This window comes from Ammodytes marinus (genome assembly GCF_949987685.1).
Source record: "Ammodytes marinus genome assembly, chromosome: 17".
Taxonomy (NCBI): Eukaryota; Metazoa; Chordata; class Actinopteri; order Uranoscopiformes; family Ammodytidae; genus Ammodytes; species Ammodytes marinus.
Genome location: NC_137221.1, coordinates 5064124 through 5118414, shown reverse-complemented (window position 1 = coordinate 5118414; position 54291 = coordinate 5064124). Strand labels below are relative to the sequence as shown.

At 39.1% G+C, this 54291-nt stretch overlaps 7 protein-coding genes across 10 annotated transcripts; 5 read left to right on the top strand and 2 right to left on the bottom strand.

Moving 5' to 3' along the window:
* The first annotated feature begins 1044 nt into the window (after nt 1-1044).
* Nucleotides 1045-10250, top strand: LOC307263886 (class I histocompatibility antigen, F10 alpha chain). Its single transcript, XM_080045171.1, has 8 exons — nt 1045-1155; nt 3337-3603; nt 5948-6226; nt 7843-8139; nt 8565-8663; nt 8990-9007; nt 9183-9254; nt 9547-10250. The coding sequence occupies exons 1-7, from the start codon at nt 1104-1106 to the stop codon at nt 9227-9229; spliced, it is 1059 nt and encodes a 352-aa protein (XP_079901297.1). The 5' UTR covers nt 1045-1103; the 3' UTR covers nt 9230-9254; nt 9547-10250.
* A 1385-nt stretch (nt 10251-11635) lies between these two features.
* On the bottom strand, nt 11636-15494 carry psmb8a (proteasome 20S subunit beta 8A). The gene is made up of 6 exons (XM_080045180.1): nt 15043-15494; nt 14521-14662; nt 14060-14171; nt 13444-13573; nt 12906-13110; nt 11636-12271 (listed from the first exon to the last, which is right to left on the bottom strand). The coding sequence occupies exons 1-6, from the start codon at nt 15190-15192 to the stop codon at nt 12183-12185; spliced, it is 828 nt and encodes a 275-aa protein (XP_079901306.1). The 5' UTR covers nt 15193-15494; the 3' UTR covers nt 11636-12182.
* A 354-nt stretch (nt 15495-15848) lies between these two features.
* Nucleotides 15849-19530, bottom strand: psmb13a (proteasome 20S subunit beta 13a). The gene is made up of 8 exons (XM_080046111.1): nt 19397-19530; nt 19064-19151; nt 18506-18603; nt 17883-18023; nt 17671-17786; nt 17147-17205; nt 16712-16863; nt 15849-16249 (listed from the first exon to the last, which is right to left on the bottom strand). The coding sequence occupies exons 1-8, from the start codon at nt 19456-19458 to the stop codon at nt 16138-16140; spliced, it is 828 nt and encodes a 275-aa protein (XP_079902237.1). The 5' UTR covers nt 19459-19530; the 3' UTR covers nt 15849-16137.
* psmb12 (proteasome 20S subunit beta 12) lies at nt 19485-22149 on the top strand. Its single transcript, XM_080046112.1, has 6 exons — nt 19485-19604; nt 20096-20166; nt 20686-20817; nt 21088-21217; nt 21328-21472; nt 21875-22149. The coding sequence occupies exons 1-6, from the start codon at nt 19557-19559 to the stop codon at nt 22000-22002; spliced, it is 654 nt and encodes a 217-aa protein (XP_079902238.1). The 5' UTR covers nt 19485-19556; the 3' UTR covers nt 22003-22149.
* A 751-nt stretch (nt 22150-22900) lies between these two features.
* psmb9a (proteasome 20S subunit beta 9a) lies at nt 22901-25324 on the top strand. The gene is made up of 6 exons (XM_080046132.1): nt 22901-23156; nt 23310-23377; nt 23921-24052; nt 24184-24313; nt 24660-24801; nt 24916-25324. The coding sequence occupies exons 1-6, from the start codon at nt 23106-23108 to the stop codon at nt 25041-25043; spliced, it is 651 nt and encodes a 216-aa protein (XP_079902258.1). The 5' UTR covers nt 22901-23105; the 3' UTR covers nt 25044-25324.
* Nucleotides 25325-25684: 360 nt separating this feature from the next.
* tap2a (transporter associated with antigen processing, subunit type a) lies at nt 25685-31862 on the top strand. The gene is made up of 11 exons (XM_080044957.1): nt 25685-26208; nt 27678-27792; nt 27892-28022; nt 28380-28585; nt 28923-29120; nt 29293-29421; nt 29689-29877; nt 30104-30277; nt 30664-30823; nt 30971-31107; nt 31391-31862. Exons 1-11 carry the CDS (start codon nt 25695-25697, stop codon nt 31595-31597), a joined length of 2160 nt encoding a protein of 719 aa, XP_079901083.1. The 5' UTR covers nt 25685-25694; the 3' UTR covers nt 31598-31862.
* A 9870-nt stretch (nt 31863-41732) lies between these two features.
* brd2a (bromodomain containing 2a) lies at nt 41733-53853 on the top strand. Of its 4 annotated transcripts, XM_080045722.1 has the most exons (13): nt 41733-43866; nt 45183-45320; nt 46639-46945; nt 47320-47457; nt 47724-47865; nt 48029-48228; nt 48348-48863; nt 49160-49288; nt 49458-49649; nt 49937-50199; nt 50451-50770; nt 51126-51254; nt 51668-53853. In XM_080045722.1, exons 3-13 carry the CDS (start codon nt 46667-46669, stop codon nt 51793-51795), a joined length of 2436 nt encoding a protein of 811 aa, XP_079901848.1. In that variant the 5' UTR covers nt 41733-43866; nt 45183-45320; nt 46639-46666; the 3' UTR covers nt 51796-53853. The 4 variants fall into 4 exon arrangements, with proteins under 4 accessions (XP_079901848.1, XP_079901847.1, XP_079901846.1 ...); XM_080045721.1 differs by lacking the exon at nt 45183-45320 and having other exon boundaries at nt 51671-53853; XM_080045720.1 differs by lacking the exon at nt 45183-45320.
* Nucleotides 53854-54291: the final 438 nt, after the last annotated feature.

Genomic DNA, 54291 nt, shown 5'->3' with positions numbered 1-54291 from the left:
AATTAATTAAATTTCATTTCGGGCATTCCTTCTGGACTCAACACATGAGGATAGAAACAGAGTATGAACAGCGTCACAGCAACAGCAGAATGAGAAACAGCATCAAGTGTTCAAACATCAGCGGTGGTGTTACATTTCTCTTGTTCAAGCAGTTTTCAGCGTCCACAGCTCCACATGGTTCAGAGCTGATCTGATGTCTGTGTTTAAGAAGCTCTCTGACTCTCTTTCTGCTTCGCTTCTATTCATTCGCTTCTTGTTTTCATTTCAACCTAAAACACTGAGGTGAGATATCATTTCATTGGAGACTCTATTTGGTTTTATTATTATGTCTGTATTGATATTAGGCTAATTTCAGCCAGTGTCACATTATAAATACAATTTCTAATTGGACATGGACTTCATAAAGGTTACAATATTTTCCTCTCCATCTCATTTATTAACCAGACGGTTTGATTGAACACAAACCTGTTTAAAACAACAGATAATAAGAGTTCACACTGAGTAACTGCACTGCTGCACATCAGCTGCAGGTTTGAGCCACTGGGGGGAGCACCTCACCACATTTACTCACTAGAACATGAATAAAACCTCACTTTAATTTGCTGTTAGTTGTTGATATTTGTGTCTAGACTGTTTTCAACCCCAGGGCAGCGACACAGAGCAACAGAACAATAAGAAACTACTGCATCCCCTCAAAGTCCATTCTATCTGCCCTGTAGCTGGACAGTAACCTCTGACCTTTAACACATGTCTGCACATTAAAAGTCTATGAAACATCACACAGGATCTGAGCAGCAGAAAGTTTAATCCTCCTTTCATGAGAACAAAGCTGAGACACCAGACTAAAGCCCCGCATGTCTCCCCATCCTTCTAAATAAGCAAGTATTATGCGCTGAAATGGGCTCACCAAAGTTTCACTTTCGTTCATAACCTCTCTGGGTCAGTTCTACCCAGATATAAATGACGTTGGTGCTCGAGCTAAATTCCCATTGGCTCAGAGGGAGTTTTATATAAACGCCTCTCCTTGGTTTTCCCTTATTTCAACTCTGGAGCTCATGCTGGTACCAACGTTTCTCTCTGGATAAAGAAAAATTAAGACCACGATGAAGGATTTGATATTTGTGGTTCTTCTGTGTCTACATGGCGCGGCGGCAGGTGAGTCAATAATGTTTTAACTCATTTTATTGTAAAATAAAAAGTGCGTCATGTCTTTAGAATGTAGCTTACAATGTTTGATGTTTGGTTTTCTGTATAGTCTGTATTTGTTTAGTTCAAGGACTATATTGCAGACTCTGGAAACGCTTAACATTTTTATTTTTATTCAGATCTTAAAGTTCGCATGAGTAGGCCTACCTGTAGCCTTAATCTTGTCTGTGCAACTCATTGAATAACAACATAACATGTGTATAGCTACTGCGGAATTTCTGACAAGAAAGATAGACTGGTTTATTTCTCATAGGTTTTTTTTCTACCCAAATGATCTATTTTTGTTCCTTTATTGTAGTTTATTTGATCAGGAAGACCATTGAGTTCAATACGGTCTGATCGACACAGCATAACTACGCAGCGCCAAACACTCAGATAAAGAAAACTGGAAACAACATAAACAGTTTTAAAGAAAAAGTGTTATCTTGTTAAGTATGCCTACTTGTAAAACAAAAAACTAAGAAAAAATACAATCACTGACAACCTTCTGGACATAGAAATTAAGTTCATAACGCCACATTTTTTACCCTTATATATTTTGTTCCATTTTTATAGGTCTGTTTAGAAATATATGTCAAGTCTTTCTTCAAATAATTTGACTCCACACACTGAAATACTCACGTGCTGTAACGTAGTCTGTCCATACTTAGGTTTGTTGTTTGGGTCCAGACACCTGACTCAGGTAGTTGTTACATTTACTGAATGTACAATAGCATCGTGTTAGTAGAGCTGGACAGATAAACTGGTCACCGATATATCTGCTGATATCAGATTATTGCAGATTTATGTATGACAATGTTTCTGTCGCCAATCAGTAACAGGAAACAACTAACAACTGTACTTCAGAAACATTTCTCCATTACAGTCACTGCGTATCTAGGTCACAACAATTCATTGTTTATCTTATGTGTTAATAGTTTTATTTAAATTACTATTATCTTATACATTGGATTTCTAAACTCCTAAATATCTATACTAGTATCAGCCTCAAACATTCAGCATCAGTGGGATGATGCTGTCCAGGTATTATCCATTAACAGGGAATAGGTTTATACATGGACAGATTTTCAGTGTGACCAGTTCAACTTAACACAGACATATGATCTACATTCATTCAGACAGCAGAGGGCAGTGGAGGATTCAGACATGATCAATAATTTGATTGGTGAAACACAGATATCTGCAAAAAATGTCAACTGCTTAAATCTTCTTTGAAATATCAGGACTAAACATCAGTTAACGGTGGAGGAAGAGTTGGAATTCAACAAAGGATATTAGAGTTGATAAACATTTTTTAATTCAGTTTATAACTGATACTAATAAAACTGTTTACAGAATGACTGCATGAGAAATAAATAAAAATATATTTATTTAGATAATTTTTTTGAATATAGATCTGTTTCTGTTAACAATGGACTTCGACTCGTATCAAATTAATTAACATTTGGTTTTAAACCAATGTTTGTAATCGAAGAGCTTAAGAGTTAAACTTAAATATAATGCTTCATCTTATAGCTAACAGTGAGTCACACAAGGGACTAGGTCAGATATTTTTTTCTTCTTGGTTGTTTATTTAAAAACAACAAATCATATTCAAACATGTTAAAGCCACAAACTCTTCCCACAAAAATATAAAACATTTTAATAAATAATTTCTTGATCATGAAAAATTACCACAATGAAAGAAGAAAGAATATAAAGCGATAAAGGAACTAACACGATAATGAGGAGTGTTACCTGCTGATGAAGCGTCATGAAGAATAAATGACTCACTCCACTCACTAGAACTAAAGTGGACTTTCACTTCCCATTCAGATTTTGTTCAGTGATTTTACAAACTGCTTTAAAAAGGTGAAAGTCAGGTACACTTCTGCATGACCTAAATATATGAATGGTTTTATATTTTATTTAATAAAAAATAAAATCACCCAAAATAGTGTAAATAAATAGTAGCAAATAGTTTCTGGAGCAGACTTTAAATCCATATATTTATTTTTGTATTTATTGAGATTATTATGATGATTGTAATTAAGTTATTTTTGAATTTGTGTGCTGGAAAGGAAAATTTTTTTCAGTAATTTATAAAACTGTGATTTAAAAACTGAAATTATTTTCTTAACTTTTTCTTAGTGTCTCACTCTCTGAAGTATTTCCTTACTGCGTCTTCTGGAGTCCCAAACTTCCCAGAGTTTGTGATTGTTGGGATGGTTGATGATGTTGTGATGGATCACTATGACAGTAACACCAAGAGAGCAGAACCCAAACAGGACTGGATGAAAAGAGTCACAGAAGACAGAGCAGACTACTGGGACTCGCAGACTCAGATTGCTTTGGGTACCCAGCAGTCCTTCAAAGCCAACATTGAAGTGGCAAAGCAGCGCTTCAACCAAACTGGAGGTTTGTTCATGTTACACTTTCTACTGATAACATTTTAATTTTATTTTCAACCTGTATTTTAGTAAACAACACACACACACACACACACACACACACACACACACACACACACACACACACACACACACACACACACACACACACACACACACACACACATATCCTTTTCTTTCAGTACAGTTTTATTCACTCATTTTGATGGAGGATTTTCTTTGCTGAAACTCAGTCTGACACAATAGAAACACTGAGACTGAGGCCACTGCATTCTGCTGAACTGATACAGTGTTTCTGTCCATCCCATAAAAACCAGCAGAGATTATTAACACTGTATCTCCTCTAGATCAGATCAGAATAACTCTGAGCTTCCCACAGTGAGTCGGTCCATAATAACTTTCTACTGTAGGAACCTGTGTATCACAACAGCTTGACAACACACAGCTGATAGAGGAACATTACCGCCTGGTTTCTTAAACTACGGAGCAGGACCGTAAACGGGACACAGGCTGCTTCAGAATGTTTTAATAAACCTGCTGACCGGAAGATGTGCTGAATGTCTCACTCAGATCAGAGGTTTAAAACGTTTAACAGCTCCACTCTACTACCATGACAACTGTAGCATCCTGTCCATCCCATAATATATAGATATTACAACATATTACAATAGATTAACATAATATAAGAATATTTCCTCTTTTTCATGTAATTTTATATTAAATACTGTTATATGTAGTTGCAAAAAGATGCAGTTTAAAGATTTCACCTCAGCCTCTGGGAACATTTGAACCTTTTTTCATATATATTTTTTTTTACATTTTACAGTTTTAACAATGTGTTGATCAGTCAAGCAATAATCTTAACATAACGAATAGTGACAAGAATAATATGTTTGAGCCATAAATATTAGATTAGATTGAATTAATTTATTTCTTTATATTTTACATTGAAAACAAATAATTGATTTATAAAAATGTATTAATTATGTGATCAATTATGACAAGAATAATTAGTTTTAGCCCTAAATATATTGTAAATTAAAGATAAGATTAGATTAACAATACTAGACCACAGTGTGCCCTTCCCATAATAAACATATACAGTGCTTACAAAATTGATTAGTTGATAACAGAAAAAGATTGACTATAATTTTGATAATTAAATAATAATTTAAAGTTTTTTGTTAAGAAAAAAATCTGAATATTTGGTTTCAGTTCATCAAACAGGAGAATGTGCTGCTTTTCTAAGTTTTATATTAATTCATATTAAATACTGTTTAGTCGCACAAAAGAAGCAATTTGAAGATTTCACCACAGCCTCTGGGAACATGTGATGAACATTTTCACAATTTTCTGACAGTTTGAAATAAGTAAATGGTTCATCTCCTAATCCTAAAATATAAGATGAATTGAGAATGAAAAGTATCAGTAGTTTAGCCCTAAATATAAAGTAGGACTAGACTAGATTAGATTAACTCTCCTGTGCTGACCACAGTGTGCTGGTCCGTCCCAAGAGGCATCAACCAAAGTCTGCAGGTGTAAACAGCTGTTGGTCGTATGGAATGATTGACAGATGGATGGACCAATCAGGACACAGTATCATAATGGTCCAGTTGGTCTCTGCCTCACTGTGAGCCGTTGTAGTAACACACTGAGACAGGACACAGTGTTCGGGCTGAGCAGCTAGAGTCTAGTGACTAATCCTGAACTCAGACTCTCCTTCAGTGGAAGCTTCTAGAGCAGCATCAGGACAGTCCTGTGTGTGTGTGTGTGTGTGTGTGTGTGTGTGTGTGTGTGTGTGTGTGTGTGTGTGTGTGTGTGTGTGTGTGTGTGTGTGTGTGTGTGTGTGTGTGTGTGTGTGTGTGTGTGTGTGTGTGTGTGTGTGTGTGTGTGTGTGTGTGTGTGTGTGTGTGTGTGTGTGTGTGTGTGTGTGTGTGTGTGTGTGTGTGTGTGTTTCTGCAGCTCACATGAGGTCACACCACCTTCAACACTGTAGATAAACTGTTAGTCTCAGGAGCCAGTATGGACAGTATGGAGAGGTTATGGACTGTGTTAGGGTCTCACTCTGTCTCCCAGCAGTCTCTGCCTCTGTGTCTCTCTCTGATTCCGTCCACACTGTCCAGATGATGATTGGCTGTGAGATGTTTCCATTGAGCCAATAACAGCAGGAGGTGTAGATCCTCTGTGTTGGTGTCTGTGGATCAGTGTGTCTCTGTGGGAAAGATGTGATATCAGCTGATAATAGATGACTGGGCTGGGATTACACTCTGATTAACTACAACCTCTCTCTCTCTCTCTCTCTCTCTCTCTCTCTCTCTCTCTCTCTCTCTCTCTCTCTCTCTCTATCTCAGGTGTCCACATGTTCCAGCAGATGGTCGGCTGTGAATGGGATGATGAGACTGGAGACATCAGTGGTTTTAGACAGTATGGTTATGATGGAGAAGATTTCATAGCCTTTGACCTGAAGACAGAGACATTTGTCGCTCCAGTACTACAGGCCGTCATCACCAAACACAAGTGGGATAATAACAAAGCTCTGACAGCACAGTACAAACAATACCTCACCCAGATTTGTCCTGAGTGGCTGAAGAAGTATGTGGCCTACGGGAAGAGCTCTCTGCAGAGAACAGGTAGAATCACATGAACTGAAGTATTTTAATGGACACAACAATGTTAATATGACTTCTTTGTTTCTAACCAACAGTAACATTAGTTACAACACACAGAGATCCATTGTCCATTATTTACATAGATTTCTCTTTCTTTAATTTTCACCCTCACTGCTCTCCATCTCTCCACCTCTTTCTTCCTTTCTATCACACACTTCACAACTATTTCTTTCTGCTGCATTTAAGCTTTTCTCAGTTTTTCTCTCACCGTCTTACTGCCACTAAATGTCCTGCTTTTCATCTCATCGCCCTCATATCTCTTCATCCGTCTGTTTTGTCCTCTGTCCTTCCTGTCTTTTCTCTGTTACACTTACAATAAGGTTAATTTGCATTTCATATATAACGTATCCTATATAAAATGTATGTGTCCTAAGCAGTGTTGGGAATAACGCCGTTTAAAATAACGGCGTTAGGTAACGCCGTTCTTTTTTCAGTAACGGCGTAATCTAACTAATTACTTTTTCCGTCGTCACAACGCCGTTATCGTTACTGAACGTTAAATGCGGTGCGTTACAATGAATTGATTGAATAAACTGTGTAATCCGAATGCACCCCTGGCTCCATAGCCTACTACACAATTAACTGCTAGTGAGGAGACCGGTGTGTTTTAAGTTGTGTTTTATTCAGTGCGGATGACATTATAACTGTCAGTTAACGCCGTCACGTCAGTCAGCCGGAGCGCCTGTTTAGTGAAGTTTCTTTTTCTTTTTCTCTCTGTTGTGTGAGCCTGCACGTTGCCGCAGTAACCACCTATCAATCCACGGTTGAAACGTGCTCTCCCTGTCTGAGTTTGTTTGCATCGCCCTTGTGAGTAAGTGCATGGAGTTTCCCGATCTCTATAAGTTATAATTTATGCACGTTATTAAACGGCCGCGATTCGCCGGTTGAAACAGCTGTTTAGCGTGTCATCATGAGCCGAATATTGCTACTGTTATTTTCCTGGGATCTGTATGCTGCTGTGCATGTTAAAGAAGGAAATAAACATAGGATAAATCCTTACTCCTCCTCTCATCGTCTCATGCTTCATAGTCTGACGTTTTTGGCCTTAAGTAGTGTTTTATTATTTAGGTTACTATAGTGGTTTTAGCCGACACCCCTGAAGTGAATCAGTGATAGGCCTATAGCAGATCAGCACGGTACATTCAGCAGTTTCCTCTACTACTTTTGTTGAGAACAAAATACTTGAAGTGCAGGATAAACCTCTTGCTGTCTGTTGATGTGTAATACATATTGAAGGTTATGTAGCCTACAAGTAGGCCTACCTGTTTGTTCTACTCATTTCAACTGACTTGTGAAAACTGCTCAGAAAAATCCAAATTTGTTGACATAGGCTACAGCAACTTTTTTTTTTACAGTAGGCTAACGCAAATAGTTACTTTCCCTGGTAACTAATTACTTCTATTATAAAGTAATTCAGTTACTAACTCAGTTACTTTTTGGAACAAGTAGTGAGTAACTATAACTAATTACTTTTTTAAAGTAACGTTCCCAACACTGGTCCTAAGGCCTTTAAAATAAATTGAACAGGAAGGATGATATATAATTACCTGTAAACCATCTTTCTCTTTGCTCTCCAGACCTTCCCACAGTGTCCCTCCTCCAGAAGACTCCCTCCTCTCCAGTCAGCTGCCACGCTACAGGTTTCTACCCCAACAGAGCCGTGATGTTCTGGAGGAAAGATGGAGAGGATCTTCATGAGGGCATGGACCACGGAGAGATCCTCCCCAACCACGATGGATCCTTCCAGATGAGTGTTGACCTGAAAGTTTCACCTGAAGAAGACTGGAAGAAGTACCAATGTGTGTTCCAGCTCTCTGGGGTGAAGGACGACCTCCTCACAGAACTGGACAAAGCCGTGATCAGATCCAATGAAGGTAAGACTGGAACCAGAGACAATGAATGTAGAAACACATTATAGTTCACTGTAACAGTCCTGTAGTTCATGTATTTATGTGTTCGATGGAATTTCATTTTTTAAATATTGTTCATATTGCTTTTTTCTCAATTTCTTCCATCTATTTTTTCTAAACATCATTATAAGGCTTATATCAGTAATAAACGAATGCACATAACTAACTATGGACCCTGATGTTTGTATCTGCATATCTTTAAAATATTAAATAATTTCTATTAATTTAAAGTCACAGTTTTTAATTGATTTAAATGACTTATTGTTTTACATTAAATTTCGTTTGTCCACCCATTCATACATAAAAATCAACAATCAAAAAAGTATTTTATAAATGTTTGATAATGAAGATTTCATTCAGTGATTTGTTTGTTGTTGTTTTATCTACAGCGAATGGCATTGCCATGGTTGCCATCATCGTTGCTGCAGTGGCTGTTCTGGTCGCCATCACTGCGATTACTGGATTCTTCATTTATAAGAAGAGAAACGGTGAGAGACCTAAACAGGAAAATGTTCTCTTCTTTTAGTATTTTGATTTTAATCTTTCAGTTGATTTGTTGTTCAGATAAAAAAAGTGAGACAACTTCCAGCTCATCCAAATGAGTTTTAACCAACAGTGAGCACACACTCACAGTCCCATGATCATATGACTAAAGGATGAAAATTAAATTATGAAAGATTTCAATACAATATAGAAGAAATGTATTTACCAGTTTGATTTAGAAAAAGAGCGAATCATCACCGTAAAGAAAATAACAAAGTCTGATGTTTAAACTGTAACAACATAAATCATTTGTCTTTTCTTTTTATTTCAGCCAAACAAACTCCATCTCGTAAGTTAGACTTTTTTTATATATATATCTGCTCTGACCTGACATGCCTGGTTTCTGGATTTAGTGCTGAAGAACTTTGTTAAGGAATGTTTTTTCCTGCAGTGTTAGCTGTTTGTAAAACTCAGTGTCAGTTGAGAGCAGGATGTGAGCTAACAATGTGTTTCTGACCTCACAGCTGTTAATTCCTCTGAGGTCTTGGAGGAACTGAATCCAAAAGCCTGAATGACAAACTCATCACCTGAACACAGTGAGTTGATTCATATGGGACAGGAATGTTACACCTGTTGTTAAACAAAGACGCCTTAAACTATGTGGGGAAAAAACTGTCTGTGACTTGTAGAAATACGAGAGGCACAGATGCTTATAGAAACGTCAGATCTGATAAAGTCAGCAAACAAAAATGTTAGCATTTTGTATTAATTGATTTCGTGTCTTAACGATAATGTATAAAATGTGGCTCTGTTGAATAAAAGTATCCAAACATTCATAGTAAACCTTTATTTTAATAATCTTATTTAATTTTGTTTTTGTCTTTTTAGGTTCATGGATAAATCTTGCACTGGATCAAGGAGCAGTGTCACCACGTTCTCCTCTGTAAACTGGGAAGGAATTGATTATTCATCAGAGAAAAGCAATCTGATAAATTTGTTGACAAATATTTTATAAACATCATACAAATGGTGACACTTTATTTTGATCATTTAGTTTGGTAAATGTTGGTAAATCCAATGAGGAAGACTTCTTCTTAGTAAAATTCAATATATTCAGAATAATGAAAGCATCACAGCATCTTCCACATATATGTTATAAAGATTAGTGTGTTCATTTAAGACAAATCCACCATAATACAACTTCTGATCTTTGGGTTTTCTGTCAAAATCAATACTGGGAATTTAGATGTAAGTCACACACACCTCCATGTACATGCATTCACATTTACACATATGTGCTCCTACGGTGTGGCATCATGATGATATATACCTTGAGATAACATCCTTTACTTCTCTGCTTGTATTTAAATCACTGGGGGCAATTGAGGAAATCATTCAGTCAGCAACAACTGAAAACTTACTATGTTAAATGGACACCCTAAAATTCCGCTAATGGTGTCTTAAATTAAGTTCCTGAATAAAAGTACAGTATAACATGAAATTACACGTACAATGAAAAGTCATATCAATGTTGCCTACATCCATGCACAAACACAAACACACACACACTCACACACACACACACAATACAGGCATCAGTACATTTGTTTTCCAGTTGTAAATAGCTTATAATTTGTTTTGGATGTATATTTCTTTAAAAATTATAAAATTGTTTTGACTTCATGCAGGCCTGAGCAAATAACTTATACGTTTGTGTTTTTTCTTAATTAATCAGGAATATGTTGTTTTTTGTTTCATAATATCTATTTTTGATCTGTTTTGAAATATTTAAATTGTGGCTGAGACTGGGTTGTGGGATGTTTTAAGCTTCTTAACACACATACAGAAATATTCTTGAAACTATTTCCTGTTAGTATTAAGAGACAGGGGAAGTTTTCTGTCTTAGTTTTTGGTAAACAGAATTCGAACAGCAGCAAATCACATCTTGGGTTGGGTTAATAAGATAAATTACAAATAATGTTTTGCTGTTAAATTGCTTTTTTACTGTAATTTTGCTTTTCAATAAAGTGCCCAATGTCCCAAATGTCTGTCTTTTTGAGTGTTACCTGAGCATTCACTAATGTCACGGATACCAAATGACCTTGTTTGACCTGTAGTTAAAATGAAGAGCATGAAAAACAGTTATTCAGGCAGACCTTAGATAATTTAAGATTGAATTGGACATTTCACATGACAATAAAATCATTGTGATGATTTTCTAAGTTCCCTCTTTTTTGTGATTGTCTGAGTGAAGTCATGACAGAGACTTTTTTAAACTATTTTGCTTTCTCTCAGTGTGCTGCTGTTGTAATAAGAGGTTTTCACATTAAGTTCAAAAGTATTTAGTTAATGAAAGGAGGAACATAGGCTTTAAAAATACTGTGAATCTTTTTTCTATTTCTCAATGTGTGTGAAAATAGTTTATATTGTATAAATGTGTAGAGGACTATACTGATCCACTCACATTGCACATATCCGGGATCTGTGGTGCTTTGGTTTTCACCTGAATAACCTGTCACACTAAAGTCTGCCTAGCAACTGATGACAGCTATCATGAAGTTCCTCCAGTTCTGTGGCTTCTCCAAATCAACTATATTTTTTAAATGATATGCTATGTGCTGTAGGTTATAGAATAAAATACCCAAAGACATGTAATCACCTACTTTATATCACTCAGCTGTAAATATAACTGATAACATTTGGTATGTATTTTTATTTCTTGGTTTTTATTTTATTGTTATAATTTATTTAAGTAATTTTTTTAATAGGTAACAAGTTCAGTGTTTGAAAATTAACAGATCCTTACAGACCTGTAAAGAATACGTATTAACGTGCTTTTTTTCATGGTGAAGACAAATTCCTCTATTGTATAAACCTACGGTACCGAGTTCTGCATGGAAACAGGTGACATCACAGCTGATGCCATATGTGACAAAAATATTACTGTACTACTATAAATAAGGACAGAGACGTAAAGAACTGGAGTACTATTTATATTTTACACATAACCCACTAGTCAACATATTTTTACTAGAGGCTGAAAATTGCTTCAAACAATTTGCTCATGAATTTTTTACTTTCATACCATAAGGCAACATCACATATCAGATGAAGTTAATCATTACAGGACAGGGTAGTGATTTGAACAACACTCTTTTATTGTAGCTGTATGTTGTGTTGGTAAGATTATCTGGATGTATGTTTAGCACAGTTACACTGCACCCTGTCATCTTGGAAAGCGATAGCATCAAGACACACAGTACCTACACTACATAATGTTAAGAACAATAACCAAACAAAGAATTTAACAATTCAATTATGACAAGTTCGGGTTCAAGAAATGGTTCTACATAGAATGTCATACTCTGACTGACATTTCATTGATCTAAAAATCATAAATGGACCCCACCTGTCCATACACAATCAGCTTCATTCATTTATAAAATCAGAGAATCAAGTTATATAATATTAGTAAGAAACAGGTCATTGGACTGTAGGTGCTGAGGTTGGTTTAGGCGTCAAACTCAGAACATTCCCTTCTTGTAGCGGTGGATCAGCTCCGACACGTCTTCCTTACACACCTTTATCCAGCCGTCCTCCTGCATGTGGTACACTAGACACACACACAAAAACACAGAGATGAGCACACATTTATACACATACTCCTACAAATGTACACATAAAGAAAAAATTACAATTTACCATTTTCAAGTGCTAACAGACCACACCTTTATATATTTCAGGACTCTACAACAGTCAGTCTCTGCTTTAATTGACATTAACAGGAAATGAGGAGAGAGAGAGAGAGAGAGAGATAGAGAGCGACATGTAACAAAGCATCAAAGTTAGACTCGGGACTTTTACATGATGTTGTTTTGTTTGACAGGATAGGTCACTTTATTTATTGTATGGTATGTAATCGTGGGAAAACCTGTATATGTGTCTTCCTGTTGATGTTATAATGTTGATTTATTTTTTATTTTTAATGTCTGAGGATTACCTTATTGAAAATGAGATGATGCATAGCAATGGTTTATCTGATTATTAATTAATAAAAATGCATAGTAAATAATTATCAGTAAATAATTGTCATTGTTTTATTTTCGATATTTGTCTATAAAACAAAGTTGGATGAGCTGACTCACTTTTCCAACCATACCGCTAGTGTGGTCTTAAATGGACAAACAAGCTATACCTAAATGTTGAATCTTAAATGCAATCTTGGAGCCTTCTCAGAGTATACTCACTGTTGACCACCCCTCCAGAGTAAGCATCCCTGTGTGTAGCGTGAACGATGCCCCGACGGCCCAGATCATACGCCTCCTCTACAGTCATGTCTTCCCGGTAACCGCTGTCCACCACACCGTAGGCGAAACTGCTTCCACAGCCGGTAGAGAACATACGACCAGACAGACGTGTCCCATTATCATCCACATAGTACAATCCAGGGCCCTGGAGAGCACAACGTCATTATGTGATCAGCAGGAAAATGATTAGTTTATATGCAGTTTACTTATTTAATGAGGTATTATCTGTTTGTTATAGATTTTTTATAGAGATATTGATATGTTGATTTTTGTAAGTGCAGCCTATAACATACCTATAATTGAAATGTGTGTATGTTAGTGGTGTCTATATGATGATAATTTGGCAAAAATTAAGCCATGTGAATATCAATGTAACGACTACTCATCATTGAGTTTTATCAGTAAATTTAAATAGCGATGATGCACCAGTACTGCTTTTATAATACAGCCATATTACAGTAACAGACATTAAACGTACTTCTTTGTCCCATCCACAGATCATGCTTCCCATTGACAGGCCCATGCCTCTGTAACCCAGCATCATGTTAGTCAGCAGCTTGGAGGCAGCAGCCACAGAGATCCTCTGGTTGTTCCTCAGCCTGTACAGCCTGAAAGAATAATAAAAAACATTTGTACTTGTAGCATTTGATTTGCATGCATTGCAAGTATTATATGCATGTTTCCATTAAAAAATATATTCACCTGCATTTATGGTATTAGAATTAAGAAATTATGTTATACATTTCTGTTCTGATTAGCTGTATAATACCTACTAACATACATCAAAGGGAAACCCTAGTTTCCCATGTGCAGTTCAAACCCTGGACCTAACCACTGAATCTCTTAGTGTCATTGGACAAACTGAATCAGAAAGCTTTCTACAGTTTCTTACCTCATTAATATAAGAATTGACTAGTCTGTGTCCAACTCCCTAACATAACTGTGACACTTTATTCATTAGTATTGAAGCTAAAACAGGCTCTAGATCAAATGGTTGTGCATTGTACATGGCATATAAACAGCATGCAATACAAAGACAACACCCACAGATCAATAGAAAGTTTAATAACAATATTAAAAACAACATGACGAACCTGCATTCTTTGGCTAGGAGTCTCTCCCAGTACTGACAGTCTGCAGCGCTGCCCGACATGGTCCCTAGCAGGTAGGGGTTGATCTCTATGACCTTGTTGACATCATTGGAGGCTGCAGAGACGTCACATAGTTTTTCACATTTAGTTCATGGACACCTAGTCCAAGGTCAAAGCAATTAGGGGTTTGGTGCCTTGCTCAAGGGCCAGGTCTATATGGACAGACTAACTGCTGCCACCTCCAACCCAGACTAAGCAAAATGACCATGCATTGCTTATGCATTAATTCACTTTTCCCACTCTTTCCCTAACTTTATGTGCAGTGCCAGTGCCACCTTGTTTTATTTTAGCCAGGTCTAGAAGAGACATTTGTTAATTGTCGGAACAAATGAAGTTCCCTCACGGGAAAAATAAAGTTCTTTGAATTTGAATTTGAACGTTTACAAACATGTGTGGACATTTACCCAAGTAACGGCCAGCTGAGGCTCTGGAGTCCACAGCCACGATGACTCCATGTCTGAACTTGAAGGCCAGGGTGGTCGTACCGTGGTTCATTTCTATACACACACCTCCATCCTGGTTGCAGGATTTGAGAAATCCTGAAGGCTAAAATAAATAAAAAAGTAACTCAGTGGGACGCGCTTGATGTGTAATATAATCTGTACTGAAAGAAAGGGATGTGTGTGTGTGTGTGTGTGTGTGTGTGTGTGTGTGTGTGTGTGTGTGTGTGTGTGTGTCCGTGCGTGCGTGTGTGACATGATTGGAACATCTATCATAACTTAATATTATTAGACAATAATTCAGATATTTGAGACAAAAAGCATATGATATTTAATAAGATCTCACGCAACATAGCCTACTGAAAACCACCGACGCGTAAAATAACTTGATCCACAGCGCGTCTGACGCGTCATGCGTCTGGCAGGTTTACTGGATACGATTCAGTGTATTCCTTTCTTACCAAAACTTGATGCAATGATACTCACGTCTAAACCCAGAGGCACAGCAAATTCTTGAGTTTTGGTCCCGAAATTGTAGTGGTTGGTTCGGTCGATGAGGTGCGTCTGTCCTGCTGGCAGAATCTGCCTACGGAGTTCAGAATAGGGCTTAAAACCGCTTACGTCAAAAAGAGCCATCGTGTATAAAAGTGGATTAACTATAATATAATAATATTCTAAAGTTTAGGTGTTTATTTTTCCAAAATGACGAAGGTGATTCTCAATGCGTCAAAGATAATTTCCTTGTACGTAACAAAGAATTCGAAAGTGAAAGGGTATAAACTAGTTTTGTTTAGTCCTGTCCTCTCATCTCAAAGAAACTATTCAAAATGGGTCATCAAGATGATTCACAGCTATCAATCCGGCCATTCCTGGTTGTGTTTGTTAATCAAAGTTTAAAGATTAAAATAAAAAACAAAGATAAAGAAGAACCCCCGTGTTATTCTGCTTTAATAAATAAAAATATGGCTAAAACCTTTAGACCAATGGGATAGCATTATATTTTAGTCGTCATCAGTCTCTAAGCAGAAATGCAGCACTTAGGTTTGGGATAGCCAGCAGATGTAAATTAAAATAGTCATTTGTGTTTTTATATTTCATATTTATCAAACTACTGTACACTAGGCTATACAATGCATCTAGCATTCATAGTTTGATGTACACAACATGCAGTAGCTGTTATTTCTCTTGGGCCTGTTATAAGTACAGGGCTGCTGTTTGGGGATTATAATATACAGTGAGTCAGCACAAGAGATGAAAACAAATGAGGCAACAGGGGTCAAGTAGAATATATTCAATAATTTTTTATTATTTTTCCATATTGTAAAAACATGTTACAGTCTGTATGTTATGGTCGAATAGCAGTAATGTAGTGCTGCAGGGTTGACTGCAAATATTCTGACATATTCCACATCAGAGGGAAGCACAGCAACAGAGGAGAAACAGATGATTACAATGTTAATCTAACGTCAGAGGTGTATCACTGCTTATATTTAAATTCTGGTGAATAACAATGTATTGAAATTTAATATTTTTCACATTAACTGCTAAATGTTGTGTTGGTTTATGTGGTGGGACTGTGGCTCAGGCTGTATCCATCTGCTTCACCGTCTCCCGCACAACCTCCAGCTTTAAGGGGACGACTTTCTCTGTCAGAACCGACGTCGTGCCTGGACGATACTTGTACTTCATTTTCCTAGGATGGATGGATGGATGGATGGATGGATGGATGGATAGATAGATAGATAGATAGATAGATAGATAGATAGATAGATAGATAGATAGATAGATAGATAGATAGATAGATAGATAGATAGATAGATAGATGGATAGATAGATAGATAGATAGATAGATAGATAGATAGATAGATAGATAGATAGATAGATTAGCCTTTAAAATAGATACTTTTTTAATTAAATGTGAAATTAACCTTTGACACTGACTCAAAATACCTAAACACTAGTGGCTGTGTATCGGTGAAGCTTGATCAATAATTAAACCTTGTTAGCTTTGTAATGGAACCTTTATTAATGTGAATAAAAAATTAAAAAAATTAAAATTTGCATGCACCAAACGTGTGACCAAAAACCCGACTTTCCTTTGAAAATAGTGGCCGGAAGTGTGTTTCAATAAACTATTTTAAGAAACCTGGCCTACCTGTTGTCTTTGAACTCTGACTCCTTGTAGGGTCTGATGTAGTCCACTCCCTCTCTGGTAATGACACAGATGTCGATGTTGTTGCCTGATCCGAGGTCATTCATGATGCCCGCGTGGATGGCAACACGCACCAGCTCCTTTGCGTCTTCCAGCTGTGAAAGTTAAAGAGAAATCAGGGAACATGAAGGGAGCATTCATCACTGTGCAAATCTAAATGCGTAAACAATCTTTCAGTTTTTATATTTGATAAACATACATGATTCGATAAAAGGAGACGAATGGTTTTATCAACTGGTTGCATGTACAGAGGCTCATTTGGCCTACGGTCCTACTACAATGCAATAACTAATGCTCATAAGTAGGTAAAATTATTTTGCGACAATTTCTAAATGATCGACTAAAAATGATTGTCACAATATGGAAAACCACCTATACCTCCAGGTCGTGTTTGAACCTGTCCTCTAGAATCCCAAGAGCAGCAAGATCACCAGATCCTGCACAAAGTAAAGTCAGACAAAACAGCTTTTATGTCTAAGAGTGAATCAAATGCATAACTGCAGCAATGTTAGATGTATAATGTAATTTACATTTGTTTACTATAGTGTAACAAAGTCATAATCACTGACACTTTCATTTAAACACAATATGTAACTTCCGGCCACTATTTTCAAAGGAAAGTCGGGTTTTTGGTCACACGTTTGGTACATGCAAATTTTTATTATTTTAATTTTTTATTCACATTAATAAAGGTTCCATTACAAAGCTAACAAGGTTTAATTATTGATCAAGCTTCACCGATACACAGCCACTAGTGTTTAGGTATTTTGAGTCAATATAACTTATGTTTTGACAGTTATTCAATAAGCTTCTGCATTAGCTGATTCATGCTTTATGCACAAAACAAGAGTTCGAAACACGAGAGATCAAAATTATGTCACATAAAGTATGATGTCACTTACCCATTGAAAGGTAAGGAACCTTATTCACACTCCCATAAGGCCCCACTGTGTACAGATGGTTCCCACTGCAATCTACTCCCCCTAGTATAAGATTGGCACCAATCTGGCCGTGATATCTGAAGTCACACAGATCAAAATACAATGAACCGAATGAACAAAATGTTTGGTTGCAAAACAGAGTTTAACTCTTTAACACACACATTTACACAAACCTGTACAGCAAATCCTGCAGTATGTTGACGGCCATGACAACACGAGGGTTCCTCCCGCTGTTCAGAGAGAAGATGGTGAGGTTGGAGGAGAGGAGGTCTGTTGTCTTCTCTGTATCTGCTGCTGTGCCGGCTCCACAACAACTATGGAGAGAGAGAGAGAGAGAGAGAGAGGGAGAGAGATAGAGGATTCCAAAAATTAAAAAAGGGAAATATTAAAGAGAAGAGAGAGAGGGAAAAGTAGAGCAACGTATTCTTTCTCAAGCCACTATTTTTCTTGAACAATCACAAGGAAGATGTAGCTTCATTATCCCAGAAAGCAATGCAGACACAACTTTCTTCTTGAAAAATATGTCATGAGTATTGTACTGTGTTTACAATTATTCCTTCATTACATTGTTGTTTGTATGAACAAAAAGTCACAATGGGAAAGTTTTCTTATGAGACAAACATCAATACTTAATATATGGTCACAATAGAGCATTCTGGGGTAGGAATTCACTTGAAAGCAAGTAAAGCAGGCAGTTTAAGAAAATGACATATTGCCCAAATGTGCATCAGAAATCATGTATTTTGAAGGTATGTTTCTCCTCCTGTAGTATCAGTCTATCACTCAGGAGACTTACTATATATTTGGAGCAATGTAATGGATCTTTGCACACATCTTGTCCGCCACCACTTCACTGGATGTAGCTCTGGTGTCGGCTCCCAGCACCACCCCATCCTGCACCAACACAGACAAATTAGGACATACGTAAGTATAGTAACCATGCCTATATGTATGGGCCTGACCGGTGTATTGTATTGTGGTGCAAACGGGACAAATAGGGACTTTTTAACACTGCAGTGCAGTGGTCTCAGTGGTCTGTGCAATGACTATAACGTTAATTAGAAACTAAAAAACATTCCTCGTTGTGTTCAGTGATGCTCCAGGACATGACATGTATGAGTTGCCGACTGAACAGCAACATTTTTATTTGAAAATATAATATTCATATTAACTTTTTTATGCTCTTTTTTCTTGTCCTGTGAATGATTGGTACTTTTTTCCCCATTCACCCACCTTGAATGCAGTGTCACTGGGAATCTACGCTCAAAACTACAGAACCATAAAAAGTAAAAAATAAAACATAGTCATTCTTTTAGTTCATTAATATTTTCAGACAAAGCAGCTGCATACTCGCCTTGAACACCACTCCTGCTATTGTGGTGCCTGTTTTCAGAGGTGTAGGTGTCTGTCCTCCTTCAAAAATACCCTTTAATGTAGCATTCCTAAAGAAAGGGGGAAATGGGTAAAATGGGAGGGGGGGTTAACTTATGAAAATATTTTATAGACATAGAAATAACCGTGAATACATCATCACTGCATTGTTACATTTATTAAACTGATAAACAAACAGGAAAAAGTTACTTTCACTTTTGATCCTGGTGAAAGCTCAACGTACCCGTCAGTTGAATTACTTTTTTGACATAACTGATTCAGTCTGCTACTAGAATACATGTAAAGAAGCACATACCTCGCTGCGTTGTCGAAATTAAACCCTGCTGCAGGAGTTTCGAGGACATTTGATAGCGCCATACTGGGTCTAGACGCGGCTCCTTTGCGCGTCTCGGTGCGCCTGAGGTCGCTGTTTTGAGCGTCACCTCTCTTTCTTTTCTTTCGATTTTGGATTGAAAATGGAGAAACACTGCACGGACTCAAAAGTCAAAGGAGTCAGCACAGGGGTGAGTAAATCGTGATCGATTAACAAGCAGCTGTAGCTATCGATGCATCACCAAAGCTTATTACGCGTAAAATGACCAAAATCCGATTTCGCTGAGGTACAGGTGATGCCATGCCAGAGGATTAACGTAACACAAAGTGAAGTGAAATTCAATCGACTGGAAATTCCACGTTTTATATTTCACAGTAATTCGTTTATGTTTGCCCGGCACCAGTTTATTCTTTACATTTCTACAAATTAACTACTGGCTACACTTTCATTTTCAGCTATAGATATCGTCAATTGTTTCACAGAACTCTAAATCCCAGAATTCATAGCATTGCTCAGTCTGCATGAAGGAACGCGGAGCAATGAGAGAGATCCAAATCGACTGCCTCTGATGCCACTGTTGTACATTATTTGTCCAATGTCATATTTGGCGTAATATATACGTATTCGATGCTGGAGATAAAAACTTACCAACAATAACTATTTCCCTCTCTCCTTCCTTAGACCACCATCCTGGCTGCCACTTTTGATGGAGGGGTCGTAATTGGGTCAGACTCACGGGCTTCAATGGGAGGGTGAGAATGATTATACACTGAAGTTTACTTGATTGTTGAACACATTCATACAGAGAAGAGCATAAAGATACACATCCAAAAGTGTAAGTTGATGCACAGAAACAGAGGTCTGCATAAGTAAAAAGGTGCTTTGAATACTTTTACATCTTTTGTTCAGAATTTACTTTAGTAACATTTGATGCAATTGACTCTTTCCGATGTGTGGTTATGCTCCTTTCAGTTAAGTAAATGTCTTAATTCTTGTCCCACCTTTGACTAGGTTCAATGTTCAATTAAATTCAACACTTGTATACTCACCCTGAAATTATTTTGTGAATAGGGCACATTAACAACATTATTGATTTGAAAGCATGTGTGGGACCTAATTCTTATGAGTTAAACAGCTTAATGATAGAACTGCTAGACCGAGACTAAACAACCCTCAATTCCCTTCTGCACGTGTCAATCTGAAAGGCCTCTGCCTTCTGGCTTTGTTCATCATCTCTCTCTCTCTCGCTTTCTCTCTCTCTCTCTCTTCAGTGAGTATGTGTCATCTAAGACCATCAACAAGGTCATTCAGGTTCATGACCAGATCTTCTGCTGCATGGCTGGCTCCCTCGCTGATGCTCAGGCCGTCATTAAGTCTGCAAAGTTCCATCTGTCCTTCCACAGGTGCCCCACACACACAGACACACACAGACACACACACACACACACACACACACACACACACACACACACACACACACACACGCACACACACACAAATACATCCAACACATATTGCACCTGCATCTCATCCTGTATGTGCTCCATCTGTCCCACACACATATAAGACTAAATCCAACATCCAAGACAACACATAATTCAATCTTCCAACAGCACCAACTTTAAAACTTGACCCGCTCTGGTATATTTTGACCCCCCTCATATTATATACAGTGTCCAGCTGGAGACCCCTCCTCTGGTGATAGCAGCAGCGTCGGTGCTGAAAGAACTGTGTTACAATAACAAAGAGGAGCTCCAGGCCGGCTTCATCACCGCAGGCTGGGACAAGAAGAAAGGGGCTCAGGTGGGCAGTGGTTATAAAGACAGTCAAACATCAGAGAAAGAGTGATGATGATAGTTTGTAGTAGTAAGTAGCTCATTTTGCTGCATTAATGATATTCTCTCTGTCTGCAGGTGTATGTCGTGTCTCTAGGCGGGATGTTAGTCCGTCAGCCGGTGACCATCGGTGGCTCGGGCAGCACTTACATCTACGGCTATGTTGACGCCAAATACAAACCTAACATGAACAGAGACGAATGCCTACAGTTTGCCACTAATGGTACTGTTGTATTACTGTATTTACTTTGCTTCAGGCTGTCAGGATTTGAAAATGGCTTTTGGGGAAATTAGATTGTGTCCGTGTATATGTACGAGTTATTTGTCAGCACATTACATCTCAAATGAGGGATTAGAATGATATTCAGAAGGAGTTTATAACAATGGGAGTTTATGTTCTTACATACTTAATATCTGCAGTGTTGCATGTACTTATTTGATCATAGAGTAAGAAGCCGTCCGTTTGAAATTAATTGAAACATAACACTTTTGAACACAATAATAATCATATTTATCGTCATGAGCTGTATTAATGTTGCAAACTGCATGTTTTTAGCTTGACCTACATTTCTCAAACATTTTCCCCCTTTCTTTCTTCTTTCCTCCTCTGTCCCTGTGCCCACAGCTCTGGCTCTGGCCATGGGCAGAGACAACGTCAGTGGGGGCGTGGCTCACCTGGTGGTGATCACAGAGACAGGGGTTGAGCATGTGGTGGTACCTGGAGACAAGCTGCCCAAGTTCCATGACGAGTAACTGCCTTTGAACAGCCAATGACATGTGGATTTTTTTTTTTACCATGGAGTAATTATTTTGAATCCTTGAATCACACACACACACACACACACACACACACACACACACACACACACACACACACACACACACACACACACACACACACACATTCATTCATTCATTCATCTAAGAACAAGTTAGTCATCTGCGAATTAAAAACTTATGAATGTGTAACAGCTGTTGAGTCTTTGTTAAAGACACAGGCTAGTTTAAAGAAAATATATATCAAACAACCATCTTCCAAACTCAAATTCTAAAAAATATAATCCTTTCCTAAATATAAGGTTACTCTCTGCCCTTATGTATGCCCAGTTCTTGCATGTATTGTGTATTTTCTTTTTCATTTTAAATGTGTGGAAATATGTGAAACACAAATAAATAAAAATTATAAATATTTTCCAAAATCTCATTGTTATTTTTTTTTAGTTTGGTGCTTTACAAAATCTTCAAGGGTTTGTGATGTGTTGAGTAAATGACTGTCCTTTTTTTCCTAGTGCATATATCCTATAGTTATAGTCTACTGTATGTTTATTTACAGTTGGTGTATATACTGTAAGCTTATGTATATACTGTATGCTTGCTGTGTATATATATTTATATTCTATTTTGTGTATAATATATGTTTAACATACACAAAAATAATATACTGTATACAAACATATTGTGTTTAAAATAAATACAGTGTGTATGTGTACAGACTTACTGTATGTAAAGTGTTTAATGGTACCTCATCACAAAGTCTAATGAGCACCAATAAATTATAATGAAATGTTTGTATTGTTTGAAACAAACTAAGACTGATTCACTATAGCCTCATTGAAGAGGAGGGACAATTTGACTTTCAATTTCGATTTCATTCAAGGAAAACATGGACTCCAACTGATAGCCTGATTGTTAACCAAACGCGTCGAAAACATAGTTGTTTTCTGACCAGAAAAAAAACATTATAGAACAGTACTGCTCGCCTGAACGTTTCATTTTACGCCTGGAGTCACCTTAACTTCCCTGGCAGACGGATACCATCTTTGTTGTCGTCGACGCATTCCCTGCAGTGCACCAGCATGTTGGAAGAAACGGGGCCAGAGTGGTTGTCTGAAGAGGTGAAAACCGGAGTAAGTATGAGATTTTTAATGTCTTTGAGCGACTCGGTGGCTTGTTAATGTGCGCAGAGTTTCGAGCATACGGCTGACTCCACGGCCATGCGCGGTAACGTCAGTAACAGCTCCGTGGAATGAACTATTAATATTGTCTGTTTTTATTTGTAGACGACTATTATTGCCATCGAGTTTGATGGAGGGGTCGTGCTGGGGTCTGATTCCCGAGTGTCAGCAGGGTGAGTTGGTGTGTTCATGTGCGAGTGCACCTGTTTGTTTGTTACTGTGTCCAAGTCTATCTCCATAATACGATCTTTAAAGCTATAGTGCGTAATTTATGTTGCCCCCATGAGTAATTCTGAGTAATTACAACAACACTGTCCGTTCATCTAAATGAGGTAAGCCTCCGGTGTTCGCACATGGATTTTATTCTTTCTGCTGTATGTCCAGGTTTTTTTTCTAGCAGGACTATCAACAACTGAAACATGTTGTGGGAGCATCTTGAGCTCCTGCACCAGTGTGATGGGGCAAAACCAGTTTGTAAACGCTGCCATACTGAGAAATACAGAGAGGGTTTTGTGGTGCTGATAGGCTTAATCAACTTTGTGACAACTTGTTTGGTGATGGCTTGAATGTAAACTACACTAATTTACATGAAAAAGTTACGCACTATAGCTTTAAAATAAATTACCTTGTATTTTAAGTTAGTATATTTTCACCTTTTCCTCTATTTAAATGTTTGCACCTTACGATTACACACATTCTCCTCTTCCTCCCTCCAGGGCCTCAGTGGTGAACAGAGTGATGAACAAGCTCTCACCTCTCCATGACAAGATCTACTGTGCTCTGTCAGGCTCTGCAGCGGACGCTCAGACCATCGCTGAGATGGTCAACTACCAGTTGGATGTTCACAGGTAAATACACAGCAAAAGTAACGTTTAGACAGAGAGACATTAATTTGTTTCGTTTCCTCACGTTTTCTGGAAAAAACTCAGGGAATATATGTATGCACTTAATACACTTCCTTTTTGTCTCCTCATGTCAGTATTGAGATCGGTGAGGACCCTAAGGTTTGCTCAGCTGCCACTCTGGTGAAAAACATCTCATACAAGTACAAGGAAGAGCTGTCAGCGCATCTCATCGTGGCTGGCTGGGACAAAAAAGATAAAGGACAGGTCAGTAAGCACATGTTGTTGGCTGGTTTGTTGACTGGGAAGCACTTACTTTAGTATCAGCAGATCGGATATTCAATAATCTGTTAATGGCCTCATCAAACCCCCACGTGTCAAAACCTCAAATTATTATAGTACGGCCAACTAACACAGGGAACAGTTAACGTGATGCACTAAATATATGTTACAGGTCCTGGCTCTATGTTGACAGGAAAAAAAATCCTTCTTTTCTTTTAAAATGAGAAATGTTTACAAATAATTTTTAGTAGAAGTTTGCGCCCTGATGTCCATAAAGAAATCAAACTGCGATTTGTCTTGTTCCCTTCCTTTGCCCTTTGACCTCTCCCAGGTGTTTGCGACCCTGAATGGTCTCCTGACAAGGCAACCTTTTGCAGTTGGTGGCTCCGGCAGCTCATATGTTTATGGGTTCGTTGATGCTGAGTTTCGCAGGGGCATGAGCAAGGACGAGTGCCAGAAGTTTGTTGTCAACAGTAAGTTCATCTTAAACTTAGAAAAACTCTAAAACTTGGTAAAAAACAAACAAAAAAACAAACAATGTACCCAACCTCCAATCTCTTCTCTTATTGTCTTTCTCCCTCTTGTAGCTCTCTCTTTGGCAATGAACCGCGACGGCTCCAGTGGTGGCGTGGCCTATCTCGTCACCATCGATGAACACAGCACAGACGAGAAAGTCATTCTAGGAAATGACTTGCCCACCTTCTTTGATCAGTGATCATTATATAGTTTTTTCATCTCTAATCTGCTAAACAGCTGTAGTGCTAGAAGCAATTAGGTATTTGTTTTGATCACAATAACAATCACTCACAGGCTTTTTGGTTCAGCTGTCAACTTATTCAGCTTGTACACACATTGTTTTTTTTACCACACAGTCCTATTACATGAGTGTTATAGTCTGAAAAACAACAAAAAGTGAAAGTCAAATGTATTGCACAAGATTGTGTAATTTTTTGTTCATGACTGCTTCAATGTCAATTATGTGCAATTTAAAAATAAAAATATCATTGTTAAAATATTTACTTTTTTGTTTCTCTTTTTACAATGAACAATCACTTTGTTTAAGAAATAATACTGTCTAGGTATTACACTGGACGTTATAGCTGCAGCTTTCATACAGTACTCAGGAGGAAGATGAGGATGATGAGACAGCATCATTAATGATAATGAAGATACAAATTCATTAGAAGTAGCCCTACTTCACGTGTGTAACCACTTATTTATTCTACTGCAAAGTTTGTTTTTGTGCTCTGCATTTGGGATTTCAGGGAAACCCCAGAACCTGACAGAAAATGAAACTGAAAGTAAATTAAAACTCAAAACACTGGTCCCGCGGCAGTGCTCAAACGAGGACGACTGCGACTGGAAAATGGCAGGCAAAACAGCAACAGCAATCCGCAAAGTGATCACTTTGATCGTAGCGGTTTGCGTCGACCTTTCCTTGTTTTACGCATCGCAATTTGTTGTAACTCATAACGTCTGTGGACACTTTGCGCCTATTTGGGTTTGTGCGTGTCTCCGGGGTTTGGCATTATTTACCGTAACACTGCTGAGCCTCGGAGAGATCAACCCGTTGCTGATTCGTTTTATAACGGCGCACAGTCTGCTGCCCGCGGTGTTTGAGACGGGGACCAGAGCCATCTACCATGAGGAGACACAGTGTGGCTCACTGGCGGACGCGCGCTGCTGGATGATGTCCGGCGGAGCTTCACTGGCTGCTGCGCTGTTTTGGGAGATCACCATCCCGGACAGCGACGATGCAGCAGCCGGCAAAGAGAAGAAGCAGAAAGCAAGGGAGCTGTTTGTGAGAGTCCTGCTTCTGTACAAGCCCGACTATCTACTGCTGCTGGGGGGACTTGTGTTCCTGTCTTTGGCTGTTATCTGTAAGTTGACATACAGCAGATGATGATGATGGATGATGTTTGGATGTTCTCTATTAGCATTATTTACAAATGTATTTTAAAATGTTACTCTCAATATAGGGATATAATCACATAGCTGAGTAAAAGTTGGTACTATAATTTTGTGATACACTGGTCCACTTTCATGAAGATGTTTATAATCTAATGTGTGTGTGTGTGTGTGTGTATGTCCTGTCTACTGACCACCAATTTGGTTTTAAAAGAAAGCATGGTACTGATTTATGTATTTTTGCACTAAAGGAAATTTTAGATAAATATAATAGGCAAAATTCCACAATGTTCATGTGTTTTATTGATGCTTCTAAAGCTTTTGATCGTGTTAATCATGGGAAATTGTTTTTAAAATTGTCTAAAAGTGGGGTCCCTGGTTTTTTAATTAGAATCTTGGTCTATTGGTACTCGCATCAGGCAATGAGGGTGAGATGGGGGAGTGTAACATCTGATCCCTTCCATGTTACCAATGGTGTTCGCCAGGGCGGAATTTTGTCTCCTTTTCTTTTTAATATGTATATGAATGACTTGTCTTTGATTTTAAATGCATCTGGTACAGGCTGTAGGATTGGGGACTCACTCATTAACCACCTTATGTACGCAGATGATCTGGTCATCTTTAGCCCATATAGTGCTGGTCTACAACAGCTTCTGAGAGTATGCACACAGTATGGTGATGATTTTGACATAAAATACAACGCAAAAAAGAGTAAGATCATGATTGTCAGAAGCAGAGGAGACAGACAGTCAACCTTCCCTGACTTCTATCTGTCTGGCACTGCACTCAGTGTGTGCAGTGAAATTACATACTTGGGCCATATTATGTCTAATGACCTGTCTGATGACAATGATATCTATAGGCAGCGTCGGAAGCTGTATGCACAAGCGAACATGCTCTGCCGTAAGTTTAGTATGTGCTCTGTACCTGTCAAAATCTCACTCTTTAGAGCGTATTGTACGCCGCTGTATACTGCCCACCTGTGGTGTCGTTATAAACAAGGCAGCATTAGAAAGCTTACAGTGGCCTATAATGATAGCATGAGGCTACTGCTGAGAGCTCCAAGAAGCTCCAGTGCAAGCCAAATGTTTGTAAGTGTTGGGGTCCCTACCTGCTCTGCTGTGTTACGTGGCCTGATGCATGGATTTATGTGTAGGGCATCTGAGTCTGAAAATAACTTAATTGCAGTTTTGGCCAACCCTCTATGCAGTTCGGTCAGATTTTCTTCCAGACTGTGGAACCATTGGCGATCATGTCTGTATGCTTGGCACTGAATATTGTGAAAGGCTGTGTATTTTTTACTCTGTGTTTGTGTATTTGTTTATGTTGTTTGTGTTGATATGGATCCCCCTGGGTCTGAAATAAAGAATTATATATGTGTGTGTGTGTGTGTGTGTGTGTGTGTGTGTGTGTGTGTGTGTGTGTGTGTGTCTCTCCTCAGGTCAGATGTTCATCCCATATTACACTGGCCGAGTCATTGACATCCTTGGCAGTCAGTATCAGCCGGATGAATTCATATCTGCACTCCTCTTCATGGGCCTGTTCTCTCTTGGAAGGTATGGGAATGTATTTTCCTTCCACATTCATCCTTCAGCATGTGTGTGTGGCTCACTGGTCAATGTGGTCATAACCTGACTTTCTCTTTCATTGATTAGCTCTGTGAGTGCCGGCTGCAGAGGGGGTCTCTTACTGTCTGCCATCAGCTCCTACACATGCAGAGTGAAAGTCATGCTGTTTGGAGCTTTGACCAAACAGGAAATTGGATTCTTTGAGGCAATAAAGACAGGTAAGGCTCTTATAATGTAACATTCTGTGACGCTGTATGGAAAATTTCTCAGTGAACATGAAGAACACAAGTAAACTCGGGTGTAGGCCTAGCGGAAAGAGGGAGCGACCAGTAACCATGAGGTTGCTGGTTTGATCCCTGACACCAGACAGGAGGCTGTTACTTGTAAAACTACTGTAATGGTGGCAACACAAAACATGCAGGCACATTTACCATTGTGTCCTTGAGCAAGGCACTTACTGTAACCCCAGCACTGCTCCAGGGGCACTGCAATATGGCTGACCCTGCACAATGACCTCCTCTGTGGTTTTTTGAGAGGGCATTAAATACCAATTTCAATGTGTATTCTCTGTGTAGGTGAAATCACTTCCAGGTTGTCTAAAGACACCACCTTGATGGGAAGAACAGTGTGTCTGAATTGCAATGTGCTGCTGAGGACATTCATCAAGACACTGGGCATGATTTCCCTGATGATGAATATTTCATGGAAGCTCACATTCCTGGTATTGATGGAATCGCCCATCACTGGCCTCATTCAGAACATCTATGACACACACTACCAGGTAAAAGGAGCTTAATAACATGTGTTGAATTGACATATAGATCCACATAATTATATTTATCATATCCATTATCAAAAAAAGTCCTTGTAAGTGAACCAGTAATTAGTAAATTAATAATTTTGCAGGTTTGTATTTTTTTCAAAAGATAAATGTTGCTCAGAATAAGAAAACTCATGTTAAACAATTTTTTGTTTTACCTATGAGCTTATGCTGCCTTTTATACATTTGAAATGTGATTTTCTATGTCTCTAATGCCTTTTTCATCAATGCAAAGGACTTGCCTCTAGTTAAATTTAGTTCAAGTACTGATTACTGTCCATTTTTATGCTTTCCCCAGCGGCTGTCCCTCGCAGTGCAGGACACAATGGCTCTGGCAAATGACGCTGCGAACGAAGTAGTGTCCGGGATTCATGTGGTCCGTAGCTTTAACACAGGAAAACATGAGGCCCGTCGCTATGACAACCGCTTGATGGACATACACACCCTCAAGACTCGCCGAGACACTGTCAGGGCGGTTTATCTGCTCGCACGGAGGGTGAGAAGTTTGGCTTTTTTTAAAATTGTGTGTGTTTTTTTAATTTTTTTAATTATAGCTCAGGTGGTGTTGAGCATGTCATTGCATATAGCATTTCAATGCACATAGCATAGCCTATAGCATTACTTAACAGTATTTGTTCCTCTGTGTGTGTTTGTGTTTGTGCGTGTAGTTGACAGGATTGGCCATGCAGGTCCTCATGTTGTACTACGGCAGGCTGTTCATCCGGAGGGGACAGATGACCACGGGCAACTTGGTTTCCTTCATCCTCTACCAGTCAGACCTCGGAGATAACATCAGGGTATGTTCTGTGGATTGTTGTCAGCCACAGCTGTTTATTGAAAGCACTTAGTGCATTTTATGAAGATAAACATGGAAATTAGAAATGTTTTTAGATTGCTTTTATTCATCATGGCCTCATGAACAGTGCATACTAAATTATTTGGTCATAACTTAAAATATTCTCTCACCAGACATATCTTCTGTGTCCGTATAATCCAAACATCTGATTGACATTCCGCAACTCGACTTCAAAAATAAAATCAGTTTTTTGACTGCCACCTTCCAGACACTCACCTACATCTTTGGTGACATGCTGAACTCAGTGGGGGCTGCTGGGAAAGTGTTTGAATACCTGGACCGAAAGCCTGAGGTCAGCACAGAGGGAAAACTCAAACCTCATCAGCTGACAGGACACGTCAGCTTCAACCATCTCAACTTCGCCTATCCTGCATATCCTGACAAAACAGTGCTGAAGGTGACTAAAACAACATTGAAATGAATAGTAAAAAAACAAGATGCGTGTAATAAGTAACAATGTATATACATACTAAACTACGGACGCATTTTAGCGACATAGCCTGATTTTATTTTTATTTTATGATCATATTAATCTAATCTGAGGGTTTATGTGTGTCCACTGGATACATGTTGAATGTTGCAGTTAAAGTGTTACTATAACCATTGTTGTCTCCTTGTTTCAGGACTTTTCTTTGGAGCTGAAGTCAGGTCAGATGACAGCGCTGGTGGGTCCATCTGGAGAAGGGAAAAGCACCTGTGTTAGTTTGCTGGAGCGATTCTACGAGCCGCAAGATGGAGAAATCCTATTGGACAATGAACCACTCAAATCCTATGACCACCATTTCCTCCATAGGAAGGTGATTAATCATTGATTCTGTTACTGATGACACACACCATCTTTTGTTTGGAGCTCATGTCTTAGATAATCGTTTTTTTGTCTGTTATCTGTGTTTAGTTTGATATTTTGTAAAAAGAAAAAAACACCAAGACACATACATGCATCAAGTACATGGCCCCTTTCTAGCTAATCAATGACCTAACGGAGCTCATGAAAATGTAAAAGCCAAAGCATTCATCTAATAGTGCCCACAAATCCCCATATTTCCTGATTCTTTAGGCCCCTTTAGAATTAGCTAGAGGGTTTTAAAGAAATTCTGATTATATTACTTTTATCAAATTTTGTAAAAGACTTGAGTATGAATTTTACCCCACATAGTCAAGCTGACGAGGGTTTGTTTAACAGATTGCAGTGGTGACCCAGGAGCCTGTGCTCTTCTCTGGCTCCATCAGAGACAACATCGCCTACGGGCTTGCCGACTGCTCATTGGATGAAATCCAGGAAGCAGCACGCAAAGCCAACGCCCATGACTTCATCACGCAGCTGGGGAAAGGCTACGATACAGGTAAACTCTTTCAACAACCCCTCATTCCATTTGACATGGCTGAAAACAGACAAGGGGGTTGTGCTTACCTACTAATGTGAATTATTTATTTTCTAAGTTTTACACAGTGGTTCTTAATCTGATTTTATATTGTTTTCCACTTCTCAGAGGTGGGTGAAGGTGGCGGCCAGTTGGCTAAAAGTGAGAGACAGCGTATCGCCATTGCTCGAGCTCTGGTCAGGAAGCCACAGATCCTTGTTCTGGATGAAATAACGAGCTCTCTGGACACTCAGAGTGAAAATAAGGTACAGTATGTCACAACTTCAAGCACAGCGATGTCCAATCATCAGTAAAGTGTCACTTATTCTACTTTGAACTCGCCATAAATTGTAAAAGATTCTGGATATAGCTACTGAAGAGCATCCATCTGATCCAGTGGAATTATGTTACTTTTAAGAAAAATATATTTTATATTTCACTGTACTCTTATGTTTCTTCTGGCATCCTTTAGCTGTGCTTCCACATAAAAAAGAGATACCTGATAATGAAAATGAAATAGTAAATATTTCTGTCATTGACTGTGCACAGATTCAGCAGGCCCTGGCTAGTTGTCCCAACCAGACCCTGCTGGTGATCGCTCACAGGCTGAAGACCATTGAGAGGGCGGATCAGATCGTAGTGGTTGGTGCCGGCAGAGTTCAGGAGCGAGGGACTCACCAGGAACTGATGGACCAGAAGGGAAGCTACTACAAACTGATAGAGAAGCTCTACATTGAGGGAAACTCACCACAGTGACAAACTGCTGTCACTGAGTTGATGCCGTAGCGCAATGTAAACTGTGACAGAAGTGTTGTGTGTAAGTGTGATGCATGTGTTAGATAATCACTTCATGTAAATATTTGTATAGAAAATTTAATAATATGGACCGCTACCAATATCTTTTTTTTCAGAAATGTCTTATATTAAAAAAACATGGCCTGAAAAACTATTTCACTGCTCTAATAGTACACATCTGTTCATATTTATTTCAGGCTGTTGAAATTAAACATTTTGTATTGTTAATGATTAAAATAAAGAATTCAGAGTGAAATTTCTCTATTATACATTTCTCTACTGTATAATTTTTTCTATTTCATGTCCTGGTATTTGGTAGAGATGGATAAGGGTTTGCCACGACAGCACACAGTAAACTACAAACCTTAATTTATAATCAGACTATCCAAAGGTTGCTTCATTGTTTTGTCTCCAATAAAACATTGATCAGACGTTTGGGATCATAGTCAAGTATCTAAGTCATTTAAGCCTTATCTGAAGGATTGGGTATAGGTATATTCAAATGGCATCTTTTAAAAATATAATCAACTAGACAAGCAAAGGCTTCGGCCAGCGTGATTAAAGTAAAAAATCAAATCGTATCTCGAAAGCATTATTTAATGCAAGGATGTGATACATTTTTAGGAAGTCCATGTTCTTGTGCATGTGATTAAGTTTAGCACTTAATTCCACAATTAAAATGTATGAAGGGTTTATATGAATTGTTTCAACTGGATTCATAAAGTACTGTGGGATGAATGGAAGGGAATTACATCAGTTAAAAGTGACAAAAAATGTCATAATTCAAGAGTGACTTAGCATGGTAAATTGTGTTTTATTGTTTGAGCTGACCTGGAAAGTCCCTGACTAGTACACGTTTGTTTTTTTATGGCAGTGAAGCTTTTTGGAAAGTTGCCTGGTGATATGTGTCATAACACCAAAGGTGAAGTGAACTCATACAGAGCATTATGCCAAAACACCAACCCCCTCTATCGACCAAGATCAGGCTCGACTTAGGCGTCACATGTCACCATTTTGTCCTGATGTCTGAGCGTCCACAAAATGGTGACTGATGTCACGTGCCTGTTTTAAAAAGGTAAAGTTACCTGAGAAGGTTTTAGAAACATACATGTTATTTTCTGTCAGTCCACAGCAACAATAGCCTGCTGATGACGTACATTTTGATGTAAAACTGCTCTTGGTCAGCACAAGTTTATAATAGTGACTTTTTTACTCTACTGTAAGTAGCTTCATGTATTCTTTTTCAGTACATTTAAAACATGTTGAGTTCAAGAATTTTTCGGATGTGGGTTTAAAATCAGACTCAGAAGCAAATCAGTTAACAGCGATCAGTTGTTTACAAGTTCAAAGCAGAGTTTGGCAACATGTTTCCAATCAGCATGGGCAAACTAGAAGACAAAGGGCAGGCAGACTAAACCAGAAATAGACAGGCAAGAAAAAGGAATGACAAGACAGAGAAGTAGGCCTACAGTGGTCTATCTGGCACGGGACTGAAGAAAGAGATAATATATTCATACTGATCTGAACCATTGCGTGCTCCTCTGTGGCCTATAATTTGGCTACTGTACCGTTAGTGCCCATTAAATGATATTTTCAAACCCCTGGAAAAAACTAATATAATGTTTGGTGTCCACCTTAAAACTGTGCATACAGACAGTTTGGAGATACAAGTCAAATCAGTCACAGTGACTCATCAATAAACTTGGCTGCTTCCCATGAGCAATTGTGCGGCGTCCAGGTTACGAAGGCCAAACGTTGCCGCCATCTTAGGGTGAGATCTTAAAAAAACACAAACACAAAATGGCTGGCAGCATAGAAATGTTAGCCGGTGCAGGGAATTAAATCCAAATAAATATGATGGAGCTCTGGCTGTGCCTATCTCTGTGGTGTAATGGAAAGAGTCATGTGGACCCTCAAAGAGTATATTCAGCATGTACTCATCATGGCCTACTGTGTTTTTGGATGTGCGTGTGCGGAGAAGCTTTTGCCTAACCAGTTCTGCACCATACCGCTGCACCATGCCGCCGGCTGGAAAGTCCCTGTTCTTTCTTTCACTTTCTTTCTTTACTGTGTTGTGTACTCGGCGGCTGTCTGACTCAGCCAAACCACAGCCAAGCCCAAGGTCTCATGACCAAAATCATTCTGGATTCAAATGAAAAGCAAAGCATTTTAGGAAAGAAAAGACTTGCTTGACAGATTATATTCACTGTAACTTAATACTTGCTTCTCTTCTCCTCTTTAAACCAAAAGTAATAAAGGAACTGATGCAGCATCAAGCACAACAGAACTGACACCATTGTAGCTTCTTTTCCACATCTCATCTCATTTAATTTGACAGACGTTTGAAAAACAGGTTTGCAATTTTTGACTTTGGAGAGTAAAGTGAACAGGTAGCATGCATGATAACATTTTTGAATATGCTCTTGACTTTAAGGTATAAGTAACCTAATATAACTGTATATCTTATCTTGAGCTGAGCCAGGGAGAGAGGTAGTATTGTTTTATAGTGTGGTAAACTCCCGCTGTCTTTTGTGAATCCCCTAACTTCCCCTGGGGAGTGTGGCAATTTCAACATTTACTGCAGCACAAGTTTTTTTCATATTTCTGATGCATTAAGCAGTTGATGTGTGGTTTTCTCAGTTAATGATAAAGGGAAAACATCAAATCAAACACACACACACACACGCGCACACACACACACACACACACACACACACACACACACACACACACACACACACACACACACACACACACACACACACACACACACACACACACACACACACACACACACACACACACACACACCAAATGATCAGTACCCTTCTTATGAATAAAGGTATTACCAAAACACAGGCCTGTGTTTGAAATCTGAGAAGCGCGGGCAGAAACTGATCCTTCAGCTAAAAACAACAACATTACAACCCTGACCTCTGGTGAAGCCTTCAGCAGTGTTACAGCACCCCGGTAGGCTGTATTTGGCACTTTTACCAACAACCATGTGATTTCCTGGAAATGGTAGGCCTGGCAGTTTGGTGATTCTCCAAAGTCTCAGCAAAAGGTGGAATCATTGCTTTTGACTGCCATCTAGTGACATAAACCCCATGGGTTGAGTTCAGTTTAAAACCTTTAATTGTTACAAACTTAACATGTCTTGTACATTGAAATGCTTGTTGCCCCCTCTGGCTCTGTGCTTGGCATACATAGTAATAATCAAAAATAAAATACAAGAAAGAAAATAGATCCTTGCTAAATATACATATCCAAAGGATAGGAATAATGTGCATTAAAATAGGTTAACAGTGGTGGTTGCTGATCAACAGGAAACCACAAGTGTGTTAACAGAGAGATAACAGTAATTTCTTTAGCCACATAAAGGTTAACAAAGGTATACTCTACTGGTTCCACTATTGTGGGTAATTTTAGATTGCAAAATGAACCACACAGACTATATACAATCTGCACATTTTAGCAGAAGTTTTAAAATACAGATACATAATTCACTATGTTGTTTGCAGACTTTCCAACAGGCCTGGACAACTGTCAGGTTCAGGGGATTGAAACAGTATTATTTGAGTCACAGGACAGTCAGTCGTACCCATAGATAGTCGTACCACCACACTGCTGCACTTTCTTAAAAACATACAATTTAAAACAGATTCAGATGTTTAAGCTTAAACCAGGACAGTCAAATTAGGAGGTCAAGAGTCTCTCACAGTATTGCAGGAGGATGACGAGCATTCAAAAGAACAACAGCACCCCAAGTGCTTATCTCTGGCATTTTCACCATGCAACCAGGCAACCATGTGATTTCCTGTAACTGCTCAGTCTGGTGATCCCGCCATTATAGTTGGCTGACATGATGGTAATTTGCCAAAGATACAAATAGATCTCGGGTGCCACCAAGTGGAATTAAGTAAAACAATAATGAAAGGTATTGAACGTAAAATAACAAAACAATTGTTAGAACTCACTTGGATTGACACATATTAACATAGTGTATCTTTGGAAAGCTTGGGATCTCCACTAGAATATAACATAACATTCTGGATATATGAACAGAGGAAAATCAGGGTTTAAGAGTTTGAAAAAGCAATGTAATCTTGGGAGCAGTAGACTGGAGAAGGTACGAAGGAATGGGGTCAAGGGGGCAGGTGGTTGGGGGAGCTAGGTTATCAGGGTAAGAATATTCCTAAACTAGAATTCCTATTCAAAAACCCTTCCCAAGTTAACTTCATGTGTCAGTAATGGGGGGGGGGGGGGGAAATCCACCATCCTTGTTTTGTGTGAAAATTTACTAAAATGTCTATCTGAAACTAAATTGAGGCGTCAGTAAGTCGTTTTTACTGACCAAAAATGATAAGTAGGGGAGAACGGGGGAATCTGAGGCATCGGGTAATGTGAGCCACCCCCTGTATCTAGGCAACGGAAAACATTTGTGGTCATGTGAGATATAGGTTTTCAAGCCCCTCTCATTTCCCCTTGGCGCTGAAAGAGAGGACCTCATGGTGCTGTGGTAAGCATGTTTTTTTCACCAAAATAGGTATTTTGCATGTAAAAGTAAATTTTCTTGCTGTCAACTTAATCAACTGTTGTGCCAAAGCAAATGTATTCACGTAGAAAAACTTCTATCATACGTGTTGATGAACTACCAACATATGAAACCATGTGATGCTGATAACTGAAGATTAGCCTGAAATGCTAAGAGAGGTAGTTTTTTCTCAAATTGTGGTGGTGGGGGAAAGTGAGCCACTGTCTCACTTTCCCCCACCATGAGGCACAAGTTAAGTTTAGTCTTAAACATATTTTAATGTAATATTACATAACATATGTTTTATTTTAATGTCATACACATTGTAGAAAAGCCATCATGCCAAGGAAATACACCAGGAAGACGACCCAGGGTAATCACACGGAAAGAGCACCTTCTCATCTTTCCCTGTAACCTTTAGGGCTGGAATGTAGAGTAGGCCTTGTTGTAGAGTATGGCAGGCTGATGTTATAATCCAGTTGGGTCTTCTCCTGTGTTCTGAGTCCCAGGCTGTTATCGCTGGTTCTGATTTTCCTGTGCTTTGATCCCCAGACACTAGCTGGCTCTAAGGGTCCTGTGTTCTGACCCCCAGACTGTGTTCTAATCTAACTGGTTCTATCTTTAATTTGAATCTTATTAAAACCCTTTGAATTATAATATGTTGTATTTGATTTTGTTCAGAGTTACTTTCAAGTGTTTAGAAAATTTGCTTTGGTTAATTGACCAAACCCCATCATTCTTTTACTAGTCCAACATTAGTTCTGGAAAGTGTGGCTAGCTTTCAGGATTCTTACTGTTACAATATGTGTTGTTATGGTAGTTTCAGAGTGGAAAAAGTAAGTGGATCAGTTTACCCCACAGCTGGGGTAAAGTGAGCCAGATGACAACTTTTTTTAAAACAATCATATTTTCACTGCCCTTTGTCTTGAAAAAAATCTGCTAATGCCCATTTCTAGGAAACATCCTGAATTAATGGGAAATGTGTAAATTTGAGTGATAAATCATTTGAACTTGCTTAGAGGGGAGCAAATGTAAAAAGTGGCTCAGATTACCCCGTTCTCCCCTATATATTTTTATTTTACTATCATGTGAAAATTGTAACCAGTAATAAAAACATTGTGCCATTGTAAATAATTCAGAATAAAGATATTAAGGCATCATCAAACTGTGGATTACAGACTTTTGACGGTATGGAACATTTTCTTATTGATCCTAACAACTTGACATGCCACTAGAAACATGTTTCTTATGAAGTTCGAATTGGTCGCCACTAGATGGAGACATACCACAACATATTCAATAACCTGAACAGGTATTAACCAGTAATGTTCAATAGATGGAAGCTTAAAATATTAGTTGATGCCTGACTAGTTAATGAATTTAAGATCTCACACACAATATATATATTTTAGTATTCTTATTGGACCATATTAGACATTCAGAATAATGTAACGACTTATATGTACCATGAGGGCAGATGTTCTTTTCTCATGCTGATACTAATAGGACTAATCCACTGTCACATGATCGTCCTTAATTAAAAACCATCTTAATTCCGGGACAAAGTGCCAGATTATCTGTTTTTCTTGGAAGCAGTATCTGACACTGTGTGGGAAATCCTGATCCAATCAAAAGCGATGAGAGCACCAGGTGCACCTGGCTCATGTTTGGTATTCATTCCATAAAAAATAAAAAAATAAATAAGAAAAAGAAACAATGATTTATTGTTTTTATGTTGACACTGACACTGACTTGTTTTAAAAAAAATTAAACACAGTTAAATACAAGCTAAAATCATAACTGAAATAGTAGCATCTCAAATATTAAATTTACCCCTTAAAGATATTCTACAAGATATTTCTTAGAATTACAAATTGTATTAATTCCTTTCTTTATTATACTCTTCACACATACTAAATACTTTGCATACAGGTTTATAACAATAATTTTTCACTTGTTTTGCTTTTAGAACCCAAAGAGATGTAAGAGTAACAAATGATTAAAGAAGTAATTTGCACAATATGCAAAGAGTTTGAAGTGAATGGACTGAAAGATTTGATTTTTGCTCTGTTTAATTGATAGTCACATGTTAAGGGCTTTAATCAGACTTAAATTGAGTAGCACTGCCATTTATCACTTGAGTATTAAGGAAAATGTGAAACTATAGTTTGTCAAAAATGTTTGGAAAAGGAAATCAAGTACAGTTGATTCTTATGTTTAAAAATTAGTCAGACTTCTTTAGTATTGTCTCACCTTTACTCTTATATATTTCCAATGCAGGAATGAGTCTGGGTATGAGAGACTTTCAGCCACTTTCAGCAGCATAAACATGAAAGGTTTCCTCCTTGTTTTTCACTTCATTCTGTGGAAGAGATAAACAGGCGGGTAGAGAGGGCACAATGGGACAACAAGCCAGACTTTCACCCCCCCCCCCAGCCCCCCACACACAATCTTTTCCTCTCTCTTCGCTGTCTTGCCCATATCCCTCCTATTTTTAAACATAATTTTTCTACTCTTTTTCTCTCTTTGACGTCATTGTTATTTATACAGCACCGTACAGTAATTGTGTCCCAACACAGTGACAACACACATCTAACAAAACTACAAAAACTCAGAGACATATGTTACAAAAGAGATTACATAGGCTATAGGATTAGGAAGTATGTTACAGTAATCTCTGTTGATTTTATCTGGACGAGCACCATCCTGTTGCTTGGTTTGTGCGGCACAGTGCAATCACATTAGAAACACTTTGACAAATAGAAATACACTGGCAACAGCATTGATAGTATTTTCATTGGATTAGCTCTCTTTCGCTCACCACCAATCTTCAAGAGGAGAAACCTCCACCTCCATTCAGATGGAAATCACTCATCTTGTAGTCGCTCCTCCCTTTTTTGAGAGTATAATGAAGTGTCCCCACCATAGATAGTATGGTCCCTACTCAGATTCACACATTTACAACTCATTTTGCATGGCCGCATAATTAGGCAGCATTTGTTTTCCTTCTTGAAACCTAGTTCTTGCCTGAAGACAATATTCAGTTAAAAAATGCTATATATTTGTACTTAATACAGTAACATGCAATGTTTTATACACAACTGCATCAATCCATGTTGTAAGAAACAACAATTTTAACTGAACCCAATATTGTATTTGGTTGGAAACACGATGTTTGCCTCTACATGGCACATGATTTTCCATCTCTGATTTTTACAGAGCAACAAGGGAATTGACCACGGTTACAAACAAAACAATTCCACTTTGTAAAAGGAAGACATTTGATACAAAAGCTTTTTTGTACAAACACAAGTGTTTAAGAGATGTCCTGTTATACTTTTTTATTGAAAATAATAATGTGACTGTTGTATAATGATTGACTTGTTTGGTACAATGTAAGACTCAAAACATACAAAGCTGCTGTAAATTAATGGCTTTATTATAAATGGTAAAACATATATATTTTTTAAGAAACAGTAATGGAAAAATAGAAAGTAGGTGTGTTTTTTTCATACATGCTTAGTAAAGCAAACAATAACACACTGGGATGCAAATGAAAATAGCTTGGAATGGAAAGATAGGCATGGCAAATATTATGATTCCATGTACAAAACAATGTCACGTGCAGAGATAATCAGAGGAGCACTGTTGACAGTGTGCGGGTGTGCATCTCTCTGTGTGGATGCCATGAAAATCTTTATGGTTGCAATCGAACATTTTTAAGAGAGAAAGTGATGTTCCAGCAGCAACACTTCTGAATAGGAATCATACATGCACAGTGTCCTGCTGTATCTGAAAACTGATGTTTGGATCAGTTGTCAAAGGGACTGTTGCTAAGGGAAGGCCAACCATAATTAAGTGAATGGGCCAAGTCGTAGATCTACAGTTATGCAAACACAAACACAAAAAAACAACACACGATATATATCACTTAGAATACTTTATGCAAACAGGATAAAAGCATCATAGGATCCTGGAGTTTGGCTGTCAATAACAGTAGATTAGTAAAACCAGATATGGCAACCTATGACTTGAGGTGTTGTGAGGGGGAGCGCTTCCTTGGCAACCATTTATGTACTGATTTTCATCATGTGACAAGCGGATAAAGCAAAGTGCTGAAAGAAACACAGAGAGTGAGAGAGGGGGCCACAGGGAGAGAGAGGGAGAGAGAGAGAGGGAGCGTATGTGTGTGTGAGAGAGAAAAAGAGCACCACTGATGAGTCAGAGGAGGATGATTCTGATGTAATCCACCAACAACTCCCTCTCTTCAACTCCCCTGCCAACATGGCTATTGCTGGATATTCAGGTTGGAGCCTGTTCGACAAATACTATAGATAATCATTAACAGATCAGTAAATGATCAGCAGTATTTGGCTCGCCCAAACTTTTGGTTTTGTGAACAATTACCATTCTTATTCCAGCTTTTCTCAATTTTATTTTTTTCATCTTATCAACAAGGATTCAGGGAATAAATCAAAACAAAATAGACAATACATTAGGCCCATATCCTTTTCAGGTATTATAAAATAAATATATTTTGATTTTTTTTTTTTACATTTCATATTTTTTTATCCTCATATATAATTTAAGTTGTTGATATGTGGACCCCTTCCTGACAACAAAACAACAGCCACAAAAGCATACACACATGTATCTATGCAAGCCTGTGCAGTAGGTCTAAAACCAAATTTACATATAGGCTACAGCTTGGAATTGTAAAAAAAAAAAACTAATTACATACATATCCGAATATCGCTCTGCTCACAGCCTCTGTATTTATCACCAGCTTGTAATCGAATACATTTTCTACCAATGTCAACCAATTTCAAACAATGTACTTTGGGTTGCAAAACAAAACAAGATTAGACATGAGAATTTAGGTCTGTCTTAATGTAACTAAGTTTGCTCATAATCTTATCTTTATCAATTGAGTTATGCAATTTTGATCAGTCATCTACAGATTGAGATTTCATAATCTAGTGCAGCCCTAACTCCACACCATAGACTGCAGCGCCTCATTTTACTTGGCTGTTGTACAGTCATCAAAATGTGTCCCATACATTTTATTATTGATTAGGCTAAAGGTTTGTCTCATTAAACCCCTTTCATAATGGAAGCTAATGTATGCTGATTTCAGCCTTAATTGTTAAAAACGTCTTGCAAGTTATCTGGAAATTATCAAAATAATTGCTTGTATAGACAAGATAGATAGATAGATTGATTGCTTAGCCTACTTGAAAGCCAATGTTCAGAACAAACAAACATAGGCCTACTATTCCGAAATTCCTCTTTATTTCGAAGGCATGGCGCACGAAACCTGAGGCCAGTAGATTATGTTAATAGTCTCTTCCTGCTTTATTCTGGAAACTAACACTCGTCAATTCGTCTGCAGCTGAATCCCACCTTTCTTTCCGGGGAACACTGACCGCATTTATCATATGAAAAAAACGCGAAACTGCTCTTAGATCAGCCCCTTGTAGCATCTTTGGGAACAGCGTCTTCATGTCACTGACGCATGCGCATTGCGCAATGCTTCGCGTTGTTGCAACACAGACACGGAGATCGACAGCAATCGTCATCTGGAAAAAAAGACATTTCGAACCCCATTTTGAGACAAACTGAGAAAACTACACATGAGCTGTAAAGGATTACTACGACCATAAACGGAATACATTAGAGGGAGTTTAGGAAATAGGGCGATAACCATTTTCGTCACGTGGTCAAGATTGACCAATCGGATCGAGCCAGATCCAGCGGAAAGTATGCTCTTTGTTCGGGTATTTTGCCAACTTTATCTACGAATTCGAGCCTAATAATCGTTATAAATAACATGATGTGGACACGAATGCGATGGTTTCTTTGTGAGAAAGGACGCAAACCGAGGATACGTTTTCTAATGCGTTTTTTTGCGGAATGCCACGTGTTCAAGTTTTTGATAAACAGTAAGCTAAGGCTTATATCATCACATGACACCCCTCCCCCACCCAGCGCTGGGAATGGGGCAAGAAGGCGGACATGTGTGAGGGAAATGTGTTGGTTAAAAAGTATCGAGGTGGAAGACAAGAAGATTATTTCAAGAGAGGTTTCGCTTTATTTTTGGGATCTACCAGTCGATATTATTGCATTTATTTTAAATTCAAGGTTTTCAATTTCGTCATACTTTGAAAACATTTGTTTTTTTGTCTTTCCTTTTGAACTGTGGTCTACTTTATGATTTCACAGCGCACAATTGTCAAAACTTTAGATATATTTGATATTTAAAAGGGTTATGTGTTATTTTCTATCATTTGAGTGACATTGTGGGGAATTTGTAACCTTGGTGTGTGGGGGATGGGCGCATGTGGTTAGGTAACCATTTTGTGTGGTTGTTTGAATGTGCTGAGGGTCGGTCGCTTTCTATAAGAACTGTTTTTAAGGTTTTCAAATTGGCAATTTTTGTAATGGTGCATTTTAAAAAGTTTTTATACCTTTTGGTGTAATCTCTTTTGCAAACTATCCAAGGTCAGGTATAGTAGGCTACTTATATTATCAAACCAATGAGATTACTTTACTTGTGATTTGCTTTTGCCTGAATTGATGCAATTTGTCAGTGTGATATTGTTTTATTAAGTTGGGTTTGGAAAAAGCAGCCTTTGATCAAATGTATTCTGAGGTCAGTGAGGAAAACTGCTGTGTCATTCAGTGGCTATTGCTACTTTTGACCCCTTTTTTAAGGCGTGGTCTTCGTTTTGTAATCGTTTGAAGCAAATAGCCTTATTGTTCTAGATTAAATCAGAAGTGTAGGCGAAATAGGCGCGTTTTGGTTTTATCCTAGTAGGCCTACTACTTTGCTGTTGTTTGTGAGCCATGGAGGCCTCGTTTGGCTTTTGTTCTCAAATGGTGGCCTTAATCTGCAGTAGACGGACGTTACTTATTTCAGTCGTTTGTGAAAGCGAAATACGCAGACTTTTGTACGTGTTCTTGATAGTTAAACTTGATAATTGTACCTAATTCTTATAAAATACTCCGAGTGATTGTGCTTAAAGATGGCGGCGGTGTGCCTCCTCTGAAAGACAGAAATGCGGATATTCTGGTAAGTAGAGAGCTCGTGGGGAGAAGCGCTTGGCTCTTCAGGGTTACGCGTGACTCACTAGAAGAACCAATAGGCGTCTTGGTATTTACCCTGGAAGCCCGCGTTACAACCGTATTGACCAATCCCCGCCATCGCTTTTCACACGTTGACGTAATGTAACATGATAAGGAGGAGGGTGGCTTCAATGCCCTCGCATTTTGTACAGGATTATATTGAGGAACCAGTAACATGCATAGCTTCAGTAATGCCGAATAGGTTGAGCCAATAGTATTGTGTAATTTCCTTGACGGACAGCAAAAACTTGCAAACAGATTGGCTCGAAATATCGTCTGTGAAGTCCCAGAATCTAGGGGTGTGGTGACTTTGACGGACGTCTTAGACAGCGAATAGAAACTCAGTGGGCGGGGACACTCTGAGGTGAACTGTCCAATAGGGGAAATGGTCGGTCTATATAATACCGGGTGTAGTCGCATAGTCGCCATTTCAGCGAAGCATATTAACGGAGTTCACCGTGGCGGGGAGCGGAGACAACTAAGGACAGAGACGGATCCAGGTCCGAGTCTAGCTAAAAACAGAATCCGGATCCATCCTGATGGATATGGCTGTTAATCCGCTCCTTGACAGGTATCTACTGGTAAAATTGACTCTCAGCTTTCAATCAGTGGAAAAATTGTATACGTTTTTTCTTTATTTTTTCTTCAAAATATCGTTGATGACAGCCTGTGTTTGCTGTAATAGAAGTGGAAGAGGGAAACTGACACTGAAAGTGTTGCAGGTAGAATTGTGTCTCGTTAGTCAAGCGGCTTGGAATTAATATTCGTGTTTAGGAAATACAATGGTTTTGGCTGTTCTAGCAAGCTGCGACTGTTGTTCGTATTACGCCGGCGCCATCTTCGGAGGAGCGCCTCCGCCGTTGGCCGCTCTCTCCCGCTGCCTGGCAGTTGGTGTTAGCATTAGCTCCGTAGTACTGAGCGATCCTCTGTTGGACAGTGTCTCGACCACTGTCACAAATGTGATGACAGTAAAAAGGATATGCATTATTGTATAAATAATAAGAATGAAACAGGGCTATGTTAACAACACTGTTAAGCTTCCAGTAGCGTAAAGCTGGTCTCCGACCAGTCAATAGTTTAATTTGACCAACAGGAGTTATATTTATGTTAAATGTGGTCATATATATTGCAGGGGGGCAGAGGAGCACGGCCGTACCGGTTTTATTACGTTTTCGTCAATTGTTATTGTACCCATGTGACGGTCAGGGGTTGTTGTTATCATTGGTACTACGCCGTTGTAGCGCGGTGGCTAACTCAGGTCTCCATGTGTGTTGGGTGTTTCAGTTGGTTGCCTGGTTACATCGCTCAATGTCACTCAACCCAAACTAGGTAGCAACTTAACAAGTTTATTTAATTAAAGTAACCTTTCCCAATGCGGTTTTCAATGTAGGTGTCTCTGAATTTATCAGTGATTTTATTTACTGCAAAATTGTACTTACAGTATCAAGTTCCCTCTGTTGTTTTTTTTCTTTGACACGCATTCGTTATTTTACTCATTAAGTTCACAGCTAACAGAAAAACATGTCTTGTTTAGTGTTGTTAATTTTTATGTATGATTACTTCCCCTTTTTTTAATAATAAAGTACACTAACTGTCAAATGTGTTTCCAAAAGTTGTATCATTCAAAAATAATTGCTTTACCATAAACAAATCAAATAGCCCTACTGCAGTGGCAGCTTACCTTCCATTTGTGTCAAACTGTTTTGAAAAATATGCATGAGTGGGGTAGGGTGTGGGACTAGTGCAAACATGCTCCCAAAGCCTGTGGTAGATGGATACACCAATATGTGTACACCTGCTCCATGGGAGCCTATAAACAGTGTGATGCAAACATGGTAAAACTTACATTGGCTCTAGTGCAGACATATCTATTTGATGTTTTTCTAGGTATAAACTTACAAGAGTGCAACAGATGGACAACATGTAAAATCGCCATATAGTACAAAGTTTTCCAGCGGATGACCCTAAATACCACAAGTTAACTTTTTTTGTGGAACGGAAGTAGGTCGACAGAGATGGGCTATGGTGAGTGTGTTTTTGACAATGAGGGAGATGACAAATCCCCGACATCGAAATAAACATTGTTAGATAGTTTCAACCAGGGACAATTATGTATTTTGTCAAATCTGTTTGCGGAGATGTATAGAACACACATATGACTTAATCACAAGCGACTATTTGATTATCAGATCACCCACGTAACAAATGTGTTACCGTAGTTGGTGTCAGTCCTCCCTGAGCACATGTAGAATGGCTCTGGTATAAAATGGGAAATCCCACAGCAGTGGATTATGGTTTTTATACATTGCAAATGTATACATTTACATTTGTTTTAAATAATTGTGGCTCAACGTAAAAAAGAGCTGAGACCATAGGCAGCACTCTACTACTCAATAACACTATGGAAGTGTCAATTGTCCATTCTGTGTTGCTGTCTGACCGTTGCACTTGGATGAATGCAAACTTTGGAGTTGGTTGAAAGGGGGGTAAGGGGTGTGTTTTAATAGTTAAACTAGTTGTAGTGTCACTGTGGTGAGATGGGCTGTGGAAATACTTTTAATTTCTATGCGAGTGTTAGCACGCATGGGCATGAGTTTAGATACATGTTGAGTCACCAACAGAATAACAGTGGAGGGAGCTGTTGGTCATATAAATTGCATATACAGCCTTCTTAAGAATGAAGATGCAAAAAAAAAATGCCTGGTAGAAGTCACCAGGTTTCAGACAATTTTCTACATTTTTGTGCATTTGATGTACTTTGCTGTCGTGAATAGCCCATTGCAAGTCATTACTGTAACATGTAAGCCGACACCACCCATAATCCTTTGGGAGGAACGGGGGTGGAGTTTCTGCCTTTGCAGCCAGTGAGACAGTTGTGGGGAAGAGGAAGTGGTAGTCATGGTTTCCAATGGCTGATAGTGCTGATTTGACAGAAGTATATTCCAAGTCGGACTGATGAAGGCTTGTTGAGTAACGACACCTGTGGCTGACTATGCGTGTCTTGTGAAGGGGATTTATGCTTGGGAGTATTTACTAAGGTTCGCAGGATTGAGTTTATATGATGAAGTACAATACATTCCAAGTAGAGACGGAGAATACTGTCAGGAATTACATAATGTTTTCATATTAATCCCAGTATTAGAAGATAAATATTTCTTGTCAAAACAAATATTTTTTTCAGTATTTTTTACGTTTTTATATGACTGAGCTTGTTCACTGTACCTGGCTCCATTAGACTGGTTATTATAATTCATAACCATCAAACAGATACAATATTAGTTTGGCTGTTATTATTATCCACTTACTCCAAATAGTTAATTGGTCTTTTACCTCCTCTCTACAGCTCCCATGTCGGGATTGAGGTTGGCATTATGGGAGTCACGGCGATGGACCAGGGTTCTGGCACAGCTGGAAAACGAATCCGAAAACCCTCACTGCTCTATGAGGGCTTTGAAAGTCCTGGGATGCCCCCCCTCAATCAGATGAACCATTCGGGACCCCCACTGCCCCTGGTGAAAGACCCCAGTCGGCAGGGAAGGATGACCAACCAACTTTCGTTCCTACAGAAAGTCCTGCTCAAGTCTTTGTGGAGGCATCACTTTGCGTGGCCCTTCCATGAACCTGTTGATGCGTCCAAACTCAACCTGCCTGTGAGTGTCAAAGACATTTGATATACATTTTTGTCTAGAGGAGGGACTATTTTTTTAACATCACTTTTCTCCAGTAAATGAAATGCTAAGTCAGACTAAGCTTTAACGGTGCTGTTTAAGTCCTTTTTAAACCTCTTTCTCGCAATAAGGGACCCTATCATTGTTTTGTGATGTTACCAATTCTAAATATCACTTGTATCTATTACATCAACCGACCTCTTGGTGGTATTACAACCTTTGAGACTATTTGGTAGCCACTAAGCCATGGGAGGATTTTTTAAACTATTTTTTATAATTAGTTTTTTTAATGTTTAAAGTAAGTTTGTATGTAGTGGCTTCTGTTTGCTGTCTTGACAGTGTTTTTCTTTCCTCAGGACTATCATAAAATCATTAAAATTCCCATGGACATGGGCACTATTAAGAGGAGACTGGAACATAACTACTACCGCAGCGCCAGTGAGTGCATGCAGGACTTCAACACGATGTTCACAAATTGCTACATTTACAACAAGGTAAGACTTTGTGCTTAGTGTGTCATAGATAGTGTGAGCTCGCAACATATGGGCTAGATAATATTTCATGCCAGCTGGTAGACTTGACATGTGGTTCAACATGCTGATTTGTGTTCACAAAGAGGCTTCATACCTCATTTAAATCCTGTGAAGCCAGTGAGAGCTGCAAAATGTTATGAAAGTGAACATGTAACATTGTAATAATGATTGTTTATGAGTGTAAATAAAGTGTTCTAACCATTTTATCCAAACCTCTTCCTCTGCAGCCCACCGATGACATAGTGCTGATGGCCCAGTCTCTGGAGAAAGCTTTCCTGCAGAAAGTGGCTCAGATGCCCCAGGACGAACTGGAGCTGGCTCCCCCTCCTCCACGGAGCAAACCAGGCAAACCTGGCAGAAAGGGCAGAGGTAATGCACCAAGTAATTAGTCTTTTACAGCCACATATGTTAGGTCTGCAATCATACATATACAGTGCATGGATATTGTATGTAACAAAAATGAAACAAATGTATATGTGCACAAATCATTTCCCTAAATATTTGTTTTTCTGCACCTCCCTGTCTCTTCCAGTGACTGGAGGAGTGACCACAGCTCATCAGGTCCCAGCGGTCTCCCAGTCAGCGTACTCCCCTCCCACCCCAGAAACACCAGACTCCATCCTCTCCACCCCTCCACAGACACTGCTGTCAAAGAGCCTGCCCCCTTCCCTTTCAACTGAACAAAACATGCCCACAATCACGGGTCTGCCTCCCACACAGCCCACCACTAAGGTAAACGATAACACTTGACCCGTATTTGTGTTGTCAGAATTTGATAGTTTGGATAAAGTTACCACAAACTAAACACTGCTTTAGATTAATCCTCTTGTGCCTTTATTCTTCAACCACAGAAAAAAGGTGTAAAGAGGAAAGCAGACACAACCACCCCGACCACTGTTGCCATGCCTATCATGAGCACTATGGGCGTCAGCGGCATCAGCCTGGGGATGGGCGGACATGACTCCCCGCTTACCCTCACTTCTCTGGGGGTGGACCACAACTCTGGCCTGGGGATGAACCAAGGCCTAGGCCTTAGTCAGGGCATGGGGATGGGTATGGGCATGGGAATGGGCTGTGGACCAGTGATGATGGGAACCAAATCAGCAGCAGGAAGCAGGCGAGGAGTGAGTGGACGTCCCATTAAACCTCCCAAGAAGGATTTACCAGATTCCATGGTGCCCACGCCGGTGCGCCGCAGCAAGCTGAGCCCCCAGCTGCGCTACTGCAACGGGGTCCTCAAGGATCTGCTGTCAAAGAAGCATGCAGCATACGCATGGCCCTTCTACAAGCCAGTCGATGCCTCCATGCTCGGCCTTCATGACTATCATGACATCATTAAGCAGCCCATGGACCTCAGCACCATCAAGGTGAATACACACTTAGACAACTGTCAACATTGGTCTGAACACTATTCTCCAGTCACCACCAACATAATAGAGGCTGCACTTTTCTACTACTGTTTCTATGTATATCTTATGTATCACCTTATTTTGCGATATTTTCTCTTTTGTAGAATAAGCGTTTAGCTATCAAGTGTTGCCTGGTTTTAATGTACAGCATTCATTTAAACTGGTCCTTGAGTGACATCAGAATATAGAAAAGATTCTGATCCTTTAGTAAATACATTAATGGGCTAATATCTTTTCTCTTTCTCTTCTTTCAGAGGAAAATGGACAGCAGAGAGTATCGTGACTCACAGCAATTCTCTGCTGATGTCAGACTCATGTTCTCAAACTGCTATAAGTACAACCCCCCTGATCATGACGTGGTGGGCATGGCCAGGAAACTGCAGGTAATGTTCCTTGTCCAAGTGATAAAGTTTCTAATCATTCAAACTTTTGCATGAGAATGATTCAATTATACTTGCTTCTCCTATTTTCCCTTAGTCTTTTGTTTCCTCAATTCATCCCAATGTTATTGTTTTCGAACTGTCTCGCTCACACACTGTTTAATCCCTTCAGGATGTGTTTGAGTTCTGCTTCGCTAAGATGCCAGACGAGCCTCCAGCGCCCCCTAGCTCTTCGTCCTCCTCCTCTTCCTCGTCATCGTCGTCAGAGAGTGAAGTCAGCAGCGAGAGCGAGGAGAGCGAGAGCAGCCCCAGCTCTGACTCTGAAGAGGAGAGGGCCAACCGTCTGGCAGAGCTGCAGGAACAGGTTTGTACTTCACTCTAACTATGCACGCACACACACACACACACACACACACACACACACACACACACACACACACACACACACACACACACACACACACACACACACACACACACACACACACACACACACACACACACACACACACACACACACACACACACACACACAACACACAACACACACGAGCAGGACAGCAGAAATTCATGAAATACAAGTTTTTTTGTTGGCATCAACAGGAATTAGAAATTTGCCTTATTCGTTTCTGTTTTCCTTTCCCCCTTCAGCTCAAAGCCGTACACGAGCAGCTCACCGCACTGTCCCAGGGCCCCATCGTCAAACCCAAGAAAAAGAAAGAGAAGAAGGACAAGAAAAAGAAGAAGAAGGTTGAGAAAGAGAAGCATCGCAGGATAGAGGAAGAGCTGCCGCCTAGTAAACCGGCCAAGGCCCCCAAGATTACCAAGACTCCCAAACCCAAGAACAACCGGGCAACGGCCCCTCCTGCAGTGCCCGTTAAGAAAGCACCAAGCAAGAAAAACAACAAGAGCAAGTGAGTACTGACACCTGCTGGACGATGTTGGAATTGAACGTGTGTGTGGTGCTTAATGAGTTTGCAACAAGGAAGATTCCGACAGAGTCAGACAGATTGCTACATGTTGTAAGATTTGTACAGATATAGTTTGAGATAATTATGGGAAGTTAAAACCATGACCATGCTCGTATGTGTTGCTTCATAACTTCTGGGGTTAGAATAGACCATAGTCATCTATCTTCTAACACTCTTCTTCTGTCTTCCGTCAGATCCAAAAAGGGCGGCATGATGTTTACGATGCCCCCGCCGGTCCCTGAACCTATCATCAGTCACTACGACTCGGATGAAGAGGAGGAGACGGCGCCCATGTCCTACGACGAGAAGCGCCAGCTCAGCCTGGACATCAACAAGCTTCCCGGGGAGAAGCTGGGCCGCGTTGTTTACATCATACAGTCCCGTGAGCCGTCGCTAAGGGATACCAACCCGGAGGAAATCGAGATCGACTTTGAGACACTGAAGCCGTCGACACTGCGCGAGCTGGAGAGATACGTCATGACGTGTCTGAGGAAGAAACCTCGAAAGCCATACGGTTAGTAGAAGAAAGATGATGGACACTTAGCTGTTTTAGGGCAATTATCAAAACAAGGAAATCTGAATAGATTCTTTGATTGTAACTCTGATAGATTTGCCATATTGATCAAACACAAGGGATACATTAAAAAGTCTGCCTTGAATTCATAAAAGCAGAATTCAACCTTTTACATGTATTTCAAGTCTTCCAAATACATTTATGGAAGGTCTTACTGTTGTTTAGTTTTTTTATACTACTAAAACATTACAGCTAAACAGTAGCCAAAGTATTTTGTGTGTCATCTTTAGATCTTGGATGATGTAATGCAGTTTCCCAATCTTATAGATCTTGTTATTTGTCTTTTTGTTTGTAGCAAGTAAAAACAACATTGCTGGCAAGTCCCGGGAAGAGATCACTCTGGAGAAACAGATGGAGCTGGAGAAAAGGCTGATGGATGTCAGCGGTCAGCTGAACTCTGGGAAGAAGCCCGCTAAGACCAAACGTAAGTCCTCCATACTCCATACTGCTAAATAAAACAGCACAATGTTAGGGCTTTAAATCATTTAATAGTAATGGATATAATTATCTCCTAGATTTGTATGCAAATCACTTTTTCTGAGTTTGTACAAAATATGCATTTTGATTTTGGAGTTTAATTTCCTTTCGTTATATTTAATTGCACTTAATTTATTTAATTTTAGACAAAATGTGAGGCATGTGTTAATAGTAGTCGGAGAGAATATGTTCCAATAAAAGATTAAGAGATGTGTTGGTAAAAAGGTCATTTTTATAGACTATAAGTACATTATCTTGAAAGATAACATTTAGGTTAAGTTTTCTAAAAGTATTTTCCGCCTCAATGAAAGGCAGTGCTGTAGATGCGCCACATTGATATCTTGCCTTCGTTTTCTCCAGCAGAGAAACCTGCAACAGAGACGAACACGCAGCCGTCGCGTCTCAGCGCCAGCAGCTCTTCCTCAGACTCTTCTTCATCTTCCTCTTCCTCCTCATCCTCGGACACAAGCGAATCAGACTCGGGCTGAGGCGCGGGGGGGGGGGGGTTTCTATAAGAGACGGTCCAGTAAGGGACCACCGGCGTTTAGCTTCCCACTGAGTGGACTGAACTGCAGTAGTGCTACTGACAATGGAGCCGCAGGACGGATCAGACTTTCGGCACCAGGCCCAACTGGTCTGAATAACTAGTGTCGAACCAAGAGAGAGGGAGGGAGGGATGGGGTTTTCCCTGCACTTGGCTCATTCATTCATCCAGCCCTGTCCCGGACCACTGGATGAAAGAAGAGACTCACGTGGGTCTCTGCAGACACTGGCCTTTACGGCGGAGTGAGGGGACGCCCCATCTCCTAACACAAGGGCGACGCATGCGTTGGAGGGATAAGGGTGCTAGAGCCAGAATCTGTCTTATTTCTGGAGATTATTTCCCTTCTTCCTGTGCTAGCGGTCTTTATGCTGTATAGATAAGATGTACAGTTATATAAATATCTATTTTTCTTTTATAAAGAAGCATTTTATGGAGCTAATTTATTCCCTCATCCTGGGAACGATAAACTGGTGTGGGCAGAGTTGTTTTAGTTTTTGTTTAGTTTTTTCTTGAGTGACAGAAGGTTGAGGGGAAACACTTGAGTGAGAGAGAGAGAGATGTGTGTGTGTGTGTGTGAGAGAGAGAGAGAGAGTGTGAGAGTGTGTGTATGAATGTGTCACGTATGCGTTTGCATGCACATGTGTAAGTGAGAGATCAGGCACCACAAGTGCAGCCTTGTGAAGTTCCTCATAGTTTTCACGCAGGCGTTGAAAATCAGTCTGCACGCAGAAGCACCTTGGTTCAGTAGAATACAGAATGCATGCAATACAGAGGAGCCGACAGACATCTGCATACTCATGTACTACTTTACTGCATCCTTGTGTACTCATGTACTTGTTTGAAAGGGTTGGCCACTGTACAGAAATGTGACATAGTTACACATCAGATTATACATAAATATTTCTGTTCCCATGTGTGCCGTCTTATTTTTTTCATCCATTTCTCTGTAAACGTGTTGCTTTTCTTCTTCTTGTGACCAATCTGCTAATAAATTGTGAGGACGTGTCTTGTCCGCTCACGTGTGCCCAAATAACAATTGGTTTCTTTTCATTTATTTTCTTGTTCAGGTCTGCTTTAAACTAAGTCACAAAACATCTGACTGGACTTGAATATTTGAAGTTGTGAGGACATTTTCTTGTTTGCTGGTTTTTACATTTTGATATTTTATTTAAGTGGTAGGTGAGGTTTGGGTTTATCACTTCTTAACACCACGGTGTCACAAAAGCAAAACTGCGAGTTTGTCTTTAAAACTATTTGGCCTTTTGAGATCGATGGCAGCTGAAAGTTTAATTTTCTATATTAACTAGAGTTTTGTTGAAGAGTCAGTTTACTTATTGGTGTGATGATAAAAAACATTAGTAATGCCAGGCTGGGAAGTTCTCACTAGCAACTTAAGGTTCTGGATGGTTTGACAGGTAGACAACTTTGTGAATTTTAGGAAACAGCAATTACTTTGACCATTAGACAAACAAATATGGTTTCATGTTGTGAGTAATAACAATGCACTGTGTGTTTGGCGGTTCTACTTAACAAGTTTGTGATTTTAGTAAAGGTGTGTATCTTTTTTTGTTCTTTTCAAATCGCCCGTGGCTTGAGATTGGGAGTATTGTATGTGTGAAACTGAGTATTTATTTAGAAGGAAAGAAATGGAGATACTTTCTTCATGATACTGAAAATAATCAAAAGCTTTTAAGTCAGAGTCTACTCTATAAAATATGCACAGATGACTGGTCAGGATGGAAGATGTGTATATATTTTACAATCTCAATCTTTGAGCATGTCTATTTTTTGTCTTTCCTCCTGTAACTTAGTTGAGCTTTTTCTCTGTCCAACCAAGATTTATTTTTATTTTTTGGCTGCTGTCCTACATCATAAAAAACTCCAGTGGTCAGTCTTACTTTTCTGAAGTTTGTCACAAATCTAAAGCCTCTGTACTTGACTCCATCATTTCATCTGAACATCTGTACATAAATAAACTGAAACATGTTCATCTTTTCACTGACTGGGATGTTTTGCCTACAGATTGTGTCGTGAAGGGAACTTACTGAGCCCATGGCGGGTCTCCAAGAATCATTAAAAAAATATATATTTTTATCTATATTTTTACTTAGGAAGAGAAACCTTTGAAACTGAGACCTACAGTTTTTTTCTTCTGATTATTGATTATTATTCCAATATTCCGATTGACTAATTGAGGTGTATCCTAGTTCTCTTTCCGGCCAGAGTGATCGTGATATTTTTTCTTTAGCTTAAAAACAACTTAAAATCAATGTAAAAAAAAATATACATATGTATTTTCCGGTCCTACTTTCTTCCGTTAGATAAGGTCACACAATTTATTTATTTAATATATTTTTTACGTTAGGTTCTGGTCCTAATTCATAAACAGTAAAATGTAAATCCACATTGGAATTAAGTGAACATTTTGAGTTAATTGATT

Bases quoted from the DNA above. Each gene is read 5' to 3' on its own strand.
- LOC307263886 (XM_080045171.1), top strand. From the start codon at position 1,104: ATGAAGGATTTGATATTTGTGGTTCTTCTGTGTCTACATGGCGCGGCG. The intron at 1,156-3,336 runs GTGAGTCAATAA...ACTTTTTCTTAG, and splicing joins TCTACATGGCGCGGCGGCAG to TGTCTCACTCTCTGAAGTAT. The intron at 6,227-7,842 runs GTAGAATCACAT...TTTGCTCTCCAG, and splicing joins GAGCTCTCTGCAGAGAACAG to ACCTTCCCACAGTGTCCCTC.
- psmb8a (XM_080045180.1), bottom strand. From the start codon at position 15,192: ATGGCTCTTTTTGACGTAAGCGGTTTTAAGCCCTATTCTGAACTCCGT. The intron at 14,663-15,042 runs GTGAGTATCATT...TATTTATTTTAG, and splicing joins CTGTGCCTCTGGGTTTAGAC to CCTTCAGGATTTCTCAAATC. The intron at 12,272-12,905 runs GTGAGTATACTC...GTGTGTGTCTAG, and splicing joins CTCTGGAGGGGTGGTCAACA to TGTACCACATGCAGGAGGAC.
- psmb13a (XM_080046111.1), bottom strand. From the start codon at position 19,458: ATGGCGCTATCAAATGTCCTCGAAACTCCTGCAGCAGGGTTTAATTTC. The intron at 18,604-19,063 runs GCGAGTATGCAG...GTGTTGGTGCAG, and splicing joins TAGCAGGAGTGGTGTTCAAG to GATGGGGTGGTGCTGGGAGC. The intron at 16,864-17,146 runs GTATAGGTGGTT...TAACTTTCACAG, and splicing joins GGTTCAAACACGACCTGGAG to CTGGAAGACGCAAAGGAGCT.
- psmb12 (XM_080046112.1), top strand. From the start codon at position 19,557: ATGGAGAAACACTGCACGGACTCAAAAGTCAAAGGAGTCAGCACAGGG. The intron at 20,167-20,685 runs GTGAGAATGATT...CTCTCTCTTCAG, and splicing joins TCACGGGCTTCAATGGGAGG to TGAGTATGTGTCATCTAAGA. The intron at 21,218-21,327 runs GTGGGCAGTGGT...CTCTGTCTGCAG, and splicing joins ACAAGAAGAAAGGGGCTCAG to GTGTATGTCGTGTCTCTAGG.
- psmb9a (XM_080046132.1), top strand. From the start codon at position 23,106: ATGTTGGAAGAAACGGGGCCAGAGTGGTTGTCTGAAGAGGTGAAAACC. The intron at 23,378-23,920 runs GTGAGTTGGTGT...TCCTCCCTCCAG, and splicing joins GATTCCCGAGTGTCAGCAGG to GGCCTCAGTGGTGAACAGAG. The intron at 24,802-24,915 runs GTAAGTTCATCT...TCCCTCTTGTAG, and splicing joins CCAGAAGTTTGTTGTCAACA to CTCTCTCTTTGGCAATGAAC.
- tap2a (XM_080044957.1), top strand. From the start codon at position 25,695: ATGGCAGGCAAAACAGCAACAGCAATCCGCAAAGTGATCACTTTGATC. The intron at 26,209-27,677 runs GTAAGTTGACAT...GTCTCTCCTCAG, and splicing joins CCTGTCTTTGGCTGTTATCT to GTCAGATGTTCATCCCATAT. The intron at 29,878-30,103 runs GTGACTAAAACA...TCCTTGTTTCAG, and splicing joins CTGACAAAACAGTGCTGAAG to GACTTTTCTTTGGAGCTGAA.
- brd2a (XM_080045720.1), top strand. From the start codon at position 43,835: ATGGATATGGCTGTTAATCCGCTCCTTGACAG. The intron at 43,867-46,638 runs GTATCTACTGGT...TCCTCTCTACAG, and splicing joins GTTAATCCGCTCCTTGACAG to CTCCCATGTCGGGATTGAGG. The intron at 46,946-47,319 runs GTGAGTGTCAAA...TTCTTTCCTCAG, and splicing joins CGTCCAAACTCAACCTGCCT to GACTATCATAAAATCATTAA.